This window comes from Periophthalmus magnuspinnatus, chromosome 16 (assembly GCF_009829125.3).
Source record: "Periophthalmus magnuspinnatus isolate fPerMag1 chromosome 16, fPerMag1.2.pri, whole genome shotgun sequence".
Taxonomy (NCBI): domain Eukaryota; kingdom Metazoa; phylum Chordata; class Actinopteri; order Gobiiformes; family Gobiidae; genus Periophthalmus; species Periophthalmus magnuspinnatus.
The window spans coordinates 29,646,593-29,706,798 of record NC_047141.1 but is presented as its reverse complement, the minus strand read 5'-3'; the positions used below and the strand labels follow the sequence as shown (position 1 = coordinate 29,706,798).

At 39.5% G+C, this 60,206-nt stretch overlaps 6 protein-coding genes across 6 annotated transcripts; 5 read left to right on the top strand and 1 right to left on the bottom strand.

The window, feature by feature from the left end:
* The first annotated feature begins 4,739 nt into the window (after positions 1 to 4,739).
* Positions 4,740 to 12,447, top strand: il11a (interleukin 11a). The gene is made up of 5 exons (XM_055227750.1): positions 4,740 to 5,077; positions 5,719 to 5,876; positions 9,676 to 9,771; positions 10,371 to 10,532; positions 11,171 to 12,447. The coding sequence occupies exons 1-5, from the start codon at positions 5,071 to 5,073 to the stop codon at positions 11,360 to 11,362; spliced, it is 615 nt and encodes a 204-aa protein (XP_055083725.1). The 5' UTR covers positions 4,740 to 5,070; the 3' UTR covers positions 11,363 to 12,447.
* A 1,174-nt stretch (positions 12,448 to 13,621) lies between these two features.
* znf628 (zinc finger protein 628) lies at positions 13,622 to 26,230 on the top strand. Its single transcript, XM_033981054.2, has 9 exons — positions 13,622 to 13,768; positions 16,016 to 16,535; positions 17,248 to 17,320; positions 17,393 to 18,325; positions 18,827 to 18,997; positions 20,118 to 20,445; positions 21,646 to 21,800; positions 22,902 to 23,144; positions 24,160 to 26,230. The coding sequence occupies exons 2-9, from the start codon at positions 16,171 to 16,173 to the stop codon at positions 25,915 to 25,917; spliced, it is 4,026 nt and encodes a 1,341-aa protein (XP_033836945.1). The 5' UTR covers positions 13,622 to 13,768; positions 16,016 to 16,170; the 3' UTR covers positions 25,918 to 26,230.
* An 806-nt stretch (positions 26,231 to 27,036) lies between these two features.
* nat14 (N-acetyltransferase 14 (GCN5-related, putative)) lies at positions 27,037 to 32,733 on the top strand. The gene is made up of 4 exons (XM_033981210.2): positions 27,037 to 27,216; positions 28,705 to 28,849; positions 30,974 to 31,279; positions 31,964 to 32,733. Exons 2-4 carry the CDS (start codon positions 28,769 to 28,771, stop codon positions 32,405 to 32,407), a joined length of 831 nt encoding a protein of 276 aa, XP_033837101.1. The 5' UTR covers positions 27,037 to 27,216; positions 28,705 to 28,768; the 3' UTR covers positions 32,408 to 32,733.
* A 4,218-nt stretch (positions 32,734 to 36,951) lies between these two features.
* Positions 36,952 to 40,457, top strand: aicda (activation-induced cytidine deaminase). Its single transcript, XM_033981553.2, has 4 exons — positions 36,952 to 37,114; positions 39,311 to 39,593; positions 40,124 to 40,239; positions 40,327 to 40,457. Exons 1-4 carry the CDS (start codon positions 36,992 to 36,994, stop codon positions 40,378 to 40,380), a joined length of 576 nt encoding a protein of 191 aa, XP_033837444.2. The 5' UTR covers positions 36,952 to 36,991; the 3' UTR covers positions 40,381 to 40,457.
* A 1,003-nt stretch (positions 40,458 to 41,460) lies between these two features.
* LOC117383838 (adaptin ear-binding coat-associated protein 1-like) lies at positions 41,461 to 46,789 on the top strand. The gene is made up of 8 exons (XM_033981076.2): positions 41,461 to 41,603; positions 42,948 to 43,048; positions 44,046 to 44,150; positions 44,225 to 44,306; positions 44,377 to 44,485; positions 45,087 to 45,234; positions 45,691 to 45,799; positions 46,550 to 46,789. Exons 1-8 carry the CDS (start codon positions 41,503 to 41,505, stop codon positions 46,569 to 46,571), a joined length of 777 nt encoding a protein of 258 aa, XP_033836967.2. The 5' UTR covers positions 41,461 to 41,502; the 3' UTR covers positions 46,572 to 46,789.
* Positions 46,790 to 48,737: 1,948 nt separating this feature from the next.
* mfap5 (microfibril associated protein 5) lies at positions 48,738 to 59,868 on the bottom strand. Its single transcript, XM_055227774.1, has 7 exons — positions 59,792 to 59,868; positions 57,469 to 57,555; positions 57,323 to 57,346; positions 53,125 to 53,160; positions 51,366 to 51,453; positions 50,331 to 50,404; positions 48,738 to 49,984 (listed from the first exon to the last, which is right to left on the bottom strand). The coding sequence occupies exons 2-7, from the start codon at positions 57,509 to 57,511 to the stop codon at positions 49,869 to 49,871; spliced, it is 381 nt and encodes a 126-aa protein (XP_055083749.1). The 5' UTR covers positions 57,512 to 57,555; positions 59,792 to 59,868; the 3' UTR covers positions 48,738 to 49,868.
* Positions 59,869 to 60,206: the final 338 nt, after the last annotated feature.

The following is a 60,206-nucleotide window of genomic DNA, read 5'->3' as shown; positions in this document are numbered from 1 at the left end:
TTTAGTCCTCCTTTAGACCCGGTTTTGTCCTCCTTTAGTCCTGGTTTAGTCCCGGTTTAGTCCTGGCAGTCGTACTCCATGCGCCCGTGTTTTCCTGGTTTAGACCTGGTTTAGACCCAGTTTAATCTTCCTTTAGTCCCGGTTTAGTCCTCCTTTAGTCCCGGTTTAGTCCTGCTTTAGTCCTCCTTTAGACCCGGTTTAGTCCTCCTTTAGTCCTGGTTTAGTCCTCCTTTAGTCCTTCTTTAGACCCGGTTTAGTCCTCCTTTAGTTCTGGCAGTTGTACTCCATGTCCCCATGTTTTCCTGGTTTAGACCTGGTTTAGACCTGGTTTAGACGTGGTTTAATCCTCCTTTAGTCCCGGTTTAGTCTCGGTTTAGTCTTGGCAGTCGAACACCATGTGCCCGTGTTTTCCTGGTCCAGTCTGGGTAAACACGGGGACTTTGGGGGGACTTGATGTGATCTGGAGGTGACCCCGTAGGAAAAGAAGAAACACAAGCTCTTGTAAATGTCATGTAACTCAATAAAGATTTTCTGTATGTAAGGAAGCATTCTCCACTGCTGCTGCGCCGCTCGTTCCCTTTTTCCGATCACGCTGCCAAAAATGTTCTGACTCTTGGCATCCAGGGATCTGCATAGCTATTGATTTAACATAGGTTTTAATAGTTTTCTCTGTTTGTCTGGGCTTGGACCTGGCACAGAGATTAAACCGGCTCATGACACCTGACAGGCATTCAACTATTTTCGCTCTAATTGTTATAAATCAACTTGAAATAAACTTTGCAACGTGAACTTTTTTATGGGTGAACAAATCTGGGTTAAAATTCGTTAACGACTATCACGGGTATAATAGTCCAAAGTGATTTTCTACATACATTTTCTGGTCTCCATAGAGATGTTGTTGCTTTGGAATGTTCCGCAATACGGCATAACATATTTACAGCCATGGAGACAAGCAGGTGGTGCCTCAGGGCCAAGTTTCAGGTCAGATCTGTGAAAAGGCAGTCCCCCCCTCCCACTTTATATGCATATTATTGCGCGATAAAAACACCCATGATTAAGTAAATGAAAGGCAGATGAGTTTAATGCCCCACAGTGGAACATTACAAGCATAGCAACAGCATTTTATGGAGAGTGTAATGTGATTAGTGGAACCCCCACCAGAAAAATTACATAGTGGGATTTTAACTAGCAACCAGTAGATAATGCAGGAAAAAGGGACACAAAGGGCGGTATTTATTTATTTAACTGCTGGTGTGTTATTGATCAAAAATACCTCCATAAACACGTATTCTGATATGTGGTTTAGTCCTGATTTAGTCCTGGTGTAGTCTTGGTTTAGTCCTGGTTTAGTCCTGGTTTAGTTTTGGTTTTGTCCTGGTTTAGACCTGGTTTAGACCTGGTTTAGTTTTGGTTTTGTCCTGGTTTAGACCTGGTTTAGACCTGGTTTAGACCTGGTTTAGTTTTGGTTTTGTCCTGGTTTAGACCTGGTTTAGACCTGGTTTAGACCTGGTTTAGACCTGGTTTAGACCTGGTTTAGTCCTGGTTTAGTCCTGGCTTGGTCTTGGTTTTGTTCTGGTTTAGACCTGGGTTAGACCTGGTTTAGTCCTGGTTTAGTCCTGGTTTAGTCCTGGTTTAGTCCTGGTTTAGACCTGGTTTAGTCCTGGTTTAGTCCTGGTTTAGTCTTGGTTTAGTCCTGGTTTAGTCCTGGTTTAGTCTTGGTTTAGTCCTGGTTTAGTCCTGGTTTAGTCCTGGTTTAGTCCTGGTTTAGACCTGGTTTAGTCCTGGTTTAGTCCTAGTTTAGACCTGGTTTAGTCCTGGTTTAGACCTGGTTTAGTCCTAGTTTGGACTTGGTTTAGTCCTAGTTTAGTCCTGGTTTAGTCCATGTTTACTCCTGGTTTAGTCCTGGTTTAGTCCATGTTTAGTCCTGGTTTAGTCCTGGTTTAGTCCTGATTTAGTCCTGGTTTATTCCTGGTTTAGTCCTGGTTTAGTCCTGGTTTAGTCCTGATTTAGTCCTGGTTTAGTCCTGGTTTAGTCCTGGTTTAGTCCTGGTTTATTCCTGGTTTAGTCCATGTTTAGTCCTGGTTTAGTCCTGGTTTAGTCCTGATTTAGTCCTGGTTTATTCCTGGTTTAGTCCTGGTTTAGTCCTGGTTTAGTCCTGATTTAGTCCTGGTTTATTCCTGGTTTAGTCCTGGTTTAGTCCTGGTTTAGCCCTGGTTTAGTCCTGGTTTAGTCCTGGTTTAGACCTGGTTTAGTCCTGATCTAGTCCTGGTTTAGTCCTGGTTTAGCCACAAATACCTCAATAACCACATATTCTGAAATACGTGCGGGCTTGCCACTCCACAGATCTAGCCTGTAACATGGTCTGGTGGCTTTACCTGCTTGTCTCTATGGAGAAAGGTGAGATTATACAGTGTGGATCAGGCAGACAAAGCAACAACTCAGCAAAATAACACAGTGGAGCTTTAAAGTTTACCAAATTATTGTCCAGGTGGGTAAAAAATGTGCATAAATATAAAATAAAAACAAAATTTGACAGAACCTCATATGAACGGCTTTTGAAATCCCTAAATCTGAGCGACATGTGCGATTGTTTGGCACGTGCGTCCGCTTGTACCTTGACGACCAGCCCCCTAAGGACGCTCATGCTTAATGTGGTGTGTACAGTATATTTGTGTGTGTGTGTGTGTGTATGTGTGTCTACGGACTGTTTCTATGCAACACTTTCGGAGGCCCCTTCTGGTCTGGACAACACCTCTCCGTGCTCCGATCGCACTCCTCACTCTTTCCTTCACCCTGGAGAAGGAAGAGAAAAAATGGAGGGAGGTGGGAGAGCGGGAGAGAGAGTGGGAGAGTGGGAGAGTGGGAGTGGGGGGGGCGGGGGGGCAGTGGAAATACCAGGCAGCTTCTTAAAAGAAGTTCAGAAGAAGAGAAACATATCATTCATAAATTCACTAAGGGTTACACAGACAACACGTCCAAATGAGGACGAAACGGGAGCTAGGACAGGACAGGACTAAAGCAGGTCTAAACCAGGACTAAACCAAGACTAAACCAGGACCAAAAAAGGACCAAACCAGGACTAAACCAGATCTAAACCAGGACTAAACCAGGACCAAAAAAGGACCAAACCAGGACTAAACCAGGTCTAAACCAGGACTAAACCAGGACTAAACCAGGACCAAACCAGGACCAAACCAGGACTAAAGCAGGTCTAAACCAGGACTAAACTGGAGCTAGGACAGGACCAAACCAGGACTAAAGCAGGACCAAACCAGGACCAAACCAGGACCAAACCAGGTCTAAATCAGGACTAAACCGAGACTAAACCAGGACCAAACCAAGACTAAACCAGGACCAAACCAAGACTAAACTAGGTCTAAACCAGGACCAAACCAAGACTAAACCAGGACCAAAGCAAGACTAAACTAGGTCTAAACCAGGAAAAAACCAAGACTAAATCAGGTCTAAACCAGGACTAAACCAGGTCTAAACCAGGACCAAACTAAGACTAAACCAAGACTAAATGAGGACTAAACCAGGACCAAACCAAGACTAAATCAGGTCTTAACCAGGACTAAACCAGGTTTAAACTAAGTCTAAACCAGGTCTAAACCAGGACTAAACCAGGTTTAAACCGGGTCTAAACCAGGACCAAACCAAGACTAAACCAAGACCAAACCAAGACTAAATGAGGACTAAACCAGGACCAAACCAGGACTAAACCAGGTCTAAACTAAGTCTAAACAAGGTCTAAACCAGGACCAAACCAAGACTAAATCAGGTCTAAACCAGGACTAAACCAGGTCTAAACCAGGACCAAACCAGGTCTAAACCAGGACTAAACCAGGTCTAAACCAGGACTAAACCAGGATCAAACCAAGACTAAATCAGGTGTAAACCAGGTCTAAACCAGAACCAGGACAAGTGTGAACTCATCCTAAACTTGGACACACTTTACAGCTGAGTAATAACATAATAATATAAATAAAATGTAGTGTAATTATGGTAATTATACGGCAGCAATCTATTAAATCAAGACGACTGATTTCAGTACAATAGATTAATGAACTGAACCGTGGCCAAAGTAGTTCTGAACCAGGACTAACCTCACAAGAAGATGAACAATCAAACAAATACTACAACTACACACAGATGAAGCAGCCCACGAAGTAAAAAAAAAACTTGCACTTTTTTGTTTTTTCTTATCTCATTACTGCTCCTTTGTTCCCATTTACTGTTTGTTCTTATCCCATCACACAAGCCCTAACTCCATGTATCCAAAATAAATAGAAATTACTTATAATTAGGGAATAATTCGAGTTAGAATATTGAACCAAACACCAAACATATCCAAGGTTACACGATGGAGTGATACGCGTAAAACTGATGGAGAGATGGAGAGAAAGAGCTGAAACATTGCACTGATTGGCCACAGGTAGATGCTGCTTCCCGGTTCAGAGGAAGAGGGCAGAGATAGCAGCATGGCCAACGACAGGAGAAAGTGATAGAGGAGTGAAAAAAAGAAAAAAGAAAACAACGGAACATTTTTTCTAAGTTTCGCAAAAGGGGAGACAGGGCGCAGGGAGGAGAGAAGGAAAGTAGGAGGGCAGGAGAGCGCGCGCGTGTGTCTGTGTATGTGTGTTTTTATGAATGAAGTGACTCACTGCCGATGTGTCATGGGCCCGAGGTCTTTATAAAGCAAGTTTTAAACAAGCCTAAACACTTCACAGCGCGCAAAAATTGGACCTCGCATCCTTGTCTCCGCATCGCTGTGGCGCGTCTCTCTCCAAAAACATTGATACAAACAGACACAAGGGCTCAAACTCCACTTCAGAAACTCACTTTTACCACTTTGATTTTTCATTTTTCTGCGTGTTTTTTCATCCTTGCGACCATCATTCATCACCCACCAGCACCTCAGCCATCCATCCACACTGGTCCAGACAACTTTTACGCACGAGAACACACCGGAGCACGTGACACTTTCCGGAGCTCTTTTTTTTGTTTTGTTTAATTAATCTCTTATTTATTTGCCTGCGTGGACTGGCTGTATCTTTGGAACCGCTCAATATGAAATGTAAGTGTTTTTACGCATGCGTTTTAACTCCTGAACCACTTTTATTTAGCTTTTTCTGTTAATTATTGCTTGAATTTCTGAATCAGTGCAAAGAGTTCACAGACTTTGCGTCACTTTTTTTTTTTTTTTTTTTTTTTTTTTGAATGACTTCTCAGTATCAAAGCGTGTAGGAAATGCCTCAGTGTTATTCTGGCTGTAATTCTTGTGGTTCACCTGTAATTATGAAGCATTCATCATTTCATCACCGCTCTGGGTCCCTTTTAATACTTAGCTGCCTTGTATTTGAACTTGAAAGGAGAAGAGTGAATAAGAGCACTGTTTGAGAGTTGACTTGGCTGTCTCTATATAATTTATACCACCGACTCACCTACCTATCCTGCTGCAGGTGTGACAATCAGCTGCATTCATTGCCTTGCTTTTGGTGAAGTTACCATGGTGATATCCTGTGTCAAAGCCCCGTTTAATGCCTTTAATGATTTGCAAGCAGCTTGTGAAAACACGACTCTGACACTGACACTGTGCCAAGTCTGGGGCCATTGTTTATATTATGGTGCAACATCTTTCCCTGGAGCTGAGGTCATTATCATTATAGCGAGATGACAGCGCCTGTGCTCTAATTGCTTCCGTTGTGTTTTACGCAGTGCTCTTGGACTCCTCCTCCTCGCTGCTGTTATCGCTGCTCTTGGCCCACCTGCCCATCCTCGCGTCCACGTCCCCTGTCCCCCAGCGCAGACCCACCGAAATGGATAAACTCTCCAACCAGACCAAAAACCTCATGAAACTCACCCAAGAACTGCTGGTAAGTGAAAAAAAAGAGCAGCGGCGCGTCGTGATTGGCTGAGCTGTGTTAATGGGTTAATTGGCGTTTAAAACAGTGGAGATGCGTGTGCTGTGGGTGCCGTGGGGTGGCGTGGGTGGTGTAAGGGGGATGCCATCATTACACCAGGGGCTATACACGTTACCAAGAGCTCTCTGACTGCATTTCTTTCGCCTGAGGGTAACTGTACACATCACACGGTGGTGATGAAACCAGTTGAGCGCAATTACGCACGTTCGCTTCAGACTTTTAAGCTGCTTTGAGCGAGTGATCTCACTTTTAAACCAGGTGTCTGACTCAGCAAGCAGCAGCAGAAGGCTCCTGGTCTGCCTCCTCACGTGACCAGTGGTGTAACAGAACAGGCGAGTCAGGGAAGCAAAGAATGACTGTGGAAAAATTAGACATTTCCAGACATGAGTTTAGACTCATCATACAAACTTTCACTTATAAAAGCAGAGACACATGGAGAGCTGTAAGTCCTGTGCTCCAGTCTGTGTGAAAAAGTGCTGTCATGATACTAAAATGTCAAACTCAGGAGGAAATAGGAAGGAATAGACTCAGTACTCAATACCTACACTCTTTATTTAGACTGTAGAATGGGATTTTCAGCATTAAATTGTAGTTTTTTTCTGTTATATTCCCACGTGTCCTTATATCTGTGTAATCCCTCATTGGTCCAGGTAGATTCCATAGTGTTCAAGGGGCATATACTAAACTATATGTCTTATACTTGCTCAGATACAGCTCAAAATGACGTTAAATCTTCAGGAAAAGGTTCATTTCTGTCCTGTTTATGTGACTTTTTAGCATTGACACATACTACTTTTAATAGAGTATCAATTAGTATCTGATTTTTGATACTTTTGACAACTACAAACTTTATCTGACCATTATAATACAGACAACATGGAGAAATAAGGTCCTATGTGAAAAAAACAGTTGTTACAGGTACAAATCCCTATCTCAGGATCGTTAGTTCCACGTGTCTGATCACGGTTCTATTTTTGCATCGTGTAAATCTCGATAGACTTTTTGTACAGGTGATAAAATCTTACGTAATCACATTCGCTCTCTGGTCCAGGCCGCAGATAACAAACTCGAGATCAGAGAAGGGAACATCAACAACATTTCAGCACAGAAACAAACAGTGGCTATGTTAAGATGGTTTATTCAAGAGTTATGTGGATGTTTTTCTTGTATTTTTAGCGTTTTACTGAAGTAGAAATCTATGGAAAGTCCCTGTAAACAATGAAGACATATTTTAAAAGAACAGTTTTGTTTATACTGAAGGAATATTATCTGCACACCTGCATTTTGAGCAGTCATTTGTGTATCATTCTGAGGCTTTTTTTGGGCTGAGGGCTTTGTCATAGAAGTCGGCAGTGGGTTATGCAGGTGCAGTGTTTAGTGTTTGCGCTTTCGGTCACCACAGCAAAGTGAGTTGATAGAAATCAAAAGAGTTTATCACATTTCAGCATTTGCATTCAGGGGGAGGAGGGAGGTCATGATCTACGACGGCGAGGGGAATAAAAGGGGCAGAATTACAGGACAAGAGATGGAGAGATGACAGGAACAGACAGCCCTCGGTGTGTTCTTACTGTACCAAAAGTAACTCGAGTGTAATGAGGTGAGGAAAAAGACGGAAAGGACAAAAGCAGTGAAGACAAAACAGAGCAAAACATGAGTAAGACAAAGCACACAATGTAGCTCATTCTTCGGCCAAGTCACTCCCAACAACAACAGCTGGAGGTGGCTACAAAAACAACATTATAAACAGGTTAAGCTGTCTTAGTATATTTACACAAACACTTTTATCTCTCCATCTCACTCTTTCATCAGCATAACAGGGCGCAGATGGTACAGCAGTGCTATTATTGTGTTGTGGAGTTTTCTAACTTTCCAGCATAACGTGTACCGCCCTCTGCTGGCAGCTATGAGCACTGCAGCAGCTCTCAGCTCTCACTTCACAGCTTTTAAAACAATATTATCATTAAAATACAAGCTTATAAAGACAAATACAGAGGCAGCGCAATGTAAAATGAAATGACTAATCCGTATTTAAACGCTTTTGTTGAGGAAATGGCATAAAAAGTGAAACAGTTCCTTATTTTGCTGCGTTGTATTAACACAACAATATGTCAGAACGGTGGAAAGTAGTGTTCTCATGAGGAATACTAAGGAATGGACCCGATACTCAATTCCGATTCCCATACCACCGCGATATGAAGTAGTTAGGTTCCATAGTGGCGTATATGGGTCTATGTGTCTTATATTTGTTCTGACACAGCTTAAAATCACTCTAAAGCTTCAGAAAAGGTTCATTTCTTCTCTGTGAACATGACTTTTTTAAATACGAACACCTGTGCAAATGAGTATCAAGTTTCGATACAGCTTTCGCATCGATTCGCATCCGATTTTCGATACTTTTGACGACCCTCCTATAAATAGATACAGTTTGGAGCGTTCAGTTCACATCTCTGCTCTACCCAGGCTGCAGCACTGCGTCATCCCATCTTTTTATAGCGGTGGAGTTTCCCCAGTCCTTGCGTTGTCTGTCCCTCTGCAGATTTGGTCACTGCACATGTTGTTATCCTCAGTAGAAAACACCCTGCGGCTTCGGCTCATTTATGCTTACGTTTAGAGGGTAGAATGTGGCTGAACTCGCACTCACCCTTTTGAACCTCTCTGTCCTCACTGACGCTACTGTCTCTATAAACTATATCCAAAACTTTATCCAAAACGAGCACGAACTTTAACCTTACGCCGTGGTTGTCTGATACTTTAAGAGTGTTTAGTTTCAGCTCCTCCTGTTACGAATATGACGAAGCTGGACCTTTTGAGGACTTTTTCCCTAATTAAAAGATATATTATTTTGTTTTAGGCAAGACAAAGTTTATTTGTATAGCTCGATTCGTAACTCAAAGTGCTTTACTGAAAGAGAAATGCTTCAAAATCACAATACGAACAAATCAAAGCGTAAATAATCATCATAAATTGTTAACCCAGTTCTAATTTCAATGATAATTTCAACCTTTTCTTTTATAGTACCATGTTTTATACTAGTACTAGATCGATACCAGACTATAGATGTGTTCACAGTGGCACATTCGTCACATTAAAGTTGGGTCTAAACCAGGATTAAATCAGGATTAAACAATCAGCTCATTTTAGGACCCAATAACGAGCATGAACTACTCAACGATTGACTATTCCAAGGTCCAGCGTCATCCTATTCATGGATTTTCTTTAGTATCGTTTCTGTTTGAGCACCAGTTTCGATATCAGTATAGTATCAGTTCAATTCCAGTTTATTTAAATCAACTCAAATCAAGTCAAATGTATTCCCAAAGCACATTTAAAACCAACCACAGCTGCTCGAAGTGCTGCACGAAGGCCATGTAAAGTGCAAAACATGCAAAAACATGATAAAACAATACAGTAGAAGTGTCCCGCTCGACTCAATGCCAAGAAAGATTTGAAAATATTTAAAGATTTGGCTCTTCTAACACACAGAGGAAGATTGTTCTAAAGTCTGGGACCAGCTAAAAGCCCAGTCCCCTCGAGTTTTTAGCCGGGAACATCCAAAATGACCTGGTCTGCTGCTATAGAGCACATTTAAAACGTTCAGCTGACGAATAAAACTCAACAAAAACAAATATAACAGGACACATAGTAAAAAAGCAATGCGTATGTGAGTGTGTACTGACTCTTTAACCCTTCTGTGCTCATGTTCTTATGTTTTACTGCTCTTATTCTAACCCAGCATCGTGTTTTCTTGCAGAGGGAGCACGCTTTTGACTCAGATGTGGAGCCGCACAGGTTCAGATCTCTGCCCGAAATGAGCAACAGATCAGCCAACGACTTCACCAACTTGGAGGTAATTTGGTTTAAAAAGCTTTGATCCTGGTTAATATAATAATTCCTCACTTTGATAATTAATTTCCTGAATATACACACTTTTAATTAGCGCTATTTAACACGAAAAATGAACAAATTTCTTCGAACAAACTCTGACCTCTGCTCCAAACCTCATCCTTTTATTAATTGGCTCCATTAAAAACCTCAAGTGCTCACTGACAATTAAAAACAACAATATCCTCCTTTGTGTCTGTTAAAATTAAAGGTGCACTTTGTCACTTCTCTTTCACTTACTATTCTTCATGGTGATGTTATTGCTTTGTCTGGAAAGCTATACAAAAAAAAGATATTAAACACATCTATCTGACTTTGTTTAATGGCGTTTATAGCTGGGAAAGCAGAGTAAGATTAGTTGGTTCTCCTCTCCACGGATCTAACCTGTAACTTAGCCCTGTGGCATCATTTGTGGATCTCAGTGGAGTTAGTTAAAAGCCACACTCCAGATCTTTCCATTCAACACCTCCATGGAGACAAGCAGGCTTTGGAAACGTTACCTTGTGCACGTTGAAGTCCGGTTCTGCGCTGAAACTTAAACTTAAACTTGTCTGTCGTCTCCAGCTGAAGCCGACCCTCTCCCAGCTTCACGCCGACCTGAAGCTGTACGAGCACCACTTCGAATGGCTCAACAGAGTGTCCAAGAAGCACCACCACCCTGCTCTGCCCAAACTCATGGAGATGATCAGGGAAATGAAATCTCTCATGAACCTGCTGCATAAACAGGTGAGGCCGGAGTTAAACGTTTACAGTGTGATAATGTGAACGGATTGGGGCGGGTTAAAGGGTTTTGTGTTTACGCAGGGGTCAATGCACGAAAGAGGCACTCCAAAAGTCTGTAATATGCATTTATCAGAGGGAATATGTAGTGTAGGGAGGTGCAGGGATGACAGGTTTCTGCTAGAACCCTGTCAAATCACAATAAGAAAGGCACGTAAAGTTGATTTTTTTTTAGGTAACACTATGTCTTCTGCAAAGTATAACCAAAATATAACCTCATTATCACAATTTCATGAGATCTTATTGGGTATAAAAGTAGTTTAGACATCTACAAACGTGTTCTGTAATGTATGTGATGCTGGTTTTAGATTTGCAGTTTGTATTTCGTGCATTATTCAGTCATTCCGCCCCGTTATTGTAGCCGTAGCTGTTCTTGGGGTTGACTGACACAAGCGAGGCTGTTAATCGACGTCATCGGCCCCTCAAATGACAAAAAAATTACCATAACTCACTCATTCACGCACTACAAACTTGAAAAAAGGTGTATACCAGCTACAAAACAGGCTAGCCAACGACAAATGATACAGAACATTCTCAAGATGTGGGGATATTCATGAGTATTTTTTGTTTTCTTTCTCCAACAGATGCAGAAAGTTGAGGCTCCAAGGCTGACCCCGGCGACCCCGTCTCTGCCCCCTCACCTGCCGTATCATTTCGACGTGTTGCAATCCACCCACGAGCTCCTGCAACACTTTAAACTGTTTTGCGACTGGGCGTACAGAGCCTTCGTCAGTTTAAAACCCAAACTCTCCGCAAATACCACACAGTCCCAATGATGACTCCCTCTCCACTCGTCCATAGCACAAAGAGTTAAGTGCAGCTAACGGGACTCAGGACTGGCCCAAATTGTACTGTATACTGAAGAATGTCGAATGGATGTGCTACACTGTGCTATCAACTCAAATGCACCCGAACTACCAGTTTAATCACAGACCTTGGGGATCTTATTTATGTATTTATTTATTTATTTAATGTTTTAATCTAATTTATTTAATGTTATTTATTGCATAATATTGTATCGTGTCTCTCTTATTTCTGGATTAACGTGAATTTGGATGCCCACGATATTGTTGACATATTTACTTTACTTTACGTAGTTTCGAGTTAATTACATTTCTAAAAAAAAAAAATACTTAATTTTGTTTGTCTTTTCTTAGGCCTAAATATGGTCCAGTAGTTGTAGCAAACTCCCAGCTCCTGTATTTATATTTTTAAGACAACAATTGTAATATTTGATCAGATTTGAGTTTTATCCTTTTCCCTGTGCCATATCTTTAATAACCTGATGATGCATTAATGTGTTTTATGACTGAGTTGCATCATGATGAAGTGAAATACTGAACTTTGTGGTAGGTTGTGTGATGTGGCCCGATGTTGAGCACTGATGGACCTGGATTCTTTGCACAAACTTGTTGAGATTGGCCTTTGGCTGATTTTTAACCTGTGCTTTGGGGTAGAAAAAGTATTTTTATGATAAATATTAAGTACACCCAAAGCCTTAAAATACTATGTATTGTGACACTGTTCTGTACATATATGTACATGAGTGTAAAATTGCATTCAGTGCTTTGTGTAATATGTTATTTTCTACAGTGTGTTGTAGAATTCTTATCACTATAATTTTGATTATTCTTTCCAAGTATTTGTTACAGTATTTGCTATTTATTTGAGAACTTTGGTGGATCTATTTATTTTTGACTGCAGTGGAGCGAGTCTCCGATCCTTTTGTACTTTTATACAGTTTTTATTCTTATTTACTACCATCCTGTTTAAATTATTATTGTAACATCAGATGCCTCTTCCACACACTGATTGGCCTTAATGTGAAATGTGCCTTGCTGAAATGAAATAAATGAATGTGCTCAAGAGACGCTGAATATTTTACTAACGCTGCTGGTCTCAGATTGTGGCAGGTGTACATATGAAGTAGTCCTATTTTTAGACCTGGTTTAGTCCTGTTATAGACCTGGTTTAGTCCTGATTTAGACCTGGTTTAGACATGTTATAGAACTGGTTTAGACCTGGTATAGACCTGGTTTAGTCCTGTTATAGACCTGGTATAGTCCTGTCATAGACCTGGTTTAGTCTCATTATAGACCTGCTAGAGTCCTGCTATAGACCTGGTTTAGTCCTGTTGTAGACCTGATTTAGACCTGGTTTAGTCCTGTTATAGACCTGAAATAATCCTGTGATAGACCTGGTTTAGACCTGTTATAGACCTGGTTTAGACCTGGTATAGTCCTGTTATAGACCTGGTTTAGACCTGGTATAGTCCTGTTATAGACCTGGTTTAGACCCGGTTTAATACTGTGATAGACCTGGTTTAGACCTGTTTAGACCTGGTTTAGACCTGGTATAGTCCTGTTATAGACCTGGTTTAGACCTGGTTTAATACTGTGATAGACCTGGTTTAGACCTGTTTAGACCTGGTTTAGACCTGGTTTAGTCTTGGTATAGACCTGGTTAAGTCCTGTTATAGACCTGGTTTAGACCTGGTATAGTCCTGTTATAGACCTGGTTTAGTCCTATTATAGACCTTGTTTAGACCCGTTGTAGACCTAGTTTAGTCCCGTTATAGACCTGGTTTAGTCCTGTTATAGACCTGGTTTAGACCTGGTATAGTCCTGTTATAGACCTGGTTTAGTCCTATTATAGACCTGGTTTAGACCTGGTTTAGTCTTATTATAGACCTGGTTTAGACCCGTTGTAGACCTAGTTTAGTCCCGTTATAGACCTGGTTTAGTCCTGCTATAGACATGGTTTAGTCCTGCTATAGACCTGGTTTAGTCCTGTTATAGACCTGGTTTAGACCTGGTATAGTCTTGTTACCAACCTACTGTTATAACCTACTTTGTTTGAAAACCAGTATCTTAATATCTTCTATTGCCACAACAAACTCGAGTCTGTTTTTGTTCTAATAAACTCTGAATATTTGTGCTCTGTGGACATGAAAACTGTAACATGTCAATCTGTCCATAGTCTTTTCCGGCCAATCACTGCGCCGCGTCATCAGGGGCGCTCGGCCAATCAGAGGCGGCGTTGTTGGGAGGCGGTGTCGGGTGGAGGACTGCTGGTTAGTTTGTGCTGTGTTTATTGTTAAGGTTGTGTGGATTAGCACTGCGGAACCCCGTCCAATTTCCACTGAGGATCTCCATGGGTGTAATATAAGACAAACATGCGCGGTAAGTCCTGGCTTTGTGCGGAAATGTCATGTTTAATGTGCAGTTTTAGCAGCGGTTATTAGCTCGATGCTGCTGCTGTTAGCTTTGAAACACAGGCCACTGGAGGGTTTACACTGTGCGTAAAACTTGTGCCATTTGTGGATGGACTTGTTTCAGGTTCTGGTGTTAGTTTGAGCGCATGAAATCATGTGGAAAAGGGAGAATTTGGGTTTGTTTGTGTTGCCCACTGCTGCACTGCGGGGATGGACACAGGGAATGACAGGAGAGGGAGAGGAAGAGGAGGAGGAGGAGGAGGAGGAGGGAGGAGCAGGGAGGAGGCGAGCACAGCGCACAGACTGGGAGGAAGAGGGACATTTAAAGTTAGCTTATACTTTTCACTTAGTTTTGCACTCAGACTTCATTATTGACACAAAACACCTGGTCCAAATGACACAAAACACTGATTATAATGACATACAGTGTGTTTTAAAGGTCCTGTATTATGCAAAATTGACTCTTTAAAGCTTTAAGACATGTTAGAATGCTGTTATTTCCTCAAAACAGACCTAGAGTTGTATTACACATGTTTGGGTAATCCTTTATTATTAGTTTGTCGACATTCCCAAAGCAAAGCATGCTCTGTTCAACTTTGTGATGTCATGAAGTGGTAGTTTTCAAGTTGACAGCTACGTTTGACCTTTTTGTTTAGTAGAGATTGACAGTTTCAGAGGGGAAATCATCCTAATGATTCTAGTGAAGGTCCTATATTATGCAAAACTTGACTCCTTTGAGCTTTAAGACATGTTAGAATTCTGTTATCTCCTCAAAAACATACCTGGAGTTGTATCACACATGTTTAAGTAAGCCTCTGTTATTAGTTTGTCTATATCTCTAAAGCACAGCATGCTCTTTTCCACTTTGTGATGTCATGGAGTGGTAGTTTTCAAGTTGACAGCAAACATTTCACCTTTTTGTTTAGTAGAGAAGGTTATGGATGGTGCTTTATAGGTCCTATATTATGCAAACTTGACTCTTTTGAACTTTAAGACATGTTAGAATGCTGTTATCTCCTCAAAAACATACTTGGAGTTGTATTACACATGTTTGAGTAATCCTTTATTATTAGTTTGTCTACATCTCCAAAGCACAATGAGCTTTGTTGCACTTTGTGATGTCATGGAGTGGTAGTTTTCAAGTTAACAGCTACGTTTTACTTTTTTGTTTAGTAGAGATTGGCAGTTTCAGAGAGGAAACCATCCCAGTGATTCTAGTGAAGATGTATGGATGAACTTTCTGTATTACCACAATGTAATGATGACAACAAGATGAAATGGTTGTTTAATTCTAATGTTTATAAGTTTGCTTCATTTCTTTGTAAAGCCTGGAAGAAGCGGCAGATGAGTTTGTTTTAAAGAGTCTTTGGTGGTTGTAACACACATCTGGCCTATTTTATTTTGTTTAATGGTGTCTTTCTACCTCTAAGTATTTTTTTTATTTATTTTTTTACTTTGTGCATGCCCTTATTTGTACTTATTCAGTGTTTTTATGTTGCACTTCATCACCAAAGAGAGGTCCTAGTTTGTGAGCTGTGTTCACTGACGATGGCAGTAAAAAGTCTTCTGATTCACATAGGTTATATATAGGTATATCACAAGGTTTGAGAAAAGAACTCAACCTAAATATGCAGGGTTTGTGTGTTAAACATGTGTGAATGAAACAAAAACTCCAGGGATGTTTGTGATGAGAAAATTACATTATAACAAAGTAACATGGGTCCTTTAAAGATGCAACCTTTCTGGTAGAGGGTAAGTTTCTTGCTTGTATGGTATTAAACTGATTTATTTCCATGAAAAGAAGAAGTTGGTGGTGCCACAGGTCAAGTTACAAGTCAGATTTGTGGAGACAGTAGAAATCATAACAATACCATCTGTAAAACGTGTAATTGAAAAAATGCAAGATATAAGTTTGATGCCATACTGTGTAAAAGGGAGTGTCCTCTGCATTTGACCCATCCTTCAATAGCACTGGGTCAGTCTGTCAGGAGCAGTGAGTGTTCATAGTGCTGAAACGAGGGACCCATCTCCAGATCTTGAGCCAAACTTTGTCAGAAGAACTTTTTGCCTATTGTGCATGTTTTAGAAAATTGTCAGCTCTTCCTCGGGTAAACCAGAACTCATAACTCTACATAAACATGAATGAATGCAACACTTGATATCAAAATATAGATTCAAAGTAATTACATTTTGACTTTGTTTGTTTTACTTTTAGGCCTTTCCCAAGTCGTCTGGAGGAGTCCTACATGGCAGACACAAAGGAGCCTATTGAAAGTGTTGGAACCGGATGCCTATAACTATAAATGAGTAGTAACACTGGAATAACATAGCCAAAAATTAGTCTCTCTGCCACAGCTCGAGTTCTTAAAAATGGCAAACTCCGTGGCGTTAGTGGTTCAAACTGACCTTTTGCCGCCCCAGTCCCCGTTCCCCTCCCTCCTCGGTTCGGGGGAGGAGGACGAGAGGGAGAGGGGAGACCTGGTGGATGAAGACAAAACAGGTGTGGAGAGCGGAGGAGAGGTGGTGCTCGACGTAGCGCCCTCTTCAGCATCAGGGGGGACAGTGCAGCCGGAGCAGGCCGAGCACCCGTTTCAGTGCTTGGACTGTGGCAAGAGTTTCCGGTGGTCGTCCAGGCTGACGCATCACCAACGCAGCCACAACAACGAGCGACCGTACCGCTGCAACCTCTGCCCCAAAGCGTTTAAGGGCTCCTCTGCTCTGCTCTATCACCAAAGGTAGCAATTTTTGTGCCATGTTTCTTATCCAACTAAATCTTATACTATTTTTTCAGTGGTTTAAAAGTCAGAATTTTTGCTTCTTCTGTTGTGTTAAGTAAAAATAATACTACATCAGTCCTGTATAACACTTTTCCAGATGCTCCAAGTTGCAAATATTGTACATTCATTCCATATTTAGTGGTGGTAACATACTCCAGATGCCCTGGGGTAGACTAAGGGAAGTGTGGCTTTTAATCTCTACCTCCTCCAGTAATCACACACTCATGTTGGGCAAGGTGAATGAAGTGTCTTGCTCAAGGACACAACTAGGGATACACTTAGTGTTACACAGAAAGTCTCATAATGTTTGAACTTTTATTACAAAACACAAAGTTGTAGTTACTTGAGAGATAAAGAACAGCTACATGACACATTTGGATCACTTTTGTCTTATTTTGTCTTATCTTATTCAAAGAAGTACATGCTCTTTTCAGTTTCCACACTGGTATTGGTTGAGAGTATCAAATTTGGTATCAGAACTAAAAAAAAACCTGTATCGGTGTATGCCTAAACACAATAGTATGCATAGGTATCATAAGAAAAAAGAGTGTCTTAAGATTAGATGAAGCAATATATGATAACTCTGTCTGTGGCAACTTAGCCTCATTATGAAACAGCTTGAAACCATTTTGGATATAAATCAGTTTCAATTTTTTTTAATTTTTGGTAGATCCCATTCAGGCGAAAAACCATACAAATGTCAAGATTGTGGGAAAGCTTTCAAACGCTCCTCCTTGCTTCAGGTAAATTCTGAAAGCTAATTTGTCACTAAACAATGCTGGGATCTTAAATTTGGACTTTTGTTAATGTTTCAGGTCCACCAGAGTGTCCACACCGGAGTGCGAACCTTCTTGTGCCCTTATTGTCCCCTGACCTTCAAATGGAGCTCTCACTACCAGTATCACCTGCGTCAGCACACAGGCGAGTGCCCCTATCCCTGTGACTCTTGCCCCAAAGCCTTTAAGAACTCCAGCAGTCTGCGCAGGCATAAGAACGTGCACCTGGGGCTGAAGCCGTACACCTGCTCCGTCTGTAACAAGTCCTTCACTCAGTCCACAAACCTGAGGCAGCACATGAGGATCCACACCGGAGAGCGCCCCTATGTCTGCGGCGAATGTGGGCGGAGCTTCACACACTCCTCCAACCTCGCGCTGCATAAAAACTCCCATTCAAACGTCAGTAACTCTGCAAAGGACGCAAAGAGAGGAGACGCACAGAAGGGGAACAGTGTAGTTGAGATAGTGGTTGGTCCAGAGGAGGTGACATCCTCCATGTTAACAGATATGGTCGGATTCGTCAGCCAAGAGGGAGCTGAAGGAGTCGCCGTGGGGATGGAGGAGGTATTTTTGTCCACCGGCTCCAACAGCCAGACGCCAGGGCTGCTGCCCCAGCTGACCCTCACCTCCTCTGGGGTAGACGGCCGCTCTTCCAGGCCCATAGGGACAGAGGTCCACCTGAGCACTGACACTGGGGCCAGTGTGCTGCTGTACAGCTGCGGCAGCTGCAGCCAGACCTTTGGCACCAGGACTGAACTGGAGGAGCACCAGTCCATCCACATGACCCCAGAGCCTGCGCCCGGAGTAGAGACTGGCCCCGCGGGCAGCATCGAGGTGGGCGAGGGGCTGATGGGATCTGGGCACCTGCTCGCAGACTTTGAAGAAGTTGTGGAGACCACCACAGTCTCTGAAAATGGACAAACTGCAGAAGTGCTGCTCGGGCTGACAGGGGCTGCAGACAGCAGTAATACTGTAAGTACAGTCATAGGGGACGCTCACATAGTCATAGGGGACGCTCACATAGTCATAGGGGACGCTCACATAGTCATAGGGGACGCTCACATAGTCATAGGGGACGCTCACATAGTCATAGGGGACGCTCACATAGTCATAGGGGTGCTCAGTGCTGTAAAGTGCTTTTGTATTATCTAAGTACAAGCATTTTTACAGATTTTAAAAGATTATTACCAAGTAATTGTTTATAGTTAATTATTACCATTCATTAGTTAATTATTACCATTCATTGCTCATGTTAGGCAAAAATGGGCATTGGATTTTGGTCCATGCAGTAAAAACATGACCTTAAAAGTCAACTCATAATATTGAGTGAGATTTCACAATGAAATTGCCAGTATTACAACTGCCATTAAGAGTTGTTTAAACAGATTTAACTTTGTCACATATAAAATAATTCACATAGAAGTATAAATACTACTGTCCTTTGTTTATGTGCATTACTTTGTTTGTCCCAAGAATGTGGGAGCCACCCAGGCCCAGTTCGACCTTCTGCAGAGCCTGACAGCGGTGACTCAGAGCTCAGAGACGATGCAGCCGGAGCCCAGAACCACATGGGCAGGGCTGTCATGTGGCTACTGCAATAAGAGCTTCAAAACCAGCGGAGGCCTCAACAGACATGTCTCCCTGGTGAGAAGTTTACCACTGCAACGCCAACATTGACACAGCTATGTACACCACATAATATAACATAGAACTTTATTGTGATGTGATCCCCGTAACGTTATGCTATTTTGGTGACATTTTCTCCACCCTCTCCTCCTATTGGTCAGCCATTGTCAGGCTTTGAGTGAGTGACAAGTGGGTTTAACCAATCACAGTGAAGTATACTGTGAACTATCTATTACTACTACTATTAGAAATAAAGTTGAATTGGATTGGATTGGAACTATCAGGAAAAAGATATATTTAGTTAAGCACCATAAAACACACTATAAAACTACTGAGTATATATGAATAAGAATAATAATTCAGAACTAATCCAGGTCTAGACCAGGACTAAACAGGAACAGGACCAAACCAAGTCTCCAAGAGGATTGTAACTGTGACCTCATCCATAATGAAAGTACATAGTTTAAGGTTGGGCCATAGCTTATCGCTGATGGGGTCTTTAGCTTTGGAGGAAATATGAAAATTTCAATATCGTGATATAACGCCACATGCACCGCAGCTGATTTTCCTCTGAGTTGCGAGGAGAGACAGATAGATTACAGCTGTTGCTCTTGCTTCCACCAGAGCAGCTTAACCACTGTTGAGTGTGAAGGCTCTGCTGATACTAAAAACACAAACAAAAAGACACGAGGAGAACGTCTAACTATAACTTCAACAGCCTGAAACAAGTTAATACAAATATTATAAATGGCACCTTTGTAGAGGGGATATTACACTTCTATGGGGTATTAATTGCAAACACATAACATATCTACATCATCGTGCTTCTGCCACCCACTGTTCTGTAAGGGGAGGGCTAACCGTAAGGAGGGTTCGAATAGGGCCTGTGAGAGACCGCAAGATCACTCAAACATGCATGGATGATTCAGAAAACCACTTCAGACATGTTTTTGATGAGGGAACAACATTATAACATGGTAGAAAGCTCCAAAAAAGCCATAATACCATCTTGATTAAGTATTTTGTCACTTACATCTGCATCACTTTTTCCCTTTTATAGTGTGATTTTAAAATATTGACCATATCCCCCTGCCCTCCTTGGCCACTCGAATCCCTCGTACATTGTCTTGTGTTTCAGATGCACACGGTGACATCGCAGTCCCGTTGCCAGTTCAGCTGCTCAGCCTGCGACCGCTCCTTCCCCCTCCTCTCCTCCCTCCTCACCCACCAACACTCCCACACCCCGGAGCAGAGACTTTTAGCCGAAGCAGAGGCCGAAATCGTGTGTCCCCCTTCGCTGTCCCTGTCTCTGCCCCTCCCGTCCTCTCCCAGTCAGACTGATAAACAGCAGGAGGAGCAAAGAGAAATCTGCGTTGATATCATTACTGTCGGTGAAGAGCAAGAACAGCAAGCCAAGCCGCTCAAGTCTCTGAAGAAGGCGGGGGGCAAAAACACAGTGGCTGGAGGTAAATCATTTAAATACAAGACTGAATAATACTCCATAAATGGTTCTAGACATCACCTGAAGACTACAATACAGTATCAAAGTCATCTTATTCTGCCCACCCACTTGCTTTGCTGTAAATATGAGAAACCCATTCATTTCGATGATCATTCGGGGAAAGTTTGACCGCTAAAATATAATATAAAGTTGGTTGATTTGTGTAAAACGTTCAGTGTTCATGTGCACCAACAAGTCAACACTACACTGATTCTCTGGAGGCTTTAAAACGGCTCTGTAGTCCGTATAGAACTTATTTAATGTCAAGATCGGCAGCCCAAATCAAAATAATACAACCCGAATGACAATGGCGATGTCCACAGCAACTTCTGAAATATGGTCAGCTAAAAAAACAGCTACATTTATACATAGTAGTGACGACAACCTAATGCAAACAAGGATTTTGTGAGGAGTTTTTCTCAACACAGTTCTGCCAAGACCTGGTTATTAAACAGTTTCAAAGTCCTAACCTTTACTAAAATGCCTGTTCTTAACCTTAATCCTAACCTTACCTTGATAGAGGAACAATATATCATCAAACATTAACATTTTGCTAACATGGCACCAATTCAAAGTGGTTGTTTAAAAGCAATTTTGGACATAACTCTTATCACGATTGCAGGAACCAGTTATTTAAACAGGTCAACAGTTAGACCAGTAGTGGTGGAATAAACTTGGATTAGTTTTTGATTCGCTTTTTGTCAAAACAAGCCCTTTTTTTATTTTTTTGGAGCAATAACAGTAATCCAATTTTGCATAATTGTTAGATTTCATGCCACAAGATTTCCTGAGATAAAATTTCCACAAGATTGTTCACACATGAGGAAAATAACCTCTTTTTTCCCCATTTTGTTTTCATCGAGAACAAGTTAAGGGCTGGTAAGTTACATCTCCTGAAGCGCTTGGTTCTAAAAAGTAGGTCTACAACTACAATAAAAATATTAAATAAAAAAAAGCAAACAGGATCGCACAATTATTTTACTAAATTATTTCAAAATCTCGTCTTGTCTTGTTCTCGTGGGCCTAATCTCACGTCTTGTCTCGTCTTGTGGAAATCGTGCCTCGTCCCACTCCTAATAATTGTACTTCCTTACTATGAATTGATAAGAGTATTACTATTTAACACTGATGAATCATGATTTCCTCTGTGTTTGTGGTGGTGCAGAGAGGCCTTATCGCTGCTCAGAGTGTGGAAAGGCTTTTAAAGGCTCCTCTGGTCTGAAGTACCACATGAGAGATCACACGGGAGAACGACCCTATCGATGCACTGAGTGTGGCAAGAGCTTCAAACGCTCCTCCCTGCTCTCCATACACCAGAGGGTAAGGACAATGCTCTCACACATCGTCTAAACACAATATCAGTTTAATTTTATGTATATACCACATTTAAAATACAACTTAAGCTGCTCAAAGTGCTTCAAATAAACAACAAACAAAAATATACTTAAAATACATGAGTAAAAACAAAGTAAACGTGTCATAAAGAGTCTTAAAAGTATCTGTGAAGTTTAAGTTATATCCTCAACTGTTCATCTCTTCTTTATATCTATGAGAAATTCAGTCTACACATTTAACACTGGATTCTGAATTGTATTTGTAATTGTAAAACCAGTGGATATGTTTTTGATTGATTTGGGCCTCCCTAAATTCTTAGCATTTTGTCAATAGATAGTATGGTATACATTTATGCTTCTTTAGTAGGTTTTTTTCTAATATAAATATAAAAATGACTATGAATTACTGTAGTAAAAGCCAAAAGTTAAATCTGTTAAATAAAGTTAAATTTGTCAACTGGACAAAAAGTGGTAGAAGTGAAGACGTTTCCCTGCTCATTCAAGCTGCTGCTTCAGTTCTGGTCAGATTAGGGGTTGTATGAATATGCCAAGTATGTCTCAGGCACAGTGCACACTTAGTGCACTTAGTTTAACTCAATAGACCTAGCCTACATACAAAAACTGTAAACAAAAGCTGTTTCCAGTTTCAGTATCGTTAGCTCCTCCCTTCAGACAGATACAAGGCAGTGTCCAGCAGTAATCTGACCAGAACTGAAGAAGCGACTTGGATGAGCAGGGAAACATCTTAACTCCTACAACGTTTTTGTTCAGTTGACAGATTTTATATTTCGCTTTTACTATGGATCAGAACCTGGAGGACTGAGGGATTACACGGACATGTACTGTAATTATAAATGTAAATTGGTTAAGAATTTGGTTGTAGTAAAATGCTATATATTGTATTTATAAGCAGAAGCAGTACCAGTAGCATCAGATCTTTTATTATTCAGTTAAGCCAAAACCATCCTGTCGAGCAAATATTAATAAAATTCAAGTTTGATCATTTTTAAATAAAGATAATCCAGCATAAACCCTGCCCTGGAGCGAAATGCCTGTAATTTACATTGTTCTGTCTCCATTCACTCAGGTACACACAGGCGTCCGGGCGTTCCAGTGCCCGCATTGCCCGCTCACGTTCAAATGGAGCTCGCACTATCAGTACCACCTGAGGCAGCACACAGGAGAGCGGCCCTATGTGTGTAAGGAGTGTGGAAAGTCCTTCAAAAACACCAGCTGTCTGCGCAGACACAGTCAGATGCACTCAGGTCTGAGGCCGCATACGTGTCCCATCTGCTCCAAGTCATTCTCCCAAACGTCAAATCTCAAACAGGTGGGTTTGTGTTGATCTTATAATGTTGTGTGTAGCATGTATTAGACCAGTGGTTCCTGACATTTTTCACCAAGGGACTCTTCTTTTACCCAGAAATTCCTGCCTTATAAGGAAAGATATACTTGTTTTCCAGTTAATAAAGGTAGTATAGAACAGTAATGATTATAAAATACGTAAAATGCCATCCCATCATTAAATTCTAGTATGGATCTCTTGTCTAAGAATCCCTGAGACCCACTGAAAATCTTTGAGGGACCTAGGTTTGGAATGACTGTATTAGAAAATTAACAAATAATAACAAAATAATAACTTCATTTTTTGAATTATTAAGGATTCAAAGTAACTACACCTCCAATCTGCTTAGAAATTAAAGGTGCTTAAGCGCTTTTCACAACTTTCAGAGGAGGATTTTTTGGTTCATGATTATGCTAACAATAACTAGCATGCTAACTGTGCATTACTTGATTCTTTGTCATTAAAATCCTTAATTACTACATGCAGGCAGTACACAGCGGACTTATTTTGACCTCAAGACCTGCATATACAATTTGTCTTACTGGGATAAGACAAAGCTTGCTCAAATACATGGGAAAAAACGGGTACAGGGCGTTTTAAACAAGAAAAGAAAGATAAATATAGCCCATAAGTCATTTTCTGTCCCGTAGGCGTTACAGGACAGCACAATTTGAGAAAAAAATCATAATCATAATTTTGTGAAGAATCATGTAATTAGTAATGTTTTGTGATTCATGTTTGAAAGCCACTGTGGGTTTGTTTGAGGTAAATAGTTGGAACAGGATTCACTCGCACAACGCTGAGCTCAGCATGTGTGTTTCAGCCTAAACCCCAAGTGACATTTCTGCTCAAATAGTTTGGGAAACAATCTTCATCTGTCATAGTCTCAGAAATGTGTGAGAATTGCTTGTTGTTGTATGTATTTAACGTAGTCTTTCCTTCTCTCGCTTTATCCCTCGCCTCTTCCTCCACCTCTCCCCTCTTTCTCTCCGTCTCTCAGCATGAGCGTACCCACTCCGGAGAGCGCCCGTACCAGTGCACCACCTGCAACAAAAGCTTCACTCACTCGTCCAACCTCCAGCTGCACCTCCGCACTCACTCCACACAGAAGGACTTCAAATGCCCCTACTGCTCCAAAGAGTTTGTCATGCAATCCTACCTGCAACGCCACATCCGAACCCACACCAATACCTCCGCCGTACCCAATGGAGGAGCTAAGGATGGTGTAGCGGTGAAAGCTAACGTGGGCGGAGTTACCACAACCACGACCCTTCTCAACCCCATCACCTTGGAAACCTCAGCGAACAACGGTAGTTTGATTGTGTCGCAACCAGCTTTGAATATCCCTCCGAATTCGTCTCAAAACTATTTCATGATTCAAACGGTCAACGGTCTCCAGCTTATACCGCTTTCGACCCCGACGCCAACCCCGCCTCCCCCTCCACCCAATCCTCCGCAGAACTACCTCCTTTTGCAGTGTCCCTCTAACAACGGAGGTCAGTCACATCTGATTCTCGTCCCAACAGCTTCTGAATCGCAAGCCCTCCCGATGCTACAGACGATTCAAACCCTCCAGCCGGTTGTAAACCAAATACAGCAATTTCAAAATCCGTTACAACAACCGCAACAATTCATTCTCACGAGGAGCAAAAACAGCGCCAAAGAAACTGTCATGACGCCATCGCAAACACTGCCGCCTAATTCGATTTTCTCTAAACCTATACTGGGGAAAAGCACTCGGACTGCTAGGAATAAACGGGGGCGTAAAAGCAAAACGGCAGAACAGAAGACAGAACAAGCTGCAAGTTTTTCATCCAATAATTCTTTAAATAAAACTGCAGATAACATCACTACAGTGCCAACACTGCCTTCACCAACCTCAGTATCTAACACGACTCCAACCCAAGTTCCTATATCTGTGGATAACTTGGGACTCCCACCAACCGAAACTAAACCAACACCGATTTCAACCAATTCAGAAGTGACAACCCCAGAGCAGGAATCAAGTAAAGAGTTTGTTTTATGTTTTGATAATGAAAGTTTAACAAAAGACGCAATGAATGTGGGAGGAGGTGGGGACTCGTACATGTTACAGTTTGAAGGGGAAGGATCAGGCCAAGCTATAGGTGAAGAAATTGGGAAACAAGGTAAATCGCTTTTGTTGCAGTTCAATACAGATCAAGATTTAGACGACAAGAAAGACGATAAAGGAAGAATCATGTCACTTTTGCAAAACTGGAGCGATGAAAAAAGCAGCGAGAAGCAAGTTCAAAGCAGTGAACCAGAATACGTTTTGCATTTTCACTCCGAGGACCAGAACGCGACTGCAAACGATGCCCAGTTTCACCAAGAGCAAGGGAATGGTAGCTTAAAACTAACGTGCACATCGAACCAAGACTTAGGATCCCTGGACAGACAGGAAGTGGTATTTGAGCTGGACGGTGAGGCGAAGATAGGACAGGAGCAAGAAGAAGGGATGCAGATGATAGCGTTAATTGAAAGAGACGCAGATAGTGAAGCTACAGGTCACACAGTTAACCAGCACCAAGGAGCGATGGAGAGCATATTTCAGCTCGAAGGAGGGCAGGAGATTGTTATAATTGAGGTAAATACAAGTGGCATGGAAAACAGACTAGAAACAGTAGGAGGTGGGAAAATTGCAAATAATGAAATTCCATGTGAGGATATAAAAATGGATACAAAGGAACTGGAGTGCACGGTTAATGAAGGAAAACAGATGTTAGAAGACCCAAAATAGACTGGTCCGACTCTGCATGTGAACCAGGTCTGTGTGTAGCACTTTAGTCAGTGTGTGTGGCCTCGTGAAGAACATGCATCATTAGACTGTGTGTGAAAATGCCACGGGGCCACAATAGAACTGTTATACATTTACATAGGCTGTACAGACTTTGTAATAGGCAAATTAATATATTACTATAAATTATTCTGTCATTGGCAGGTTGTTTATTATTGATTTTTGTGAATAAATGTACACTTTGTATCATGGTTATAGGCTATGTTAATGTAAAATATTAATACTGATCATTCTGAATAATACAGTGCTAACACATTACGCACGTGTTTCTGATTTATTATGTTTAGATTTCAATCACAAGTGTGTTTTCTGTAAAAGAAAGTTTTAAAATGCAGGCACTGGCTATGTTTCCAAGCAAAAAATCACTAATCCCTCAGTCATCCAGGTATAATCCAGAGTAAAAGGTAAATCAAGGTGCTTTTTTTTGGCATTTGTATAGCACAATTTGTACACAAGGCAATTCAAAGTGCTTTACAGTATAAGAAAGACATTAAAATCACCACACAACAAATCAAAACAATAATAACAATAAAATAATAATAATAATAAATAATCATCATTAAATTAACATTAAAGGAGAAAAGCGCAGAATAAAACCCTTTTAATCATATGCCCAGATAAATAGAACTGTGTTGAGCCTGGATTTTTAACATTGTAAAAGCAGAGGCCTGTCTCACATCTTCAGGAAGAAAAATGATCTCATCTGGACCAAAATGTGTTTAAAAATCTGCTCATTATTTTATTTGTGAAGATATCAGATTGTCAAAAAGTTATTTCTTTTTTATCTAAATCTAATTCTTCTGATATAAATCTATTTTATTATTATTATTATTATTTTATGTATTTATTTATTTTTTAATTAATTATTTTAATTATTAATTTATTATTATTTTTTTATTTTTTTGTGCAATGTGAACCATACACTGTCTCCGATGTAAACACACACCAAAAGATCTTATTATTATTTTATTTTTATGTTATTTAAATATAATAGTGACCTGATTTCTACTGTTTTGACGTAGATGCGGTTTGTACGTATCAGCCGCATTCTCTACGCCTTTACGTAGGAGCGCGCGCTGCTTACGTAAAGTGCGTAAACGTGCGTCAGGCAGCAGCAGACACCGAGCTGCAAAAAAAACTGCGCTCTGCCCTGGAATAGCGCGCCCTGTTTGCGCTAGAACGGGCTGTGCTCATTCAATCAAATGTTCCAGACAATGGATTTGCAAGAGGCGCTTTGATAAGGTGCGTATTTGCTGAATAATAATAATAATAAGACACTGTGCTAAACCATGTAGCCTTAGCTCACAGTAGCATTTGAACACAACCCCCAAGGATTAAATGACACTAAACTGGACCAGGACTGCACTCAAAGGCCTCCCTGGACATGAAAAATATCACTGACTTCTTGCACTGGGTGGACAGACAAAATTCAGAACTGGGAGACACCCAGATTGTGATGGTTAGTATAAATAAAACTCTACATTGTGCAAAGAGTCCATTCTTGACTCACTAATGTGTCAGTTTATATCTAAGGAACTTCTATCAATGCTGTTTTTATGCTCATTTTCCTGTTTTCTGTATTTAGGCTCAACAAATGACAATATATCCCCTTTATTTACTGTTGGAGGGGGTCAAATTGATCAAAAATAGGGACATTCCATGTATACAACTGGGGGCAAATCAATGGTTTTGGATAAATCTGCTGGGACAGGGGGCACAGGGATAAAAACTGGGACAGTCCCAGGTCAATAGGGACATCTGGTCACCCTATTTTTGTGTCTTACATTTAGGTCACAGTCTCTTTTCCAAGGTCCAATGCATTCACAGTTTTTGGTGTGACATTCAGATGTTCTGGTTTAACATGGAACTTTTTAGGATTTGTATTTTACTAATGAATTATCTATAATAATAATAATAATAATAATAATAATAATAGGGACAGTGCGTATTAATGAACAGATGTAATTAGTGTAAATATACCAGATTATAGCAAAGATGCAACTTTCCATTATGTCTCTTGGCAGGTAACACTCAAGACAGCTGGAAAGAATTACAAAAAAATAACACAAAACAAAGTGGTTTAAAGTACTCAAAGTGCTCACAGACTGGGTTTTCCTTTATCCATAGTTTAAGATGCAGTTTGTGTCCTAATGTGGTGCAATTCAGTGTACAGACAACTGTTTTATGGAAAGTTATATCAAGTTAAAGGTCCTATAGTACACATAATGCATTATTGTGAGCTTTAAATCATGTTATAATGCTGTTACCTCCTCAAAAACAGACCTGGAATTGTGTTTTGTTTCACTCACACATGTTCGAGTAACACTTTATTATTAGTCTGTAACATCTCCAAAGCTCAAAATGCTCTGTTCCACCTTGTGATGTCATGAAGTGGTACTTTTGACGTTAACAACCACTTTTTTTTTACTTTTAGTTCAGTAAAGATTGCCAATTCCAGGGCTGAAATTATCCAAATGATTCTAGTGAAGGTGTGCGAAGGTTTTAAAACACAGTGGAGCACTTCCTGTATTACGATGTGACATCACAAGGTGGAACAGAGTGTTTTCTGTTTGAGAGAAGAAGTCATCTTAAATATGCAAGGTTTGTGTGTTAAACTTGTGTAAATGAAACAAATTAAAACTCCAGGTCTGTTTTTGATGAGGAAACAACATTATCTGTGTGTAGGTTAATTCTTGAATTCATGATGTAACTCTTAACTTTCATTTCCAGATTTTGAGGAGACTTTTTACAATGAGCCCATAAATTCTTTGATCGTCAGACCTCAACAAACAAAATGGTTCGACTGGAGTTGGATCAGGTGGTGATGAGGAGGATGAAGGAGGAAGATATTGAGATGGTCAAAGCTCTGATCAAGGTGAGGAAGCTTTAGGTAAATGATGACCAAGTTTACACATCACATGAAAACTGGGACTAAACACGGAGCTAAACCAGAGCTATATTAGGACTAAACCGGGGCTAAACCAGGGCTAAACTAGGGCTAAACCGGGGATAAACCGGGACTAAACCAGGACTAAACCAGGACTAAACCGGGGATAAACCAGGGCTAAACCAGGACTAAACCAGGACTAAACCAGGACTAAACCAGGACTAAACTGGGGCTAAACCGGGGCTAAACCGGGGCTAAACCGGGGCTAAACCGGGGCTAAACCGGGGCTAAACCAGTGTGAACATGGCTGATCTTATCTTAATGTAGGTAATTTCATTTTGGGACTAGTATATCCATTATTGAGCTGAGCTAGATATGGACAAAACTGTATATTTTTATTATTGGCATATTATGATGATAATATATGGACAATGTTAAGGCGAGTTGGCAACCCATCAACACAACTGAAACATGCTTACATTTTTTGAGTGAACTATCAAATAAAAAAGTTAAAAAGTTAATAAAAACTATAAAATTCATTGTGACTTTATACACTAAAATTGAGTTATTGTTTTATTTATTTTGATCACCTTAGTTGGTTGTAAATGGTAAAAGTTGCATTTTTATACACCACCTTTTTTTTCCACCTTCAAGACTCTCAAAGCGCTTTACATCAAGAAACCACTCACCCATTCACACACACGTTCACACACCAATGTACACAGACACTGGGGGTGAGGTGGGTTAAGTGTCTTGCCCAAGGACACAATGACAGTATTCATCTGTGGGAGCTGTCATTGCACCACCAACTTGTGGGTTAGTGGACCTGACCGCTCAACCAATGATGTTTATGTCGAGAGCAGGATTCAGTGGACAAATGCTCAGCTGAGCCACTGTAATAGTTTTCATTTAGAATACTGTATACTTTGCATTCTAATTTGCATATTTCCCAAACCACAATCACAATATTCTCCATTTATCAATACACCGCCCACCTTTAATCTAGAGCAGAGCAGGATGGCCATGCAAACCAAATCGTGATCTCATCCCGTGACGATTTGCTGTTTTGGTAAAATCGCCATATTATAATTCCATGTTTTTTGTCGAATACAGACATGGTCAAAAATAAACACTTTCCAAGAGTAGACCTTTAACGACAATCACTATATCGACTTATCGTTCAATATATGAAAGCTGGAACAATATTATAGTAGTAGTAGAATGTATTGTGTGTACTTTTTCTTTGTACTACTGAAGGGATGTCCAGACATACTGAAACATATTTGAAGCTGAAGGCCACAGACTAGTGTTGATACAAGGAGTCAAATGCATTTAACACAAGTTTCACAAAGACATTTTACCGTTAATAAGACTTGGAAGATTATTTTTACGCTTGTGTCACAATTCACAGATGTTATTCAGGTTATAGGTGTAGAATCTTTTCAATTTGTAGTAAAAAATACTTCCTGATCAATTGGGCCAGATTAGGAGGAGGCATGAGGGCCAACAAAAATTGGTCTGAGGGCCACATTTAGCCCCTGGGCTGTAGTTTGGACAGTCCCGCACGACTGGGACATTTTGGGTTATTTTTTGGCTATAAGATAAGATTTAAGCCATAAAAGGTTGATTTAATAACTTCTGTGACTCATTACAGATGCAAACTCGGTACGAAAGGGTTTCATTCTCCTGTTTATTCATTGCAGTTTATATTTTTTAACAATATTGTAGATTTAGAATAGTTTTTGTGGGCTAAATCTCCTGGATTGTTGTGTCAGTGGCATAAATGAGTTTCAATATTATCATTTATCGTCTATATTTACTTCAGCAATACATGTATAACGCGCTTCAAAATGTGTTAATCGTGACAGGCCGATCCAACATCCTTTTCTCCTATTGGTCAAACTTCCATCATGCTTTGAGTGAGTGACAGGTGGATTTAGCCAATCACAGTGAACAGGGAACTTTCAGAAACAGCAGATGGATTTAGTTATCTTTTAAAAAATGTGTAAAAAATACTATAAAACATGAAAATTGTGATGTTAAATTTTAGCATAGCGTCCACCCCTTCTAACCTCTACTAATAATTAACCCATTGTGAATCTGTGTTTCCAGGAGGGCTGCGAGGGAAATGAAAACCGCCTGATTCTACATATTCTGACCCGACCGCTCTGCCTGTTCATTCTGGCTGTCTTCTCCTCCATCTTGCGTTGCTTGGTTCACTCGTTCATCTTGGCTCTCGCTATTCCAGTCTTCCTCCTGATCGTCTTTCTAAAGATCACCATGCCGCGGTCGGTCGGGGTTCTGGGCAGCAGTCGGCCGTCCTGGGACTACGTTGGCAGCGCCTACAGAGACTCACAAGATGAAACTCTGCCAAACCCGTACTGTCGAATCAGTGGAAAGACGCCTACAACAAGAAAAGTCAGTGTTATTGTGATTATTTAGCCCTTGGACCCTGCTTCCTGCTGAATACGCACACATGTTATCTTAACCGTATTAACTTTTGGTGTAAAGTAGACTAAACATTGAGGTTCCACAGTGGCATAGTGGTTAGCACGACCTGCCTCACAACAAGAAGGTTCACTGTTCCTTTTCCGAGCTGGGTGGCCTTGTTTCCTCTAATATGATCCAATAAAATCTAGTCAGGGGCCAGAAGTGGTCCCTTAATGAAATGATTCGATATTTAATAATTACGCGTTTTATCTGAGGCGCTTTCCGAGGCAGTCCAGGTCACCACACAGCGATTAAAATACAATATATACAATAAACTTATTTGAAAAACTATAGTAAGAAAACAAACAAACAAAAAAAACACATATTAAGACTTCAATTCTGTCAACTGGACAAGGTTTTTAAGTGAAGACATTTTGCTGCTCATCCAAGTTGTTTCTTTAGTTCTGGTTAGATGAAAAAAACAAAAAAAAACAACATCTTTTTGTCCAGAAATAATTGAATTTTTCTTTTACAATGGATCATACCTGAACTGAATGATTAAAATGTTTTAAAAGTTGAACATAAAGCAACATTTTTGATGGATCTTCCACATAAAAAAGTTTGTGTTTGCGTACACTTTTTTATCATAATCATTTGTCTGTTTTCTTTTAGCTCAGACGTAAATTAGGAGCCAAAGAGAAGAGCAGTTCAGCAGAGACCATCAGCCCAGAGCGAGCAGAGGCGGCGGGGCAGGTGTGGGTGGCAGAGTGCGACGGAGAGATCCAGGGTTGCATCTTCAGAGAGAACGAAGTGAGACCAGGGATCAGGCGACTCTGCAGAGTGGTGGTCAGCTCCTGGTACAGACGAGAAGGTTTAGGTCGACTTCTGGTCCAAAGTTTACAGCAGAGAGAGAGAGACACCGGAGCTCACAGGGTTTACGCACATGTCCCGTATCCTTCCAAAGTGGGAGAGGTGTTCTTCAGGAAGTTGGGTTTTCGGATTCTGGGCCAAGATTCCGAAGAGGAGGAGGAGGACGACAAAGAGATAGAATTGGAAACTCCGGAAAGAGGTTTTATGGGCTACCCGCTCACAAAGGTGTTCTATAAAGACCTGTGAGGAGAGCGAAAGCGAAAAGACGAAAAGCTGAACCCCATGAGTACGAATAAAGTTTTGTTTCATGAATGTTTAAGTTAATGTTTTATTTATTTACTTATTTATTTAATCTTATTTTGTTTGTGATGGTTGTGTTTTTGTGATATTCTTTAAAATGTAAAACTTTTTTCATGCATATACTGAAATCTTTCTGTAAAACATGTTTAAGCCAAAACGCTCTGTGATTATTTTGAACTCGTGTGCCATTGCTGCATTTGGAGGATGTGTCTTTTTTAAATCTGAAGAATAGAATAAAGTGTTTGCTGTTTTTGCTGTGTCAGCAGATGTAACTTGAATAACTGGTGCATTATATCTAAAATCAAAGTGGTGGTGTCGGATATGAAACTGTGGTTTGCAGGTACAAGTGTTTCTGGGTTTATAGGAGCCCCGAGTCGTGCACATTCACAGACCACTCTCACATCTGCTCACACCTCCACCTCACCTCAGTGTCACAGGATGTACAAGACTTTACCTCTATGTGACTTTATTTTAAAGACAACTATAAAAGCTATAGTGTATGCACATGCACTGAAACACTATAGAGTAAGTGCTGGTGTTAGGCTGACACTTGGTGAATGTCAGGTCACACCTGACGCCTGTTTGATCTGAGCCTATTATTGTTGTCAGGAAACAGATGTGAGTTCACACACTGGAAACAGTCTGTTTGTGACTGTGGTTATGTGCGTCTGCACGGTATGGTGAGTGTGTATGCGAGTGTGTGAGTGTGTACGTGAGTGTGTGTACGAGCTCTGCGCAGGGCGTGGGCGGGTGGGTTTCGGAAAGTATGACTTGGCGTTTCTTACACCCGGTTTGTGCCCCTGAGCTCGGGGTAAATGCACAGCCGTGTCTGGCCCTGCTGGACCTCTGCACACACACTGACAGTACAGAGCAGCTCATGTAAAGCAGAGCGATGACCTTGGTCAGCTGTGGTCAGACCAAAGAGCTGGGTGGGAAGTGGTTACATAGAGTTTGGCATCCATCCTGAAGTGGAGGAGACACATAAGAAGAACTGTGCAGAGACATTAAGTTTGTGCACTGTCGGAGTAATGTAATACGAGGGGAGGGTGCTCTGTGCACACACACAGACACACACACACGCACACACACACACACACACACACACACATGAAAGTCTAAAGGCTGGGCACCACATAATCAAAAGATAAATTAGAGAAATTAGTTCCAGATGATGTATAACCTATAGACTGTGTTAATGACGTGCTCCTTCAGAGGGCACACACACACACTCACAGAGGAGCTCCAAAAACAGCCGTCCTGGGAAACGGTGAATTCCCCAAACCGCAGAGTGCACGAGAGGGTGAGGGGAGGCATGGGAACGGAGGGAGCCTGCTGCACTGCCACTGGACCAAAACAGACCTCAGAACAGAGCAAGGTAAAAGTACACATGTCCTCAAATTATATTCAACAAAGAAACAAATGATATCATGAAGTACTAAAATAGCAGTCAAAAGCACTGACCCCCCCCCAAAAAAAAACCTTCAAGAGTTGAAGTCTTTAGTGAAACTACTACAAGTACTGACACTTTGGCTGTGACCTGATTTGTGAAGTTGAACAAACAATGAAATAATGCACCGATTTCTGCTATAATAAAATGATAAAACAAACAAAAACACGATTATATCCACAACTGAAAGAAACAGAAGTGTTGAAATCAAACATAAAGCCAAGAAAGAGTATTGTTTAAACATGTATTTTAATAAGTACAGGTAAAAGTAGTGGCCAAAAACTACTCTGAGAAATACAGTCACAGAGTAATAACATTAATAATGATTAAATTGGCATAAAGTGGTCAAAGACAAGTTCCTGCACAGTCTGGACCCTGGTCTGGCAGAGACCCTGAACACGGGTGGCCCATTACAAACTGCACTCTGCCCGACGAGGGAAAACCCAAATGAGAGACAAAATAGGTGTCAGGACCTTGAAGGATTCGTAATGCTTTCGGTTCCAGCTAATTTGGGGCCCGAGGATGCAGGGAGTTTACCAGGTGGAAAAGTTGAGACACACAAAAAGTGGCATTCACATTTCTGTGTCGAGGTGCAAATGTTTCTACACGACTTTGCCTGTATTTTCAAAACAACACATGTTTGGAAACCACAGTTAGATATTGCAAAATTGCCAGGCACAAGTTTTTTGCTAGAAACTAAATCACAAAAATAGTCTCATTCTGCATTTCTCAATCCCATTTACAGGTATTTTATTATTTTATCGTTTTAAAAAGTCAGATAGTTGTCATTTTTTCTTAATTTTTCCATTTTAATGTAACTTTTATGCAGATTTTTTATGCTTTGATTTGTTTGCACTGTGATTTTTTCTATTAACCGCTTTGAATTACTTTGTGCACCAATTGTTCTATACAAATAAACTCACCTTTCCTTCATTTAATCCAAATTAAATAGTTACACGACTCAACTTTCCTGCTCGTCTCCATGAAAACTGTTAAATGCACCATAGTGTGGCATAAACACGTCATTTAATCCATTGCAGGTGTTTTACTGCTCAAAAATACTTGTATATTCTTACTGTGAGTTGCAGAAGTAATAACATCTCTATAGAAACAAACCCTGCACCAGATAGAGCAACTTTAACCTTTTATTTTGACACATTTTCACTGTTTTAGTTTAAATGTTCTCATTGAGTCAGAAGGCAAATCATGATATTGAAATAAAGTTGTCGTAAAAGTAAACTACACACAGTTTCTCATGCACAAAACTACAGTCTAGAGAAATAAGTCAGTGTTTTATGGTGAGCTCTAAATGACAGATATGACAACGAAACACGACCTTCACGTGAGCGGCTCCTGCACGCTTCATTCGTCTCATTTGTGACACTACAACTTTTGAATTTGTCTTGTCCAACCAGATGTTGTCTTTGTTTAAAGCCGGATGTTTATGTTTAGAGGTAAGCTATATGTTTTCAGTTCCCCCCTCATCACAGACTTTCACTCTTTCTCATTTTAGGGTTGATTTATCCCTGACGCCCAACACAAGGCCAAGACGAGACGCTTCTTCTTCTTTCAAAATGATCACCAAACTTGACAGGTGAGTACAACGGATCTATTTCATTGCACTGCATTTTAAGTCATATTTTCAACAATTAACATCCATTTGCTCCATAAATCTATAGTTTATTTCCATGCAGTGAGGTGTAAGTGATTGTCAGGTGTGGTTTTACATGTCGGGGGCCAAATGAACCGCTGTACAGTAGTTTCAGTGCAACTTCTGAAAGTGAGACTGAGACAAATGGATAGTAAAAGTTCTCACTATTAACACTGACTAATGCAACGAGTTAAAAATAACATAATGGATAAAATTAGAGCTGCTACAGAGATAAGTGCGTCTACATATAGTGATTTAAATGCTTTTAATCTGTCTACAGTCGTGCATTTTTATAGCGACGTGTATTTCTGCTTTTAAAGGGCTCAAATGACGTTATTTTCTGATTTATTAAAGGGATTAGCGCATCTTTAAAAGTCCGATATGACGCAAAATAGTCATGTTATAATGTTGTTTCCTCATCAAAAACATACCCGGAGTCGTGTTTTGGTTTATTAACACACAAACTTTGCATATTTACTTTTTTTTTAGTTCTTCTCTTAAACTGAAAACATTCTGTTCCACCTTGTGATGTCATCATGTGGTGATACAGGAAGTGCTCCGCTGTGTTTTTAAACTCTATACACTTTCACTAGAATCATTTGGATCATTTCACCGCTGGAATTGGCAATTTTTACTAAACTAATGGTAAAAAAAAGTAGCGGTTAATGTCAAAACTACCACTTCATGACATCACAAGGTGGAACAGAGCGTTTTGAGCTTTGGAGATGTTACAGACTAATAATAAAATGTTACTCAAACATGTGTGAATGAAACAAAACACAAGTCCAGGTCTGTTTTTGATGAAATAACTGCATTATAACATGACTTAAAGCTCATAAGAGTCAATTTTGCGTAATATAGAACCTTTAAACATACACTTTCCCTTTAATAATAAGTCATTTATTTACTTTACCATAATTTTATACGTTACTTAAAGATTCACTATGTAACTGCGGTGGTGTTGCTTGCCTGCATGTCTCTATAGATATGTTATTGCTTTCTTTGCCTGGAATATTCCGCAATATGGCATTAAACCTATGTATCGTCACACAATCAAGGCATGAATGTATGTTTTTTTTCAAGGATTATACAGTAAATTGGCAATAAAATACTGTGTTTGAATAAATAAAACATAAATACACAGATGGCAGACTCTCCAACAATTAATAACACTGTTTTTTGTTACATTTTTTGTCTTTTATGAATGGATTTAACAAATAAAATAAAAAAAAAAATCTTGTTAGATAAAGTTAATTAAAGATTTTGACTATATTTTTTATTAGATTTGACAAGTTTTTTGGAGTTTGCCAGTTACCAAAATAATGCATCTATTAATCAAGTGCATTGTTTGTTTGTTTGTTTGTTTGTTTGTTTGTTTGTTTGTTCCAGTGTACTATTACCAAAGAAAAAGTTCATCTACCACTATAAGAACATGCGCTGGGCGAAAGGTCGACACGAGACGTACCTGTGCTTCGTAGTGAAGAGACGAGTGGGGCCCGACTCTCTGTCCTTTGACTTTGGACACCTCCGAAACCGCAACGGCTGCCATGTCGAGGTCTGTATGCAGCCGGGCTCAAATCACTGCAGGAAAAAAACATGTTTGTGAGTGAAAATGTTGATCTCTGCTATTGAGAGAGCACTTTGAGATTTGTTTTTTCGAATGTTAACTGCAATATACATAAAAGGTATTATTACTATGTGTCTGTGGGGGTGGGTGTAGTTTATGTTTATGTATACAGGGGCAGCCCAATGAGAGCACTCAGACTCTGCTTTTTATGGGTGTCCTGCTGCAGAAAAATACAAACAAACACTGTACACTCTATGGACCTATGTATTTACACTCACGTAGGTCCATTTAAAACATTAAAAACAGTAATGGTTTGGTTTGATTTGCTTATTATTTGGACAGAGACAGTGCACAACAACACACTGACCTTAAAAAACAGGAAAGGCGTTTGGTGCCAGGTTGTAGCGAAAATACTACAAGTAATTTCCATGTGTTGTCCCTGGACAGGCTGAAGTTTAAGTAGAAGTAACAGTTTGGTGTAGGTGGACGATGAAAGACGTGTAAACATACGGTACACACATCTAAAACAACACACTCGCCCCTCAAATACAACATTTCTAAAAAAAACCATTGAGTTCACACACACATACAATCACTCAGTTACTCAATTTCATCAGGTATTCCACAAAAAAAGCTTTGTTAAAATCTTCTCAAAAGTCATCGCTGCTATTTTTTGTGGATTTTATGGACATACATTGTTATTTGTTGAATCTTTTGTGGCGGGAGTACACAGCGCGAGTGACATGTGTCTTTGAGGAACATGGTAATGCCACATGAACATTAAATTTTCATATTTCATGTCCTGCGGGCCACAAAATGTCGTCTCGCGGGCCGCAATTCACCCCCGGGCCGCGAGTTTGAGACCCCTGATATATACAAATTTTCTGTCTTTCTCACACATTCAGTAAAGTTGCATTGATGTTAGCCATTTCTTTGTCACATGTGCAAACTTTTAAAAACTTGTGCGTGTTATACGGTAATTTGGCTTTAACTATTCCACTGACTCATAGCAACAATAGATTATTAAAGTGCATTTGTGGCACCGAAGTATCCAGTGTTGCTCGTACTTGAAATATAGTCTATTTTTCAGAAGCAAAACAGCCAAAAGCCCTTTCTTTTCCTTTACATCTAAGCCCTGGTGAGCTTTTATTAAATGTTTCCGATTCAAAGATCAACAAAGAAATGAGATATTCAGGCAGTGTATGACGTAGTCCCGTATAAATACATTTTATACAGTGTTGTTCTCTTCGGCCAACCTACAACGATGACTTTAGTATTGTAGTATTATAGTATTGTAGTACTGACAATAGTAAATGTCTCAGTATCTTTTGGGATTGCATGAAACCAATAATAAGATAAATTGTTTGCAATCTATCAAAAATGTGCTAAATGTTGTGGTAAAAGTACTGTATTGCAGACAGTTTTAAGGTGCACTAAGTAACTCAGCTTGTCTCCATGGAGATGTTAAAGCTTTGCCTGGAATGTTCTATTGTATGGCTTTTAATACATTTATCTCCATCAGGGCAAATCACAGGTCAGATCTATGGAAAAGCGAACTTGCTCACAGTAAAAAGGCATGTTTTTCGAGCATTAAAATTAAATAGAATTAAAATTGAAGTGAAGCAAAAAAATTAATTTAATGTCATACTATGGAACATTCGAAGCAAAACGATCAAACATCTCCATTCATTTGGCAAACCTCGAAATTGAAAAGTTAGGGCACTTTTAACCACAAAAGTGTAGAAATGCATCTCCTTATTTCTATTCTATATACATTTTTTTATCATATCTTAATAAGTACTTTTTTTTAATAGATGATAATCCTTAATTTTGCTGTTTTTATTTGATTTTAAACAGTCAATTGCCAACTTCTAACCTGTGTGTTGTAGACTTTTAGGCACAGAAGACGATTTACGTTGTCCTTTTCACAGGGGATGTTTATTTAGAGCCGCTAAAAGTAAAAAGGGTTACACCAGACTGAGCAATGCGGGGTGTTCGAATGCACCTCGTAAATAACAATGCTCAGAAATTAAACTGAAAACAACTCCGTAAAAACAGTGTCAGTGAACCTCAAAACAATGAAAATCATGTTTATAATGATCAATCTAATCATGAATATCTGTAAATTAATGAATCATGTCAAAATCCCTGAAAATTCCCATGAGTCTCACTCCATTCATCCAGATCCTGTTCCTGCGTTACCTGGGAGCGCTGTGCCCTGGTCTTTGGGGGCTTGATGCTGACGAGAGGAGACGACTCAGTTACTCCATCACCTGGTTCTGCTCTTGGTCTCCATGCGTCAACTGCTCCATCAAACTCACACAGTTTCTCACAAAAACCCCAAACCTGCGTCTCCGGATCTTCGTCTCAAGGCTTTACTTCTGTGACCTGGAGGAGAGCAGGGAGCGGGAAGGTTTGAGGATGCTGAAAAGAGCCGGAGTGCATATAACAGTCATGAAATATAAAGGTACAATGACATACTTTTGATTTTTTTTTTCTTTTTTTTAAATGCGCTTTCCATTCCATGAAAATGTTATTGCTTTGTCTAGATTAGAATATTCCACAGCATGGCAGTAAATTTATCTATTTCTATGGAAACAAGACAATCAGGTGATGCCACAAAGCCAAATATAGGTCAGATCTGTGGAGAGATGACCCCCAATGTTTTTCAATGTATTTTTGAACTATAAAAACATGTCTAATTGGAAAAAAAGAAGCAAAATCGTCAGTAGCAGACCTCCTACTATAACAGTTTCATAGTGCAACTTTATGGCTGCATTCACACTTAAACACACCACATCTAAACTGGGGCTAAACTGGGACTAAATCAGAATTATATGTGGACTAAACCAGGACTAGATCAGGATCAAACCCTGGTCTATACAACAAATAAACTGGGGATAAAAACCAGGACTAAAACAATTTGAGTGTGTGAACGCAGATTTCACCTATGCCAAATCAATCAACACTACTTTCAAAATATATAATATTTTATAGACTACTTTTACTGCTGGCAAACATTTGTGGCGCGAAACCAGACGAACTTCAAGGCCTGGGAAGGACTTCACCAAAACTCAGTACGTCTGACCAGGAAACTGACTCGTATCCTTCAAGTAAGCTCCTTTATAAGTGATAAATTAGACATATCATTATTATTATTACACTCTGTGGCTGACAATCTGATCTTTTTACTGTTATAGCCATGTGAAACAGAGGATTTAAGAGATGCCTTCAGACTTCTTGGGTTGTTGTGACATAAAACTAGTATCAAATGGACCACTACAACGTCTGGAGTCGGTCCTGTTATGTTTTCTGCTCAACTTTGTCCCAAGTCTTCACCTGAGAATGAAAAACCTGAGAAAAGCTATAATGGCAAGCTAATACTAGTGATTTAAAACAAAAAGTCACTTTTTATAGCATTATTCATTACCTACCTTTTACAAATAAACACTGATTTCATATGATGGTTGTCTGGTGCGCAAATTATTACACAATGAGATGTTTAGTAAAAGCCAAAGTTAAATCTGTCAACTGGACAAAATGCTGCAGGAGTGAAGACGTTTCTCTGCCCGTCCAAGCCGCTTCTTCAGTTCTGGTGAGATTACTGCTTTACACTGCCTTATATCTGTCTGAAGGGAGGAGCTAACAACACTGAAACTGTAGCAGCTATTGTCTCCAGTTTCAGTCTTAATGGCCTCTCTTCACACAGATTATAACAGATTACACACTGGTTACACAGACACAATGAGATGTTGACACCAATATAGAATGCTTACTTGAAAAATGTGACATTAATATAGGTGTTGCTGTGTTCAGGCACTTAATAAATATTTTTTGCAAATCATTTTTCAAATGCTCTATCAAAATGATTAAAACGTGGAACGAATGTCCTCATGTGTGGACATCATTTTTATCAGAAGCTACACAATGTAAAAAGATAATTCTTTGTTTTTACACTCATCCCAATCAACCCAAATAACAAAGAGAAATTAATAAAGCATGTCACGCAAGAGCTCGGGTCTCAGGAAGTTAAAACAAAAATCAGCATTCAAAAAGTATTCATTTTAGCTGCTTCCATCTGTATTAAATATTGTTGTGCAGTAGAATGTTGTGACGTCATCTGAAACCCTTCAGTAGCTTATTTATTTATTATTATTTTTTATCTTCATAATGGTGAATGTAATACTTTTTTTTAATAATTGTACATTTAAATAAAAACAATAAAAAGAAAAAACTAGGCTATTTAAAAAGTCAAAATGATTATGACCGTGGGCTAACTTTGCCCGTGCGTAACAACGGCTCGTGCGGTCACGTCATCCACGCTCATCCTCACAAACACCTCACCGCTCGTTTATCCACCGCTGAAGACAGTCAAGATGGCGTCCGAGGGTCAGTCCGAGTACGAGTCTGTGCTCTGTGTCAAACCTGAAGTCAACGTTTACCGGATCCCCCCTCGAGCATCCAACCGGGCGGTCAGGTGAGTGCTCCCCGCTGCTCCGGCTCTCATCCTCGGTCTCCATCCGGACTCCATCAGCTCCAGCCCGGTCCTGATAACGTGCCTGTGCGTGGAGACCGTAGTTTGTGAGCTGTGTTTACAAGGTCATGTAAATGTGTCTTAAAAGCTTGAATCTGCGTGTTAACCCTTAATTAACACGTAAAAACCAAGCTAGCTTAATTAGCATAAACTGAACCTAGCTCCTTCCAGTGTTTACCTTTATCTTCAGGTCACACTGCAGTAAACACGATGATATAACAGTATTAGCTTGGAAACTCCTGGATAATTTGGTTTGTTTAACTGAATTTTAAGCTGTAATTCATAGAAAACACTTGATATGACTAAATAAACCGGAGTCACATGTGGCATTGTGCACATAAACTGATTTATTATTGACTTAAACAGCTAAATGACACTCATTAGCCTGAATGTGTTTAGTGACCCACCAACAGAGTGGATATGACCTCAACAATATGACTCCCAGGACTCCCATTTGGTTAACCACTCACTGCTGACCATATAAGCTAGCATCAAGAGGAAGACTGGTTATGTAATAAAGGTCCAATGGAGCCTTAGTGGAAAACAGTGAAACATCTTGGTCACGTTTCAGTTTCACCTAGTAACTGTTTGCCAAATATATCAAAATATCTATTACTATACTATATATTTATGAGAGTTAACCACATGAAGAGACTGTTTAGTGCTTTACCAATTTACACGTTTTCATTTATCTGTGGAATGAATTAATATGTGAGTGTGTTAAATGCCATGTCTCGTATGGAATAGTGTGTTTTTCTGCTAATATGCCTTTTTTTGTACAGAGAACGTTCACAATCATGCATTGACCAAGAGAATCGTCACAGGAGAGATGCTGGTGTCAGATTATTGCTAATTTATACCTGTCCCTGCGCAGGCTGCTGTAAATACTGAAAGTGTAGATTAAATGTGTATGGATCACAGTGACTACAAATAAATTAAATAGATATTACACAGGGTCATATAATTCAATTATTCTAAAATCAACATACACCCACACGTATAAACACATGCATTCTTACACGCCCCCCTGAGCCCCTCTTGCCCTTCATCAAGGCCCATACACACAGTGTACATGCTTCTGATCATTCAAAATCACATTCATCGCTAATGTGTACAGACTTGTTTAGAGATCAGCCACTCAGACATGCATCTGGTATCTGTCTGTTATATAATGCATAACACAACACACATAACTGGTATACCCCATAAAACTATGCTCATCTCCTTCTTGGCCTTCAACCCTCTGTCTCTCTCCTCTTGTCTCTCTCTGTCTGTGCTTTGTATCAGGGCTGCAGACTGGAAGCTGGATGCCCCAGACTGGCAGGGGCGTATGCGTGTGACTGCGAGAGGGAAAGTGGCCTATGTGAAACTGGAAGACAAAATCTCTGGTAAGAGCGTCTGAGACAGAAGACTCATCTGACCACTGTTTATCTGTGGTGCGGTGTGTGTAGTCTCCTGCTCCGGCCTCTTACTCATCGGTTCCAAGGTGGACGAGTCGCGACAGGGTTGTTTTGACACATTGTAGGTGCAATTTGTCTTTTTAGACATGATATAGATAAATGAATGAGGGTAAATATTGTTTTCTGTCATAGGCCTGTGATACACGGTTTAGGTATTTTGTGTTCCATAGTAAATCTTAATCTCTGAAATCAAATGCCTATTTAAAACTAATGTACTTATTAATATTTTCTTGATTTTTGGCCCTGTCACTTTATTAGACAGGACCTTGTAGGTGCACTATGAAAGTTTTCTGGTGTAATGTGGCTGAGTGGCTAGCACTCTCACCTCACAGCAAGAAGGTTCCAGGTTTGACTCCGGGCCTTTCTATGCAGAGTTTGTATGTTTGTGGCTGTGTGGGTTTCCTCTGGGCACTCCAGTTTCCCCCAAAATATGCACAATAAGTAAAATCCTCCAGCTTAGGTAGTCCTGACTGTTGCAGCCTGAGAGTTGAAAGAAAAGACATGACTCTGGAGTTCCAACACAGGAGAAGTTTATTTACCATCAGTACAACATCCAGAGACATGAACCCTCAAGACAGTGTTGTACATTCCAGTGTAGTGCAGTCCAGTCCAGCTATGCTTCTGTTGTAGGGAGTATTATACCTCTAATGTTGGCCAAGAGTACAAGGACTGAGCTGGCAGTGTAAACCTTCAGTATGGCACAGTCTTGGTCAGTGTTAGTTCTATCTCAGGATCTGGAGATGGGCCCCTGGGCGCTGTGCTGTGGCCTCTTCTGCTCCTGACAGGATGCCCCAGAAACATTGAAGGATAGGTCAAATTCAGAGGACAACGTTCCCTACTTTTCCCTTTCTTTCGACCTGAGTGCAGAATAGATACAAAATGTGTACTCTCTACATCAAATAAAATGTTTTTGTTTTTTTTCCAGGAGAGTTATTTGCACAGGCACCAATAGATGAATATCCAGGCATCGCCGTGGAAACAGTCAGTGACTCCAGCCGCTACTTTGTGCTTCGTATCCAAGATGAAAACGGTGAGAAATGTGAAAATTATAGTTTTATTATGCTATTTTTTCTTTTCTTTTTAAACATGTGTTTCTATTACCAGGCCGTAGTGCATTCATAGGCGTTGGTTTCGGAGACCGAGGTGATGCGTTTGACTTCAATGTAGCTCTCCAGGACCATTTTAAGTGGGTATCTCAAAAGCTGATATTTTAACTATATTTTTTAGGTTCATATTAACATTTCTTGTTTTTGCAGATGGGTCAAACAGGACATTGAACTGAAAAAGCAAGCACAAGCTCCAGATACGACTCCTAAACTGGATTTGGGATTTAAAGAAGGCCAAACAATTACCCTAAATATTGGGGTAATTATATCTCACTTAATAGTAGCAAAACCAGGCTATGAGTTGACCTTATAATAACACTACATAAAGTTATGACATTTTTCCCCATCCACTCCATATTGGTCAACCTTTGTCATGCACTGAGTGAGTGACAGGTGAATTTAACCAATTACAGTCAAGTGTGAACTGTCAGAAGAAGCATATAGTTTTAGTGAGTGCTTGAAGACATGGCACCCAAGTTTGTTCTTGTAAATGAGTAAATCTTGTTTTTTCCCCATGGAGTATACTGTAAAAAGTGTTGTCTGTAATTATAGAGTAAAAAAGCTGTTCTAAATGTGCACAAAAACTCATGTACCCAAAAAATAATGCATGTAAATACTAGATGTGTGCCAAATGTTTGTGAGTGCTAGAAACTGGTTAGATAGAATTAAGTGCCTACTTCCTAGTTCCTCCTTTTGCGTTTTGAAAATCAGATAACGTTGCTTTAAAGGCAATGAAAAGCTACTCAGTGTAATTATCATAAAATCTAAAAAATAATGACTTGAGCTCAAAGGAAAGTGTGCTCTTAATCTGCTTAATCATTGCAAGTATATTTTTTTAAACTTTGTATTCACCATTTCAGCAATCAAAGAAGAAGGAGCGATCTCGCCCTCAGAGCTCCGGTGGTCTAGGGCTGCTCCCACCCCCTCCTGGAGGCAAACTGCCCCCGCCCCCCTCTTCAAGAACCACCAATCACAACACACAGCCGGCGACAGGAGGAAGTGAGACAGGTACATTTATTACACCCTGCATCGTGCAATCAAAGCCTAACTGTTTGAGCATGTTACATGTCACTAAGAGCCAATATGAAAGGAACAGGTTTTTTATAAGCTTTGCATTATTTACACAATGTTTTATTATTTTTATTCTTATTATTTGATTATTTTACAGTGGCTATGGTTACATTCACACCAAAATCTGATTATTATCCGATTTCTGGACCTTTAAGATTATTTAAGTGGCATGCAAACTACAAAATCTGGTTTGAATAATCAGACTATGATCAGAATGTCAGTTTAATACTCGTATAACTACAAAAATCTCATAATAATTACATTTTGTGGGCGCATGTAACCCCAGCCTGTGTTATGCTCGTTTACCTTTTTACAAGCATTTTTAGACTATTATGTTGAGCAACTGAGATATTCTAAGTCTATGAAGTAATAACTAACCCTTTTTCTCGTCAGGCTGTTTATTGGATCTAGATTCAAACAGTTCAAATTCATTTGCTCCGTCGAACATCAGCTCTACGGCGTCCGCAGATCTGTGGGGAGATTTCGACTCCGCGCCTCCCAAGTGAGGAAGTCTTTCTGTTTGTTTTCTTCCCTTTTCATTGTGGGAATTTCCTTATGCAACATGGTTTCCCCCATTTTGGGGTCTTGAGTTTCTCTGCCAAGCAGGGTAACACGCGATACTTCAAACCTGCATTCGTCTGTGCTGTTCTGCTCCTCTACCTTCAGTCGACGTGACACTAATTAATCTGAGCGTCTGCTGAGCCAACAGAAAGACCCTGTTTTGTCTAGAAAATGTTGACCTTGTTGTTTTAACCCATGTAGCTTCCTTTAAAGGTCCACTATGTAATTTTTCTGACAGAGGTGCTCGGCAACTGCTTGTCTCCATGGAGATGTTATTATTTTGCCTGGAGTCTTCCACAGTATGGCATTAAACTCATCTAGCTTGTATTTATCCACAATTACAAGTGTTTTATTACTCAAAATTAGATTGAAACACATACAGTCTTGCTGGTAGCGGGGTCACCTCTCCATAGAGCTGACCTGTAATTTGCCCTGGGGGATCTGTGTTCTGGAATTAGATCAGTTTAATACCATACTGTGGCACATTTCAGGCAAAGCAATAACATCTGCAGATAGACAGGCAAATGGCAAACCCAAAAAGTTACATAGTGGATCTTTAATAGACCCTTTGACACAATCTAAACGTACTGTAATATATAAAGTGTGTGTTAAATGAATGATTGATTTATGTACAGAGAAATTATACAGAATACAGGTGGATATCACTGCAGTTTGTTTTGTTTAACCAGAGGACTCACTATGCACTGGCTTAACATGAAGTAGTATCAACGTCGCGAGCCGATGGTGCGCTCTACATCCCTCTAGTGGCCACTTATGGGAGCTTGTAGGATTAGATTAGAAATAGTGTAAAATAAACAGGGCTGTGCGATATGAAAAAGATGCAGTATTCTATAACTGTATTTTGTAATGCAATAGCAATAATGCAATACTATAATTAATTACTTAAATTGCTACTACTAACCTTAAATTATGTGTCAAATGTGTCAAAATAAAAACAGACGAAACCAAGACCAAATGAAGAAAATATGAAAAAATTACTTTTTAAAAGTTACATTTTTCTTTCAAAAACAGTAATTAAAGTCATATGTAGTTTTATTGCATTAGACATTATTGAGATATTTTTGTGTTACACTGTGCAGCTCTAAAGATAACAGCAAATATATCACTGTAAATGGTTTAAATAACAACACATGCTGTAAATGTTAAGATTAAAAACACTGTACTTGATTTTTACTGTCTTAAAAAGGTGAAAAGTAGAACTAGTTCATTTTAAACGGTTTGCAGCGGTCCAGAGTTATTCCTTATTTACCTTATGCATTCCGAGCATCCTAATCATTCACCACGATGAGTTTATAAGAGCTTTTCACAACTTTCAGAGACCAGGGACAGCTGACATATTTTAACCCCAACAGCTGCTTATGCCATATATCTGTACTCAACAACATTTTGCTCAAATACTTGGGAGCAAATTGAGTACAGGACATTTTAATATGATACTAATTAGGCTCTGAACCTGAAAGTATTCCTCACAGCTGAATGTGCGGTGAGCAAACAGAAACTATGGACCATTTATCTTCTTTATAGTCTCTGGAGATGTGTAAAATGTGTGATCAGAGCCCAGCCATAAAACAGTGGCTCCGTGAGTCACTAAGGTCACAACCTCCTGAAGAACTCCTCTGTCTCTGCGCTTTCAGTTCATTATGTAAAACGTGGATGCAGGCTCGTACGGCGGCCCTTAAAGCTCAAAACACACAAACAGACCTAAGCACAAATGCAAACAGACAGAAGACCTCAGCATCAAGGTCACATATGAATACATAAAGTAAATAAAGACAAACGCGCAAAGAGACAATAGCGTCAGTTTCACATCATGTAATCTGCTAACAGGGAAGACACTGGATACTGTTACCATGGCGATAAAATTCAAATCATGCTCCAGTCGCTGTGACGATCTGCTATGAAATTCTCATATTGTGATTCTGTCATTCTGTTTAACGCAGCTCTAGGCTCAAATACAGACACTTTACCCCGCCCACTCGTCCTATTGGTCAACCTCTGTCGCGGCCTTGAGTGAGTGACAGGTGGATTTAACCAATCACAGAGAAGTGCGACGTGAACTATCCAAACCAGCTGATGACACAGTATAATGGTTGGAGGTGCACTGTGTAACTTTTTAGCGTGCTTTCACCTGCTTGTCTTTATGGAGAAGTATGGTATTAACATAACTATCTAGTATTTTTTCACTTTTTCACACAAAAAAAAATTCCCCTGAAAACATGCATTCTTACAACGAGCGAACTCTCCACTCCACAGATCAGACGTGTAACTTGGCCTGGAGGTGTTACCCGCTTTTCTCTGTTAAAATACACGTTTTACATTAACATCTCCATGGCGACAAGCAGCTAGAAAATTATATAGAGCATCTTTAAGTGTAAAACAATTGTACAAAACAAAACAAAATTGTGATTGGATTTGAACTTTTTAGCATCTTACCCACTCTTACATCACATCAGCGGCGAGTTTGACCTCCCGACATGTGACCTGCTCTGTACAAACTGTAAAGTGTAAATGTAAAAATCATGTTCAAATGTGTGGGACCAGTGCAGTCTGTTTGTGATGAACTGTTCAGTTGTGATTTAGTGTCAGAATGGTTGTGGTTTTGTGAAACTCATTTGAAATGTTGCGACAGATGTGCGATGATTATGGGTGGATTAACTGCTGCTAAGAAAGTTCATGTCAGTGTTTGTTTCTTGTCCAGATGTTCAGATTATAACTGTTTGTAAATTATATTGTAAATGGAACAAAGTACAAAGTAAAACTACTAAACTAATCTTTTTTTTTTTTCCCATTCTCATTTCTTCCGCGAGGTAAAAGTCACGCTCGGATTTGAAACTTAAACACAAGAGTCGATTCACACATTTAGGATTAATAGAGCATTTTATTCCATACAAAAGTGCAGTAACATGATATATTTTGTGTGTATCTTAAAAGGGACAAGATGTACCTTTCCCCCACCTGTTTGTCTCCATGGAGATGTTATCGCTTTGCCTGGAATGTTCCACAGTAAGGCTTTAAAACAGATACGTCTTGCTTTTATTTGATTACAGGTGTTCTATTGCTCGAATTTACCTTGAAAAACTTGTCCCTTCTTCACAGACCTGACCGGTCAACTGCTTGCCCCCACGGAGATAGATGAGTTTAATGTGATACTTTTTGGGCAAAGCAATAACATCTTCATGGAAACAAGCAGGTGACAGACCGGAAAAGTTACATAATGGTGCTTTAATGCTTTCTATAAATCTTGTTTCAAATGATGACAAGAGTAGCTGCGTTGCTAAAAGTCTCTTACTATAGAAGTGTAACATAAATCATAAACAGAGTAGCTAAAACTTGTACTCAAATAAGAGTAACTTTACTTCAAAATATTACTCAAGTACTGTATTTTCCGGAGTATAAGTCACACTTTTTTTTCATACTTAGGCCGAGGGTGCGACTTATACTCAGATGCGATTTATATGTGAAATAGATGTTTTTTTTCTTCGTTATTATACTTTTTTTTGGCTAATGCGACTTATACTCCGGAAAATACGGTAGAAGTACAAAGAAGTGGGTCAGAGATTTACTCAAGTAACAGTAAAAAGTAAGAGTAATAGGGTGATATTTTCAGAAGATAGAAGATAGGCCACAAATATGAGAAAATCTGAATCATAGCTGAAGGAGTGTTCTCAGTTACTCACAGTGGGAAGAGTAACCAAAAGTAAGAGTAAGGTGTTATTCGAGTAGAAGTAAAAGTATGCCATCTGAAAACTACTCAGAGAAGTAACAAATGTGCTTGAGTAAAGGTAACTGATCATAAACCATCTTTGCGTTTCAGCTGTGTCGATATGAAACCAGCTCTCCGTGATGTTCACAGACAATTAAGTGAAATGGATAAATACAGATTAAATCAAAAGTGACAGCGTGTGTTATATGAGAGGAACGCCTGGGGTGTGAACAGGGGCTTTATAGACTTATACACATTAGATTTTATGGCCCGACTCAAGGCTCCGTTAGACCTTGTTTGCCCAGGTGTCGGGGTTGCCACGACGACTGCGACAACGCCTCCTCTGATTGGACGACCTCTCGATGCGTCTCGGCCACCCGGACCGCTCCCTGCACAGTTCAGCTGCAAGTAGGAAAAAAAATTAGGACTGTTACCGTAGCGATTAATAATTTTAAACACGAAATATTATGTCTTTTGAACGGTTTGTTTAAAAAAATCTGTGTTTTTATTATGATTATGGTGGCTACTGTGGTGTCAAAGTATTGAGTTTATTCCTTAATATCTAAATCAAGTTTGAAATTTAACTGTAATGTAAGAAAACTAAATATTTGATAGCAGAAAAAAGTTGAATTATGTTGTTTTTTTCATTAAATTGTCAGATGAGTGGCAAGAATGCTCATTCCCAAATACTTAATCCAACTTAATCCAGAATCCAACTCTTTTTTTTTACACAATACGAGGGGCTGACCTTTCATGTACTCGTCTTGTGAGCACACGGTCCTTGTGCAGATCTCTTTGTTGATCACGTACATGCGCTGGAGACTGTGGAGATCATAAAATATAGATTTGGTTCATGCGATATCATAATATTCTTAAATCCCTATAGTTTAAACTGAGCTGTTGCTGTTTAACTGTCAGATTGCAGACTTCTTGACCTGGTTTATGGTTAATATCTTTGTAATTACTAAGACAAATCCACATGAAACAAAAGTTATTCTCTGTCAGCACAAATAAACAAAAGTTAAATTCATTTGTCACAATGGCGTGTGCTTGATGCGCTCATTCAAACTCAAAGATGGAGTTGTTGTTAGTTCAAGGACTTTAAAACATAAGGCTGACATGGCAAATTCGTGCAGCCAATCGAATAATGTTAAAGTTCGATATTTATGATCGTAAGTTTGGATATTTCACACAAAAACTGTAAATCTCCCTCAGCTTTACACAGGCCCCTGCCCTCCATCTCGAACTATGACATAATCAAATCGTAGAACATGAACGCAGCCTGTTAGAATCGTGTTAGTGCTGTTTTAGTTTAGTTTTGCTGCATATTCATTAGCTTCTTCTAGTCTCTGTGCACAGCAGCAAGTGGCAGCCTCACTGTTAACGTCACTACTTCCTGTCGCTGTCTAATTGTATGAGGTTTTTGCAGAGTCACGATAAAATGACTAAATATTTAACGATCGGGTTGTGGACGCGGACCTGCGGGTGAATTTCACTGACGACATGTTAAACACTACACAAATAAAATGAACACTTCACCGCAGGAAACTTCTGTGTTTAGAAAGAGACATATTTGTGTCTCAATGCTAACGCTATTGCTAAAACAACACCACAAACTGAAGTATTCTTGGGTAGTCTTTATTTCAATAAATTTGGATCTGATCTTAATAGGTTGTTTATTTTAGGTTTTTGATTTTCATAAACGTGACTGTTAGCTTTGAGACAGGTGAGTGAGCTAGCTAGCGTGCTGCTGTGTACAAAGCCTATTCAAACGGTGAGTGACCTGTAGAGACAGAAGCCACCGATGCATTTCCTGGTGGGCCCGTGGACAGAGTACATCCGGGTGCAGGGGTACATCTCCTCCCTGCAGTCTGCGCACAGAGACAACAGTGCATCAGTATGTGCTAATACTGATTAGGGTGACCACACGGCCCTGTTTACCCGGGACAGTCCCAGTTTTAAGCCCCGTGCCTCCCTGTCCCTTTTGATTTATCCAGAACCCTTGATTTGTCCCAGTTTTATACAGCAAACGTCACAGATGTCCCTATTTTTGACAAATTTGAGATCCGCCAACAGTAAACACGGGCCTAAAATGTCATTTGTCAAGCAATCAATCAAACTTTATTTGTATAGCACTTTACAACAGCAAAAACTGAACCAAAGTGCTTTTCAAGTGCATTAAAATGTAAAAACAACAACAAAAATTCTATATACAAAACAACAAACAATAAAAACAGTCATTAGCTGAAGGCAATCGTGAACAGATGAGTCTTTAGCTTTGGCTTTGAACAGGGACAAAGTAGTGACTGAGCGTAACTCTAGGGGCAAAGAGTTCCAAAGTCTGGGACCAGCCACAGAAAATGAACGATCACCCCACTGTTTCCTTTTGGTTTGTCATTAGTGTATGATGTTTATTGTTTTTTTTATCTTGTTTTTAATGTTGTGCAGCACTTTGGTCAGCTCTGGTTGTTGGAAGGCGCTATAGAAATAAAGTTTAAACTTTGATTAGTGTTCAGCTCCAGCCAAATGACGCTCATCGAGGCTACCAGTTATAGCTGCAAATTTGGAGGCATGTTCCATATTTGGACTTCCGACCGCGAGTATCATAGCAACTAAAGAGCCAATCCGGAACAAGGCTGTTGAAGGTGCTGCCCCTTCGGACAAAATAGCAAAATAAAAACACCCGTATAATGTAGAGAGGGTTAATTTGAACATTTTAAGAGCTAAATGACGAGTCTGACAGCAGCAGTTACAGAGAGAGGGGACACAGATTGTCAATAGAAAGTGAATTGGAGCCGAAAGCGCACAGCAGTGCATAACTATTTTTCCTTAATTACGCAGTCTTGACAGTTGGATTATTACCAACCGCCCCAAACCGAGGGAGTCCCAGTTTTCGATTTTGAAAAGCTGGTCACTCTAGTACTGATACTTCATGAATCTCAAACTTCAAAGGTTCAACACAACAAGTTATTTTTATCTTTTTAAGTTCTTCTTTGCAGTAGTTTACCTGTAACTGACTTGTGCAGTATATTTTAAACTCTATTGTTCTGATGTTACTCTTACATATGACAGGTTTTCATGTTTTTCCAATAATGACTTGGTTTGGCGGAATAATACCCGTGGTACATATTTGTCATAGTTTTACATCAGTTAAGTGGCAGTTTGTGGAAAAAGGTTGAGAAAGAAGAAAAAGTACAAAAATACAGATGTAGCGGTGAGTTCTAAAACGGAATACCTCTAACTATGTCATCAACATGGAAAATTCCATCCAAAATCCAGGGACACGAACACTACTACTACTACTACTACTACTTTTTTCTGGTAGTTTAAAATAAAGGTGTTATTTTCTTTTTTTATTGTGATTACGTGTGTCATATTTACTACACAGGACTGAAATTACAACATTATAAACTAAAAAAGTAGGCAAGAATCTTAGTGAAATGGCTCGTCTAACCTGCAGTTTAAGTACGTCTTTAGGACTTTCTACTCCTGTGTGATCAGAATATATAATACTGGTACTAATGTGGTCAGACGTCACTTACCTGAAGATAAAGTTCCACCAGGGGCCTCTGTGCTCGCTGTGGTCAAACAACAGAGTTTAGATGAGACAGTACAATGAATAAAAACCCACAGTTCAAATATATGAGAGAGGAAGGAGTTTAATAGATGTATGTGAGATGTTTTGACAATTTAAGATTTATTTTGTTTGTTTAAAGGAGTTTTCTGTCAGTAATACAATTAGTGAGTTGACATCAATAGCCTTAATATCATATTATCTTATTTACTTGATCGTATTTAAGTACAAACAGTTTATCTATTGGTTAAACTTTGAATGTAGTTTGTAATAAAAAGAACTGTATGTAACATTTTGATTCATTTGGATTGCCAGTTTCGGAAAAGTAGATGGTTTAAAACACATGTGTCAAACTCAAGGTCCGTGGGCCAAATGCGGCCCGCCATGTCATTTTATGCGGCCTGTGACAAAGTAAATTAAAAGGTCTGACTGTTTTAAAATGTCAGTTTATCATTAGATTCACAGTTAAACAGCCTTTTTTTTTATATCTATGCAAATCCATATGCAATATTTGTAACTTGAGTAAGTAATAAATATAGAAACGGTTAATTAACAAGATTAAAATGTAGTGACATTTATCTGTCAGTTACATCTGGCCCTTTGAGAGCAACCATTTTGTTGATGTGGCCCTCAGTGAAAATGAGTTTGACACCCCTGGTTTAAAAGAACTCTCTCAGTGCTAGTGCAGCGTCTACAGCTCAGTGAGTGAATTCTGGAGATTGTGCACTTTTAAGCAAACCTATTCTGCAAATTTGACTTTTCAGAGCTTTTAATTATGTTGCAGTTGATTCCCTGTCTCATTTACTCTCTTAAAGTTACTTCTGGAGTGATTTGTGCATGTTTAAGCAATAGAAAAAGACAAAGTTTAAATCTGTCAACTGGTCAAATTGTTGTAGGAGTGAAGACGTTTTGCTGCTCATCCAAGGCACTTGTTCAGTTTTGAGGTAACTGCTGGACACTGCCTTATATCTGTCTGTCTGAAATTAAAAAAATAAAATTAATAATAATAATAGTAATAATATTTTAATGACTATTTTTATTTTATTTTTATGATTATTATTACAGTTCCTACATGTGTGTTGTGATTAGACTGGTAGTGGGAAAAGTAACCAATACTCAGGTAAAGGGCTGTTACACTGTTGAATAAAACACTTAATATTTTTGTTTTTATTTGTGATTTTAGGCCTTAGATCTACACGTGCAGCAGGTTTCTCTAATCGTTTGTGGAGGCCTGATGACTTTCTACACATAAAGTGACGGCTCTATTACCTGAACACCACCTACTCTTTTCTGTAGAGATGTTATTGTTTATCCTTTATTATTTATTGATTATTTATTTTATTATTTATTGACTTATTTATTAGTTTTGACTTATTTTATTATTTTTAATCATTTTAGATTTGCCAGTGTTTCCTCTGAGGAGCCCTCTGCACCGGGAGCTGTGGTTGGCTGTGGCTCCTGGCCCCTGGCTCGTGGGCCCTGGAGGTTTGGTCTTGACCTCATCTCTTCTCTGGGCCCTGGGCTGGTGTCCTGTGGCTGTGGGTGACCCTGTTCCTGGTGCAGATGGTTCCTCTGGTGGCGCTCTCTCATCTGGTTCATCTTTATCCAGCCTGTTCCACTTAAACATATTTTAAATGAAACTGAGGTATTTTAACATGTGTTGAGGTGGGGGGTGGGAGTGTGTGTTGGGGTGGGGGGTTGTTTGGTTGTGTTTATTGATGTGTTGGGGTTGGGTTGTTGGGCTGTCGGGTGGCTGGGTGGGTTTGGTGGGTGGGACTGATTTTAATGCTTTGTAAAGCACTTTGTGTTACTTTTTTTTTTGTATGAAAAGTGCTATATAAATAAAGTTTGATGATTTGATTTGATATCCTGTAATGTCCCACAGTACGGTATTAAACGTATAGGATCTTCTTTAAGGCAATCTGTTGATTCCACCAAGTCCAGGTTACAGGTCTGATTTGTGGAGAAGCGAGCCAGCTTACAGTACGAATTAAAATATTTTCAGTAATAAAAACCTTAACCCAAGATATAGTTAAATGCTATCGACTATTTATTTATTTATTTATTCATTCATTTATATATTTACTATATATATTTATGTATTATTATTATTTATTTATGTATTATTATTATTTTTATTTATTGATGTATGTGTTTATTTATTATTATTTATGTATTATTATTTATTCATGTATTATTATTTGTATTTATTTATTTATTTAAAGGCCAAACCTTCTCATCAAAGCCTTGTTTTTATTTTTTTTTAAATATCTGACTTTTTTTTTACCGCTATCTGTATTTATATATATTTATTTATTTATTTATTTTATTTATTTATTTGTTTATTTATTTATTTTTTTTATGTATTTGATTATTTATTTAAAGGCCAAACCTCCTCGTCAAAGCCTCCCTTCAGACAGATATAAGGCAGTGTCCACCAGCATTAATCTGACCAGAACTGAAGAAAACGCGACTTGGACGAGCAGCGAAACGTCTTCACTCCTACAACGATTTGTCCAGTTCACAGATTTAAACTTCGACTTTTGCTGTGGATCATCGTTACTGGCACACACCCACTGCTTTCTATTTACTTCATTCTTCAATTTTACTTTCTTAATTGGTGATATGTGTAGGATTTGGCAGCATTGCGTGGTCATTTTGCTAAAAATCAAAGAAAATCCATTACTTGCCAGTGTTTAAGTAGTAGGAGCTGCTACTTGCACGTAAAAAATAAGCTAAATTTAAAGCATTCATAATTAAGTTTCAAGAAAATATTTACGAACTGGAAATTATTTTGAAAAGCTGTCCATGGGAGGAGCCGACAGCTACACGGCTCTTTGTTCTGATGACATTTATGATGATGTCAGTGGACTTGTTCCTTTTTTAAGTCGTTTTTGTTGAATATTGCGATTTTAAACGTGCAAATTACAACATAATGACCCGCGGTTGTCATAGATTATAACTATATACCAAACTGAAGCACAATATGTTTATTTTAATATAAGACATGGCTCGTTTATACAGGAAAAAATGGTCTGTGTCATAAATGTAGGTTAAATTACTGGCAACCCACACTGTAGTATCTTTATTAAAGTGCACAGACCACATATAGTACTTTAATGACGTATAGTTCTACTACTACTACTACTGTGGATAACACTTTACTGCACTTGACATTATGTTCAAACTAAACATAAGCAACATACAAGCTCAGTCTCACTACTACTGCAGGTACTACTACTGAGGGTACTACTACTGTGGGTACTACTACTATGGGTACTACTTCTGAGGGTACTACTACTGTGGGTACTACTGCTACTACTACTACTGCTGATACTACTACTGCTACTGCTGCTGGTACTACTACTACTGTGGGTACTACTACTACTATTGCTGGTACTACTGTACTACTGCTGCGGGTATTACTACTGCTACTACTACTACTATTGATACTACTACTACTGCTGCTGCTGATACTACTACTGCTACTGCTGCTGGTACTACTACTACTGTGGGTACTACTACTACTACTACTACTATTGCTGGTACTACTGTACTACTGCTGCGGGTATTACTACTGCTACTACTACTACTGCTGATACTACTACTACTACTACTGCTGATACTACTACTACTGTGGGTACTACTACTATTACTACTACTACTACTATTACTACTACTACTATTGCTGGTACTACTACTGCTGATACTACTACTCCTACTGCTTCTACTACTACTGCTACTGCTGCTGCTGGTACCGCTACTACCACTGTGGGTACTACTACTACTACTACTACTACTACTACTACTATCACTACTACTACATTGTACAATATTACTACTACTACTACTACCACTACCACCACCACTACTATTACTTCTACTACTACTGCTTACTACACTGTACAATATTACTTACTGACTGACTTACTACATAACACTTTACTACACTTTAAATACGTGTAGTTAAGGTGCAGTACTATAAAATAATACTTTATGTGGAGCAATTTACACATTTAAAAAGTACAAATACATGTAGTTCTTTTAATGATGCATCCTTTTGTGTTAGTCAGCCTTTTCAGGGCAGTATTGTGCGTTAAACTGATGTGCGGAGTTAAAATATGACTTACGAGGGAAGAGAGAGCGAGAGGGAGGGGCAGTATTACCGGTCTGGGCCCCAGCTGTGAACACTGGTGAGCAATAACCACATGTAAAAAAGGAAAAGCAGTTCACGACATTAAAAAAAAACAAACATTCAGACGGCAACTCGGGTGTAATTAAACCCCGGTGATTTGTGTTTGGATGGTGTTACCGTGGAAACCGCAGAGGAGCAGGACCACTGGAAGCGCGCCCATTCCCGCGACTTGTGAGGGGCAAAGGTTTATGAGCCAGAGGAAGTCTAGAGAGGAAGAGAGTCACAGAGAGGAACTGTTCAATATCCTCTCCCCATGTTCGGACACTGTTTACGTTTGTCTTTAATTGCACCGCTTATAAAAAATCACTGCGTTTTCAACTTTTGCACGAGTCAAAAGTTAAGACAATTTGCCAACGAGTATTTATTTTCTATATGTGTGAATATGCCACAGACTGAGACCCTCTACACCGCATGTGTCAAATTCAAGGCCCGTGGGCCAAATGCGGCCCGCCACGTCATTTTATGCGGCCCGTGACAAAGTAAATTTAAAGGTCTGACTGTTTTAAAATGTCAGTTTATCATTAGATACACAGTTAAACAGCCATTTTTTCATATCTATGCAAATCCATATGCAATATGCGCTCGCAATAAATAAATACTGTATTTTCTGGATTATAAATCGCTCTGGAGTATAAGTCGCGCCAACGAAAAAAATGCATAATAATGAAGAAAAAAACATATATAAGTCGCACTGGACTGTAAGTCGTGTTTTGGGGTTTTTGTAATTTATTTTACAAAATCCGAGACCAAGAACAGACATTTTCTCTTTAAAGACAAGTTATAATGATAATAATAAAAGTTATAATAATAAAATAAAATGTGGAACAACAGGCTGAATATCGGTACATCACGCTAACGTAACACATTTATATTTATTCAGCTCCATGAAGCACAGACAGAACTGAACACGTGTCTGGTTTGTTAACGTAAGATATTAACAGTTAATCAGATAAATAAAGCAGAAAAAACAAGCAACAAGTTTACTCTGGATCTCACTCCAAATCAATAAATCCACTGAATTCTTCATCGTCGGTGTCGCTTCTGAACAACTCTGTCAACTGTGGAAGTAGATGAAACACCTCTTCTTCTTCCACGTGGCTGTCATACTGATACAAACGTAGAGCGCCCTCGTGTGGTCATCAGTGTGGCAATAACAAAGATGCGAAACTGTATATTTGAATAATTTCACATATAAGTCGCACCCCTGGACAAACTATGAAAAAAGAGTGACTTATAGCCCAGAAAATACGGTACATTAAAAAAAAAAACTTTAATAAATGAACGAGTAAATAATGTTCCACTTTGCACAACGACTTTCACCAAACCTAGTTCTGTTCGCCTTAAACTGCACTGCAAATATGTCAGTTTGATTGGTCTCTGGGCAAAACACTGTCACTCCTTTTACAAACTACAATACCTATAGACAGGAAGGGAATCTGACATTAAAAAAAAAACAACAACTCTGGTAAATTAATGTGTTGCAATTGTGCTTAGAGTCTCAAACGTTTGGACACAGCTTCTCATTCAGTGTTTATTGCTGCATACATTTTAGATACAGACTGAAAACATCAAATTTATGAAGCGAGATGCATTTTGTGTGTTTAAATTCAAATTCCTCATATTTGCCGACCTCATTCTCTCATTAAACTTCACTTCAAACTGGTTTTCACTTCAATCTGTGACCAAGAACTGCCACAGCTACCTAAAATCTGTCATTTAAGTTCTGTTATTTTGCTCTTTACTGCTCTCCGTGACCTGTTCATTCATAATTTCGATGCTTCCACACTGTAAACCGTCATGAAAATCAAACAAAAAATAAAAAGAGTATCCAAACATTTGACTGGTAGAGTATCTTTTAAACTTGTTTTCTCCTAAGTCCATATCATTCCACCCATAATATGTCACTAACTTTAGCGTCCAAGACATGAGTTCCCACTAAAGAATGTGTTTTGGTGCCTTATTTAAACAACCTCCACCCTCCTGTGTCTCTCTTGTGTTTTGTCTATTGTTCTGCAGATTTCTGTTCAACTGTACGGCTTATTAAAAACTTCTCTTAGGCTGCTGACTGTAACAAATCGGGGTGAAAACTTAGGCGAGACAAAAAACAGAGAGAGATGTAACATTCCTAAGCATTTTGTTGTTCCCTCAGGAGAAGAGTCAGTGCATGTTTCTGCTAATTTGATTTAGGAAGCGATGTTTAAATCAAGAATTCACTGTGCAAAATGAAGTTTCAGATTGGTTAAAGTGTCTTGGACTAATGAAAAATAATCTTGTTTTTATCTAAACCTAATAAGCTTTTCCAGATCAATATTGTCAAGTCATTTTAGCCCATGTTGGAGATTCACTTTTGCCGTCAACAACGCGTCTTTTAACTTTGCTATTGCGCCTTAGCAGTGACGAGAGGGAGAAGAGAGTAGTTTTAGTTGTAATTTATACTTACAGTTTGTGCTGTTGTCCACTGCTTTTCTTTCATGAGTCTTTGTCTTCACCTCTTTCTCCTCCTTCCATTTCCTCCGCTCCTCCTCCATCTCTTTCCATCCCATCAGTTTTTTTTTCCCCTCTGCGTAACACAATACCACGCAGCTCATTATTATTATTTTTTTTATTTTTTTTTCCAATTGTTTTATTGAGAAGATAAGATTAAAAGGCGCACTGTGTGAGTAAGACGAGCAGATGATGCCGCCAGACCGAGTTACAGGTCAGATCTGTGAAGAGGAGACCCTGCTCACAGTAAGAATGCATGTTTTTAATTTGATAAAAGCAGGATTGATTAGTTTTATGCATTCCAGACAAAGCAAAAATATCACCATGGAAACTAGCAGGCGACAGATCAGGGTTTCAGACGATATCACACA

What these genes read in the sequence shown, in the direction of transcription:
- znf628 (XM_033981054.2), top strand. Translation starts at nt 16,171, where the DNA reads ATGGCAAACTCCGTGGCGTTAGTGGTTCAAACTGACCTTTTGCCGCCC. An exon ending in CTGCAGACAGCAGTAATACT is followed by an intron (nt 18,326 to 18,826) that starts GTAAGTACAGTC and finishes GTTTGTCCCAAG; the next exon opens with AATGTGGGAGCCACCCAGGC. An exon ending in CAAAAACACAGTGGCTGGAG is followed by an intron (nt 20,446 to 21,645) that starts GTAAATCATTTA and finishes GTGGTGGTGCAG; the next exon opens with AGAGGCCTTATCGCTGCTCA.
- mfap5 (XM_055227774.1), bottom strand. Translation starts at nt 57,511, where the DNA reads ATGGGCGCGCTTCCAGTGGTCCTGCTCCTCTGCGGTTTCCACG. An exon ending in GCTCCTCTGCGGTTTCCACG is followed by an intron (nt 57,347 to 57,468) that starts GTAACACCATCC and finishes ATTGCTCACCAG; the next exon opens with TGTTCACAGCTGGGGCCCAG. An exon ending in CACAGCTGGGGCCCAGACCG is followed by an intron (nt 53,161 to 57,322) that starts GTAATACTGCCC and finishes GTTTGACCACAG; the next exon opens with CGAGCACAGAGGCCCCTGGT.
- aicda (XM_033981553.2), top strand. Translation starts at nt 36,992, where the DNA reads ATGCGCTGGGCGAAAGGTCGACACGAGACGTACCTGTGCTTCGTAGTG. An exon ending in GCAACGGCTGCCATGTCGAG is followed by an intron (nt 37,115 to 39,310) that starts GTCTGTATGCAG and finishes CCATTCATCCAG; the next exon opens with ATCCTGTTCCTGCGTTACCT. An exon ending in AACAGTCATGAAATATAAAG is followed by an intron (nt 39,594 to 40,123) that starts GTACAATGACAT and finishes AATATTTTATAG; the next exon opens with ACTACTTTTACTGCTGGCAA.
- il11a (XM_055227750.1), top strand. An exon ending in AACTCACCCAAGAACTGCTG is followed by an intron (nt 5,877 to 9,675) that starts GTAAGTGAAAAA and finishes GTTTTCTTGCAG; the next exon opens with AGGGAGCACGCTTTTGACTC. An exon ending in ACGACTTCACCAACTTGGAG is followed by an intron (nt 9,772 to 10,370) that starts GTAATTTGGTTT and finishes TGTCGTCTCCAG; the next exon opens with CTGAAGCCGACCCTCTCCCA.
- nat14 (XM_033981210.2), top strand. Translation starts at nt 28,769, where the DNA reads ATGGTTCGACTGGAGTTGGATCAGGTGGTGATGAGGAGGATGAAGGAG. An exon ending in TGGTCAAAGCTCTGATCAAG is followed by an intron (nt 28,850 to 30,973) that starts GTGAGGAAGCTT and finishes CTGTGTTTCCAG; the next exon opens with GAGGGCTGCGAGGGAAATGA. An exon ending in AGACGCCTACAACAAGAAAA is followed by an intron (nt 31,280 to 31,963) that starts GTCAGTGTTATT and finishes GTTTTCTTTTAG; the next exon opens with CTCAGACGTAAATTAGGAGC.
- LOC117383838 (XM_033981076.2), top strand. Translation starts at nt 41,503, where the DNA reads ATGGCGTCCGAGGGTCAGTCCGAGTACGAGTCTGTGCTCTGTGTCAAA. An exon ending in CAATTACCCTAAATATTGGG is followed by an intron (nt 44,486 to 45,086) that starts GTAATTATATCT and finishes TCACCATTTCAG; the next exon opens with CAATCAAAGAAGAAGGAGCG. An exon ending in GACAGGAGGAAGTGAGACAG is followed by an intron (nt 45,235 to 45,690) that starts GTACATTTATTA and finishes TTTTCTCGTCAG; the next exon opens with GCTGTTTATTGGATCTAGAT.